At 40.6% G+C, this 72089-nt stretch overlaps 2 protein-coding genes across 2 annotated transcripts in view; one reads left to right on the top strand and one right to left on the bottom strand.

Annotated features, from left to right (window-relative positions):
• SFRP4 (secreted frizzled related protein 4) overlaps nucleotides 1-2102 on the bottom strand; it is a 9057-nt gene extending 6955 nt beyond the window's left edge. The window contains exons 1-3 of the mRNA XM_062497345.1: nucleotides 1661-2102; nucleotides 1430-1510; nucleotides 1261-1326 (exon numbers count right to left, since the gene is read on the bottom strand). Of these exons, the coding sequence (XP_062353329.1) occupies nucleotides 1261-1326; nucleotides 1430-1510; nucleotides 1661-2102 (589 nt within the window). The remainder of the gene's footprint in view (nucleotides 1-1260; nucleotides 1327-1429; nucleotides 1511-1660) is intronic.
• A 1672-nt stretch (nucleotides 2103-3774) lies between these two features.
• EPDR1 (ependymin related 1) lies at nucleotides 3775-31905 on the top strand. The gene is made up of 3 exons (XM_062497358.1): nucleotides 3775-4037; nucleotides 29455-29663; nucleotides 31715-31905. Exons 1-3 carry the CDS (start codon nucleotides 3775-3777, stop codon nucleotides 31903-31905), a joined length of 663 nt encoding a protein of 220 aa, XP_062353342.1.
• Nucleotides 31906-72089: the final 40184 nt, after the last annotated feature.

Raw genomic sequence — 72089 nt, forward strand, 5'->3', positions numbered from 1 at the left:
CTCAAAAACAAGATCTTGATTTCACAAATTCAATGGAATTGAATTTTGGACTCCAACATACAGGCTTTACTCAAAAAACACTACCACTGAAATCACTGGAATCAGAATTTACATGGCTAATACCTGTCTTTCATTTTGGAACAGTCATTTTATATCACTACTCTTTCATATGTTTCAGACAACTGTGGAAGCTCATTACTGCACCTAAACATAACTCTGTGTTGTACTGATGCAGATCAAGGAATTATATAAAAAGAGTATGTCATGTAAATGCACCAAAATGATATAATGAACAAAAAAATGAACTTCTGCCTAAGCTAGAGGTTCAGCTTGATTATTCCCACCAAACATACCAACAAAGAAGCAAATAGCTACAAAATTACTTTCATTTGATATATAATAAAAAGGAATTGAATTATAACCCTACTACAGAAGAACCGGATTAATGACTGGGAAAAAAACCTGCCATCTGAGAAAATACCCACAAAATGCAAAATGAAGCAGTAGTATATATTAAATTCATAGTTAGCAGGGGCTTTGTAATTGACCCTAGGTTTAATCTAGCATTTATCTAATCTTAATTAGAGTTCTTCCTTACTCACACCATCAGAAATCTGAGGCAGGGGGAAGCCAAGGGGGAAGAGGAGTAAATACTTAGTTTTACTGCCAATATGTTGTGCAACATATAATAAAACTATCGACCATCTCCTTGGCTGGATGGTGCAAATTGTCACTGAATTCAGTAAACCTGTGACATTCTGCAGCAGACAGAACTTTGGCTAGTAAGTAAAAGCATACATAATGTTCTAGAAACATTTTACTTTGCTGCAGCTGGTTCACATTTACAAGTTTTATTCGAGTAGCAAACTCCTGTTTATTCTACATGCCGGATGGAAACAGGAGCTGGCCAAGTCATCGCAATCACATCAGACGAGTGACCTTTGTAGCAGCAACCACTCTTTCTGCAGAACAGAAGGGTGCATGTTACTGACATTTTACTGCTTTTATCAGAAACACCATCATCTATGCAATTACTACTATTGCCAGCACATGGTGTGTGCTACAGCTGGATTTTGGAGGACAGCTAAGTATCTCCAGGCAAACACCCACTTGGACAGGCTGTGTTGGAGCAGTCTTCTGATGTCACACTTGCTGGATGGGCCTGGTGTGGGCTCAGCACCCACATAGAGCTGCCTAACTTGCAGGGACACAAGGAGGGTGTGGGACCGGCAAACTGAAGCATTTCCCCCATGCACTTACTGTAGCTGTAGTTCTTGGCCAAGTAGGTTGACAGTGTAGGCTTTATCTTTTTACACCTGCACCGTTCTTCAAAAGAAGAGAAGGGAGAAAGGTTGAGGGGTGTCAGAGGGACCCAGTCTCTGGGGAGGTGTACGTGGGGGTGGGGTCGGGGGGGTCATCCTATGCTCACCCTGGCCGCGGCTCCTGCAGTCAGGCTCCAGGGGTCTGTCTGGCACTATAAAGCCCTGTGTGAAGTCCGTCCACTTCACATCTGCAAACAGAGGTGCGTCAGAGAGTGAAACTGCCGGTAGAGGCTCCAGGACTGGAGCGTGGGGATCCCGCAGCTCCCCCGTCCCACCCTGGGGAGTCCCGCCGGGGTGGAGTCCTCCCTCCCACCTCTCGCTGCCCGCAGGGTTCTCACCCTCTGGCACGTCGGTGACAATGGCCTCTGGGGAGATGCAGACGCCGCGGTCGTAGACGGGGAGGTCGTCGCAAGCCAGGCTCTCCGGCCAGCTGTGGTTGTAGCGGCGCATGATGGGCTCGCAGCTGTCGCGGGCGCGCTGGCAGACGGAGCGGCACGGTTTGATGGGGTCGTAGAGGAACTCCAGAGTGCAGATGGGGGCGTACATGGCGCAGAGGAAGAAGGGCAAGACCTGGCTGCAGCCGGTGGCCACCAGCTCCTCGTACTGCTCGACAGCGAGGACGGCGTTTTCCTGGGTGCTGTGGTGGAGGTGATTGGGCATGCGGGTGATATTCCAGGGCATGGAGCGACACATGGGGATGCGCACTGCCTCGCACGGCGCGCCCTGCGCCCGCGGGCTCACCCGCAGCCATAGGGAAACCGCCACTAAGGCGCACAGCATCCTCCTTCTCCTCCTTGTCTGCCGCCTCACGCCGCCGCACCGCGGATCTCGGCGGCCGAAGGGCGCGGAGCGGTGCTGCCTCCCGGAGCCCTGCTGCAGTCAAAGTCGCGGGAGCCGCCACACCGACAGCCATGGACATCGCGGCACCGCATTTATACCAGTGGCATGAGTGACGTGGGGGCCGATCGCTCTCCCTTGGCAGCCCCGCTCCTCCGGGGGGTGGGAGGGTGTGCGTGTATGTGTGCGTTTTGCTGTGCAGGCACGGTGACATCACCTCCACCCCGTTTAATCCGCCGGCGACATCACTGCGTCTCTCTCGGCCGCCGCTCCAGCTCCGTTTCAGTTTTTATCTGTGTCATAAATTCCTTCAGGTGGAAGGGGGTTGAGGGGAGGGGGAAGGAAACTTAAACCGCACGGCTCTGCCGCGGGGCTCTGGGCTCCGGCGCAGGGAGAGGGAAGGCGACGGTAGGAACCGCGACTTCTTCCAGTGGGGCTGAACTTTATGGGCCGCGTTTTCTCAAAGAAGAAACTTTTTGCGGGCTTGAGCGAGCTCTGGCGGCTGTTCCCGACGCCTTCGGGGTTTGCAGAATTCCCTCCATGAGCTCGGCATGAACGGGGAAAGGCGTGAAGCGGACGGGCGGACAGACGGGCTTGCTCGACACAGGGGAAGCGGTGGCGGCCGAGCCGAGACGGTAGCGGGCGGCGGGGCCGAGACAGTGCGGGGCCGGTGTGAGGCAGCTGTGCGGGCACGTCAGCCCGCCGCCCCGCTCCCCCCCGCCTCTGCCAATCAATGCCCACCAATCGCATCTGCACACGAATGGAAGAAGGGTTTTCAGACTTTTCCCAAGCTGTTTTTTATTTTCCTTCCCTTGGTGCTCCACGGCTACGCGTCCCTGGTGGAGCGGTGTGGTGCGCCCACTCGGGGATAAAGAGCTCCCTCACAGTCATCTTGCCCCCTTGCACGTCTGGGCCCGTTCTTCACTGTGGGGAATGACACTCCCCAGTCTTTGAGGACCCGCTGAGCTAAGAAGATTAACTCAATGCCAGATTGTCCCAGTGACCTAAGAGAGTCCCAGCGTGGCTCAGGGGCACCTGCCACAGGTGTTGCCCTCTGCAGATGCAGCAGAGCTGCAGAGATGGAGCATCTGTCGGGCACGGGCCTTCCCTTCCTTTAGTGGGTGAGGAAAGCACATCCAGACCAGGCAGGAAACTTAGCTGATACACCTGAGAGAGCAGAGGGAGATGAAGGAATGCTTGGTGACACTGCCCGTGGGGAGGCCCTGAAACGGCCCCCTCGGGGGCAACATTAAAGCAGTTTGTCCCAGCAGGTCACTCCTGTTCGCGTATCCCATCCCTCCCCGAGATCACGCAGAGCGCCCAGGGCTTGGAGTTCGAGGTGCCCCTCTGGGCAGCCCTCACGGGAGCAGTGGGCACGGCCAGGGAGCCCGAGACCCTCCTGGCTGCGGGGAGGGAGACGTGGGAGGGCGAGGGTCCCCATCGCCTGTCCCCGCCGTGCTTCGTACCCCGCTAGCATCCCGGCGCTGTGGCAGCAGTCGCCGAGATCATGCGGATTTGGAGGCGGGCCGCCCCCGCCCCCCGGCACAGCCTGCCAGCCCGCCTGCGCGCCGTGTGGAGCGGCCGTGCGCCGAGGGAGCGCTGCGCGGAGGGGAGTATGGCGCGGCCGGTGGCCGAGCGGCAGCTGCTCCTGGGGCCAGGGCCACCGCTGCGGCTGCTCCTGCTGCTGGGCGTCCTCCTGCTGCGCGGTGGAGCGGCGGCGGCGGCCGAGCCGTGCCAGGCGCCGCGGCAGTGGGAAGGGCGCACTGTGTTCTACGAGCATGGCTCGGGCCGCAACACGCGGGCCTCTGTCTCCTACGACGGCCCCAACCAGCGCCTCCGCATCGTGGAGGAGAGGAAGGCGCTTTTCCCCTGCAAGAAGTAGGTGGTGGCGGGGCCGGGCCGGGCGGGGCGGGGCGGGGCGGTGAAGGTCGGCGCAGAGCCCGGAGGCGCCTCCCGGGGGGTGTGGGGTGATGTGACGCCGGGAAGGGGGGGGGGTTCTCCCTCGGGCCCCGCGTTGCCGGCGGCATCTCACCTGCGTGAGTCGGGGGAGTGCGGGGACAGCGGAGGCGAGGCACCAGCGGAGGCTTGTTGGGAGCAGCTGGCGCTAGGAAACCTTTCACTGACATGGCTTGGATCTGTCTTTCCTGTAGATATATGTGTGTATATATCCAGAGATTTAAGGTCAACAGTATCAGCTTTTTACCTTCAGAGATATTTCTCCTCCCCCAGCTCTTTGCTGTGAAAATGGAGTTGGAAGCTAATGCAGAAATGTGAAGTATAATGAGGAGGTTATACTCAAACATGTGAATAATGTTTTGAGGCAAGGGAGAAGGTTCTAGCTCAGTAATTTGCTAACAAGTTTGTGTTACAAGTTCTCTGGGCCTTGGTCCTTGCCAGTGCTTGGTCCTAAGTCAAGGTGTCAGGATGCATCCATTACCTGTGGTACAGTGTATTCATTCCTATTTCACAGCACTGCAGGATCTTTCTGTTCTTCATTTATACAGGATGTATCTGTTAAGACCATAACTAATCCCAAAAAATCCCTGTGTCATTGTGTGTTTCTTGCTTTGCTGAAAAGCAGATGTAGAAAAATACTGATTAGTCTCTTTTTTTCTTCCCCAGCCTGCTAAGCTCAGGTTGGGTGGAAGAACTGATCAGTCTAGAGAGACCTTCCTGGTGAGACATTTCTGGCTACTGAGTGTCAATCACTTTCAGACAACATGTCATGACTGCCAGTGTGGGAGTAGCCGGTCTACACATACCTTGGCCTCTCCCACCTACAAATTTTTCAAATAATAGTGTGTCCATCCTGGGGATGTGCGAGATAAGGTAATGACCAGCCTACAAATACTGTATCATCAAAAGAATTGGTCTCTCCTGTTGAAAGATCAATATTCCTTTTTGCTGTTGTCTTTTTTTTTCTGACAGTCAATTTCATACCATGGCCTGATGCAAGTTTTTTCTAGCTCCTGAGTTGCACTAGACTCATTTCTTCTAGCTTTATTTTATTTGAAAACTTTAAGATTGAGTAATTATTCTACATTTTAGACTCTGGGCCAGAGTTTGCCTTTTGCCAAGATTTTATCTTTTTACATTTTTCATAAATACCTGCTCTGGATGCAGTTTTGTCTGGGTTGGTTAGGCTAGAAAGAGGCAGAGTACAGACAGGTGTGCTTGTTATTTTTTCCTGTATTAGATTTTTGTTGTAGACAATATTTGACCTCAGTGGTCTTTAATGTTTCCAGGTCCATGTTTTTTGCTGTCCAAAATTGGCAGAAAATAATTGGAGAGGGGTTTTGTTATATGTGCAGTAGTATCTGCTCAGGGCATGGCCCAGCTTCCATTTAAGTCAACAGAAAGTCTCCCATTGTTTTCAGTATGTATTGGACTAGGTCTAGAATTGCGATCACAACTTCATTGCACTGTGGACACAGTGAGTTGTAAACTGAAGCCTTCAGAAGATAGAGGCAATGGGATTTATTCTGTCTTTTGAAAAATAACCTCTCCTCCACCCAGTTTTGAAATTTACAAGAAAGGGGTAATTATGCTGAGGCAGTGATTACAAGAAAAATAGTGCTGTTGTGGTCCCTAAGGAAATTTCAGTCTAAATTCTCACATTTTGCTCCTATCAAATGTAACTTATGTGCAGCAGTTGGGGTTGGCTAACAACCACATTTTTCTACAAAACATTTTCTGAAGCTTGAAAAGGTGGACCTTAATCAGACACAGCTTTGTTTGAGTTATTGGCTGAGGTTATTCAGGGACACAAATATATGCCTGTGTGGAAAGGCTTGGAGGCTCATAACTGCAGGAAAACATGAAACTTTTAGGTTTTATTAGGTAGATATATGTTTCAAATTTATGTGTTCTGCTCTGTGGCATTTTCAAATCTACATCAGCCTAGTAAAACACACCTACCTCAACTTCAGAAAAGTCACCCAGTTGCTGCTTTGTTAATATAACTTCTTTGCCCATCAGTTGTTTCTGTATCACCTGAGATGCAGTGACCACATTGGTAAAGACTGTTCATTCCCTGTTGTCCGGCTGCACTGTGTCACCTGCCCTCTGGCCACACACCTTGTTTGCCAGGCAACCAACAGACGCAGCCTATTAGAGAAGTCATAGCTGTGGTTTCAACCAGCTTCTTAGGTGGGTATTTCTCTAGGTTGCACAGTTGGCTCCCCCACTCTGGCTCAGAGTGTAAAATCTACAAGCAGTGATCCTAGGCTGAGATTTTTCAAGGCATACCTATACCAATTAGATTCATTTGTGGGCTTTCTTTTCACTTAGTTTACAGACCCAGCCTTTGCTACGCTCTGCTTCTTTTGTTTTCTCCAGCATGCCTTGCCCTGCTGCTTCTTTCTGCTTCAGGATCAAAGTTTTGGGGATAGGCAAGGTGGGCAGGGACAGTCATAAAGTTTTGTGCAGTGCTTAGCTGCTACTGATAGCAAAACAAAACAAACACTGAGTATATTGAGCTTTTTCTCATTTGGACTAGGTCAATGAAGGACTCAGTACCCTCGTCCGTGTCATCTATAAAAATATTGAACAGGAGTGGCCCCATCACAAATTCCTGGGGGCACCACTAGTGACTGTTCACTAGCTGGATGCAGCACCATTTACCACCACTCTCTGGGCCTGGCCATCCAGCCGGTTCTTAAGCCAGCTAAGAGTGCTCCTGTTCAAGCTGTGAGCTGCCAGTTTTTCCAGGAGTATGCTGTGGGAGGCAGTGTCAAAAGCCTTGCTGAAGTTCAAATATACAACATCCACAGCCCTTCCCACTTCCACCAGGCAGGTCACCTGGTCATAAAAGGATTGGTCAAACATGACCTACCCTTCCTAAACATATGCTGGCTGGGTCTGATACCCTGGCCATCTTGTAAATTCTGCATAATGGCACTTAGTATAAACTGTTCCATAACCTTACCTGGTACTGAGGTCAGGCTAACTGGCCTGTAATTACTAGGATCCTCCTTCCTACCCTTTTTATAAATGGGTGTCACATTGGACAGCTTCCAGTCATCTGGAACCTCACCAGTGAGCCAGGACTGTTGGTAAATGATGGAGAGTGGCTTCACAAACCCATCTGCCAGCTCCCTCATCACCTTGGGATGCATCCCATCTGGTCCCATAGATTCATGACTATCCAAGCATTTCAACAGTTCTCTGACTGCCTCCTCTTCAATAACAAGGGGATCATTCTGCTCCCTGACACTATCTGCCAGTCCAGGAGGACAGTTATCCTTAGGACAAACTTCTTCCCACTAAAAACTGAGGCAGAGAAGGCATTAAGCACCATTCCCTTCTCCTCATCCACAGTTACTAAGTTCCCTCCCTCATCCAATAGAGAACAAAGGTTGGTCTTATTCTTCCTTTTACCATTAGTATATTTGCAGAAACATTTTTTATTATCCTTTACAGAAGTCACCATTTTAAGTTCATACTGAGCTTTGGCCTCCCTATTTTTTTTCCTACATGCCCTAGCAGCCCCCTTAAATACTTCCTGAGATACCTGACCCTCCTTCCAAAGATGATACAACCTGTTTTTATTCCCAAGTTCCTCCAAAATCTCGTTGCCCATCCAGGCTAGATGTTTGCTTCAACGACTCATTTTTTGGCACACAGGGACAGCCTGCTCCTGTGCCCTCAAGACCTCTGTTTTGAAGCACATCCACCTTTCCTGAACTCATTTGTTTTTAAGGGCTGCTTCCCAAGGAACTCTTTGAATATGTCTCCTAAACAGGCCAAGGTCTGCCATCCAGAAATCCAGTGTAAAAGTCTTATTGATGTTCCTGCTGATATCACCAAATATTGAGAATTCTATAATTTCATGATCACTGTGCCCCAAGCGGCCTCCAACCACCACATCTCCCACCAGCCCATCTCTATTTACAAACAACAGATCTAACATAATCTCTCCCCTGGTGGGCTCACTCACCAGCTGTGACAAAAAGTTATATTTGACATACTCTAAAAACTTCCTAGACTGCCTTTTTTCTGCTGTATTAAGTTCTCAGAGATGTCTGGCAGGTTAAAGTCACCTACAAGAACAAGGGCTGATGATCCTGAAACATTGTCTAGCTGCTTAAAGAATAAGCTGTCCACCTTCCTAGTTGGGTGGACGATAACAGACTCCCAGTAGGATGTCATCCTTGTTAGTCTTACCCTTAATTCTTACCCATAGGCATTTGACTCTGTAGGCTAAGTATTGAGCTACCCTGAGCAACTGCAGCTTTGTTTCCCAGACTTGTTTTTGGGAGTGGTTTCTGCAGTTTAACGTTTTGGGGAATGAAAGACTGTCACGGGTAAAATTTTCAGAATTGGCCAAGTTGCCAGGAACCCAAGTCCCATTTTTTAAGATTATATAGAGTGTGCAGACTTGTGAGACCTTTAATTTGCAGTGAAACAGAAATGAATTTTCAGCAGTTTCTTTAAATGTAACCTGAGATATTGAGACCTAAGATTTTTTATAAGCTGCTGTGTATGTAACTCACTTCTGAGAACAAGAACTGAGGGAAGGTACTTAGACCTGCATTTACTTTCCTCCTATAGGTGTCAAGTTCTTCAAGTGTCTGCTGCTGCTCATGACTGTGAGTTTGGAAAGATCTCTTTGGAAAGCTGCTGTTCTGGATGCACACTGACAGTCAAATGCCAGGCAATAGCCTGAAACAAGCCTCATTTGTGCTAGTGAGAGTTGTGTGATGGGATGTGGAGTGTTGGGTGTACAAGCCTCAACCCCTGCACTTCCATCGTAGGCCTATTTACAAGTCAGTTTAATGAGTCCCTTGGTGATGCTCCCTGCCAAGGCAGCTGGTTCCTTGGAGAAGAGCACTGTACAAGGAGGAACTGTAGTCCGTGATGGCTGCATGGAGAAGCATCTCATCTCACTCCAACTGTTCATTTTGTTTGTTTCTCCCCACAGGCAGCAGCAATCATTCTCTTTTCCAAGTTACTGATCTTGTTGGAAGTCAGCCAGGCTATACAGTTCAGGAAGACATTGGAGTTAATTGCTTTTGTTGTTATAGATGGACAGGTTGGGAAGAGATTAAAACAGTGCTTGGAGGAGGCAGTTGAAATTCTTCAGCAATCAAACTGCAGCAGTAACAAACAAGTGGACTGTTAGAGGAAATTGGAAACTGTTAGCCTAGCAAAGCTTTTTCTGTCTTGTGTGCAATGCTTCCTTGAACAACAGCATCTTTGTTAGTTGTGAAAAAAACCTGGAAAGAAACACCTGAGTATGAGTAAGCATATCCATTGCTTTGAGATGGCTGTTCTGTTTAGTGTAGTGTTCTTGAAACTATTGTTTATGCTAAGTGCTCTGGAGTAATTTCATACAATACCAAAACACAGCACACATCCAAACTGAACAAAATAAACTGGCCCTTAAATTCAAAATAGCAGGATCCACAAAACCCTTTGAAGCTAGAGGAAAAAAATGTAGGTAAAGTGTCCAGTGACCCTAAATTGATAATTTGCTAGAGTGCTGATTGGTGTACGTAAAAACCACTGTCAGACGCTCGCTTGGGTCATTACTGCCACGTGAGTTACAGATACTGTGTACTGGATGTTCTTAAAAAACAGAGGCTCTCATTAAGAAGTTTAGTTTTTAAAAGACGTTAAATGGTAGTCACTAACACCATGTTGTACTTGATGTTGGATGTTGGCTTAAGCCTTTTATCCATCTTAACCCTTTAAATCTAGGGAATTTCTTTTTTCCCTTTTATCATCTCTTGTTTGTCTGTTTGAACTTTTTGAAATAATGTGTTTTTGCATTGAAACTTATGACTCATTTTGTACTGTTGGACATTATGGCAAAAACTGAAGGCAAAACCAGGACTGCACTGAAAGTATAATATGCCTATATCTCTATAACTTGGACCAATGTTTTCAAAAGATAAATCACTGTAAATTTTATTTACTTTATTTGCGTGGGGGTTTTTTTTGTTTTGTTTTAATTTGGTTTTTGTTTTGGGTTTTTTTTGGTAGAGATTTAATGTGGACATGAATAGAAAGAGATTCAGTGTTCTGTGGTCACAGACAGCTGATGATGACATTGACTGCACAGCTAAACAAACACAATGAAAGATATCTTTATATTCATGACCTTAACTTGGGCTCCATTCGGCTTGAGGCCTGACGCAATTTGAATATTACAACTGACAACATCACACCTGTTCTCACAGGACCAAAGGCCATTCATATGAAGAAGTATCTCCTCTGAAGGTTAAACCAGAATTTTCTAAAAAAAAAGTTTTCTAGATAGAGACCTGATATTTACTGCATATCAACAGGCTTGTCCATTTATGAGCTGCATGGGACAGGTTTTCAACTGGATGAGATTTTCCCAGACAAGTGAAGTCAGTGAAATGGTACCTTATTATGCCTTTTTGGTATGACACGTCATTAGTTGATTCAAAATTGAAAACTGTGGTTCAGGTATCCTTCTAATCCTCTCAATTTTGCTATAAACTAACTGGTGGTTTGCCTTGACATGGCATAATAAGTAGTGAGCTATCCAGACTTGAGGCCATCCAGCTGTGAATCTGTGTAGCTGCAGCACCAACAATCCAACTCTCGAATCTCATCTTGATCAGCCTCATCCCTGTCTTTAAATGACTTTCATTTTGGCCTTACCTGTAGATTTGCAAGGAATCACATGCTCAGAAACTAGATGAGTTCTCTTTCCTGAAGTATTCTTACCTGTTGCTCTTTTTTACTCAAAGGGGAAATTATTTACTCCTCCAGAGTGTTTTCAAGGCGTGGTATAGTGTCTGGGGAGGGGATGATGTCTGGGTAAAATAGGGCCATTTTGTGCAATATTTTTGCTCTTCTGAAATAAGGAGCATTATATCTGGCATGGTATTGCATAATGTGAAGGTACCAGTGGCCCGTGAAACTTCTCCTTACCTCTACCAAGCAGTCCTGTTTCTTTCACTTGTTTTTGTTTTCTGCCTCACTTTCATGGCCGCAAGGGAGATGTATGTATGTTGACTAGAGATCTGAGATTGCACAGAGAAATTTTGTGTTGTCCCGAGGCTCCGGAGTATGCTTCTTTGTCTGTATCATGGTCACTCTCCTATACCTGCGAGTCATGGGCCAAGGACCGGATATTCTGCCAAGAATTTGATCCCATGTGTGAAAGCATGGATGGTTCAACATGTGAGAGAGTCTTTGTTTTAAGTAGTGTATTAGTTTCCTGATCTAGTACCTCTTACACTTTAACACCCAGGAGTAAATTAGGAGTTTCCAACAGCAGCCTAAATGTCCTTGTCCAAAAGCTAATTTATAACAGGTGGGAGTTAGAAAGAAGGAATAATTTGTTTTCATGAGAACTCAAGCTTTTCTTTTTTTTTAATCTTTCATTAATAATGATTCCTTGCTAACATTTGAGAATCAGTTTAGTCATTGTTTTGAGGGTTAGGTGCAGGTGTTTGGCTTTGTGTCCCACTTGATTATTAAAAGATGCATCCCATGTATCACAAAAAGTCAAAAAGGTAAGGTAACTTCTGCAATTCTTGTTTTTGCTCTGAGAATTTAATTAACATTCCTGCAGTCAATAGGGTTGTTCCCATAATTTAGCAGTGACCATATTTATGCTTTTACAGATTTTTGTTTATGTGTTTTCATTATTTTAAAAATTTCTGTCATCAGAACTTTAATTTGGCAGGCGTTTTCTTCCTACACAGTGCTCCCGCTGTAGTTACTAGAATTTTTCAGTCTTTGGCTACTAAGAGTTCATATGTCTGGGGAGCTACTTAACTATTCATTCCATGAAAGCTTATTTTCTCCCTTTCAATCCTTGTGAAATTTAACCTTCTATTCTGGCATCATCCAGACTATGTTTTGTGGGCTAAGTTAATCCCACAGGGAACTTCAATCCAGCCTTCTGCTTTTCCCCACTGAGTATCTCCTTGTTGGTTTAATGATTGTATGAAATTTGGATCCCTCTGAGTTGCTGGGCTTTGGTACATGTGGGAGGAACAGAAGAAACTGGATGCATAGGTTGGAACTTGCCTCAGTCAATCAACCCTATGGCTGAAGGTCAGTGGTATACACTGCCATATTGAAGGAATGATTGAAAATTCATGGTAATATGTGTACAGATGCCACACTGCATATGTATATCTTATTTCTTCTGCATATGAAAGTGAGCAATCTCAGGATATTTTTAATTTCTTTCTGACAGAAATAATCTGTAAGATTCCGGCAGTGAAAATATTTAGATTATCAGCTATCGTTGAGAAATACGAAATTATGTTGATTCTGTACCTCTGGCTGCATTTTTTCTTTTTGTTTGTTTGTTTGTTTGTTTTTGTAACTAAAAAAAGAATGTGTTTCAAAGTTAATAGAAATACATGTAGGACTGCATAACTGTCTAATTCAACCCTTGTCCTCAAAGAGTGATCTAACAGCTACAGGTATAAGAGCACATAAGATTTATAGAGTTCTAAAAGAATAGTGAAAATCTCGATTGCTGCCTTCTTTTGGATATTAGAAGACTGAAACTTTCTTTTATCTACCTTAACTTTCTTTGTTCTGGCTTCTCCCTAAATTATAAACAAAAGCAATCTCTTAATTGCAGTTCAAATTATTTTTTAATATGAAGCATCTACAAAGTGGCTTATCCTTAAGTTCATTAAACTCATTTGCCCTTCTCAAATGGAAAGTGATATTGTCTACTTACTAGTTATCCTATTTCCTATATGTATTATTTTTCCTGAGGACAGTTCATAATGGAAAGTGATAATGTGATAGACAGCAAACAATGTGGAAGACCAATATTACCACATGTATTGCAACATCTCTTATTAAGGTTACTTACTTCTTTACTTAATTTAAAAAATAACATTGTAATAATACCCTGCATATTTACTTTTTTGGTCAGTTGAATAGTTCACAAGTAAATCATGCCAAAAGCAGCTTCACTGACCCTTAATGATTGACTTCTAGTGCATTAATGTGCCCTTCAGAATCTGTTCCTTTTTAGCCCTTGCCAAATATTATTTCATACTTTAGAGTGTATGTTCAAAACACACAGACAACTGCTTTAGCAGAAAAAGTTTTGTGATGTCTGTAACTAATTTTTCAGTTTGTTTGGAACAAACCATTTTCTAATGCACATTTTCTTAAGGCTTTAATGGAGTAAGATGAAAAGGTCCCCAGAAGAGTGCCACATAATTTAGTCCTTCTTATCAGCAAGATAAAGAACAAAAAACCTCTGTCTTCATTCTACTCTGTTCTTATTTGGAGCTTGGTACCAACTGCAGTAGAAAAAAAGAAAAAAAATGGTATAAGATAGCAAGGAAGATAAAATAAACCACTTTCTGACTGAAGACTTTCTGCTGGAGTTTTGGTTTCTGATGTTACCCATCTCTTACTCTTGTCAGTTCTGGTACTTTCACACTTAGCAAGCTTTAATTTGCTGTCCTGTCAGTTCCTTGTGGGAATTCACAGTTGCTACTTCATCTGAAAATCAGATGGCTCAATAAACATGAGGGCTTCTAAAAATGTGTAGTGCTTTGCCATTTATTTTTGTGAAACCCTACACAGGAAAGCAGGTGTGAGACTTGTATACCTGCAAAACAGCTGGAAATTTCTCCTTCTGTAGTCTGTCTGCATGGAAACCTACTGTTTGTATGGGTACCTGTCATTTCAGAAATTAATGTTTCTGAGGGGGAATGGCCAGATTTTCCCCAGAGTTTTCCAAGGGCAGTTTTGTGCGTGGCAGTGCTAAAGGTTTTTAAACACTCATATGGAGCCCAGAGTCCACCCAGTGAACACAATGAAGAAAAACTTCATTTTTCATTCTTTCTATATTTCCTAATACTATTTGCAACTGTGGTTTTATCATATTCAGACACTTCTCTTGCCAGGAAACTTAGGATTCTTCTGTACTTTAGGCAGTCAGCACTGGAAAGTTTACTCATGCTGTACAGTTCCGGTGTTTCTCAGAGGATGCTTATTTGTAGAACAGAATTCTGTACAGATTGAGGAATTATTACTAGAACTATTTTCCAAATTAACGTATCACTATTCAATTACATCCAGATTTGTTAACTTACATCTTCTGTACAAGAAATTAATTTATTTTTCTTATCTGGGGGAGTACCTGGGGACTTTGAGCAACACAGTCTAGTGAAAGATGTCCTTGCCCATGGCAGGGGGTTGAAACTAGGTGATCTTTAAGGTCTCCTCCAACCCAAAGCATTCTGTGATTATTTGGACACTTCCTTGTATCATTTTAAGTACCTGTGCCCAAAACCACACAGGATTTGCACAGAGGAAGGCACAAATTTGGATAAGGTGCTTGATAAAGTGTGAAGGTGATGTATTTCCTGTACTTCTTTTATCAATGAAAAAAAAAATTAGGGAGAGTAAAAGGAGACAAGGGTATGAGTAGAGACACCCTATTGCATTAAATTTATCTTGTTACTATTGAAGAGGGAAAATGTAAGAAGCCATGTAATTGCTTCAATAGAGCAGAAGATAAAAAATTGCTCATTTTTTAAACTTCATGTCTCCCTATCTCTAAACCAAATGTAAGCATGAAGACGTTGATTATCAATACATTTATGTGTATTCTTTGTTCAGTGACATACTTACATACATTTTTGTTAGTTTCACTGAGTGTGAGAGTAGGTGACTTCACAAGATACATACTTCATAGCCAGGTTATTGTAAGTTTCTAAATTCCTAATGTAAGTAATCTAGTCCTCTGAGGAAGAAAACGGTCACTAGAGATGTCCAGGGTACCCAGTCTCTCGCATAAGTTGTGCTAGCATAGTCAAGCTAAGTCAAAGTGATGTACAGTCAGATGATAGTTGAGCACTGCCTCAAAAATGTAGGTACCACAAGTGCTTATCTGGTAGACAGATACATAGTGGGTCAAGTGGGACCTTCTGTCTTGTGTTTTGGAAGTCTAACACGTCTGAAACACAATTTGGTCTTTGGATTTCCTTCCTCTGAAAGAATGCAAAAAATCAGGCTTACAAGCCTGATTCATGCCCCCAAATATGTGAATGCAGTTTCAGGCTGTAAAACTCTATAGATTATTTTTGTAGATAATTTTTGTATTTTTTAATGTCCCTTAAAATATTATAAAAACTGAGAGAACTTCTCATCATTACAATATGTGTATGATGGTTACCAGTATCTTAGTACAGTGTATGAACGGGCATCAAATATAAGGAATGAAGTCAGCTCAAATCACTAGACTAAACTGTTTGTACTGAAGTAGCACATGTAGAACTTAAATTCTGTGAGACCTGGTCATAGCAGCCTCCAGGTACAATGCCCTTGAGATATACCTGCAGGGCCGAGCACTGGGGCAAGCAGTATCAACATGAGGCTTGGTTGGTGCTGAAGGGTTTTTCCATCCTCTCTACCCCTGGTTGCTTCAGTAGCACCTCCGGCCCTCAGAAACCCCTTTCCTGTTCCGTGGATGAGTCCAACTACATGGTTAATGCAATTCAGAGTACTACAAACAATACAGCAAACCAGAAAATAAATGGATAAATGAAAATGCTCCAAAGATTTCTCATAAGCAAATTAATTTTTTGAGTTTCCATACTCTCAGAGTTGTAGGATTTTTGTCCAGTTAGCTGTAGCAGGAGACTACATAAAAAAACCTTCCCAAAGGAGAGTTTTTATGGCAAAAACAATGCCCAGAACACTGTAAGGGAGAAGAAAAAGAAATATCACAAAACATAGAATATGCAAAAGTTGGCGAAAACGTGTGGAAATATATATTTGTGTAGTTGAGATTGTATAAAATGTTATATTTGCCTTTCAACATCTCCTTAAGTTGCCCATTTGAGATAAGTTGATAGCCATTATAGGTTTTAAACTTTTTTCAGCTTATTTTTTCTTCTATATGGAACACCTGATGTAGCATCTGTAAAAATCAATGAAACTTTTCTGGCTTTGGGTCAGGTTAATGTATAATTTTGGAGAAGGGGTTATAGAGACATATTTTTCTCTAATTGCATAGCCAATGGATGGAAATTGCAAACAGCAGCAGTTAAATGAGGATTTGCTCTTATGATGTGAAAGGAACAATTGTCTCTTGACAGTTGGAAACATGAGAGAGAAAATCGATGGGCAGAAAGTGATTTCTGCTCATATGCTTCTCTAGGGAGAGAATTCAGGAGTTTATTATATTTGTCTTTGAATACACACGAAGTGTCTAGTGAAATTAGGCACATCAATTTTGAAATTACTCTTCTGACACACTGAATTCTAGAAAACACTGAATGCTGTCCCTATGAAAATTTGCCCCTTTTAAGTACCTTCATGTTGAATGCCCAAAATAGGAGGCTGTTAAAAATCACTGGTGAGTTTTGAAAATTTTGCCCATTAAGTATATAAAATAATGCAGTTAGAACAGAAAAAAAACCCTGTAATATGCAAATATGAGACTGTGTAATTTTAAAATAAAGTAATTTTCTCTTTTTAAAACAAGAGTTATGTTCATGTCTGTTATGATTATAGGAATGGTAAAGGAAAAGTCTTTCAGTGTGCACAAAAGTTCTAAATTCATATGATTAGGCAAAGCTTAAAGAAAACAATGGCTCCCTATGAGTGTATGTAGGACACTGGGCTCCATGTCAGGAAAACACCCCAAAATTAGGTAAGCATACCACTGTGCTAAAGACTTCTGTTTGTATTTGGGTCAGATGCTAAATGGTAAAGCTATTTTTGTCATGTTTTAAGCATCATGGGTAGTCTAAACACATTCAGTAGGTCTAGTGACCTTTTCTTGAGTAGTGGAAAACTTTCAGCTGTGCCAGCTGTAGTATATTTATACCAATATTATTTACACGTCTTGCCCTCTGCTGCTTGCCTCTTAGAACTGTCCTTGAATGAAAAATAAACGTGTCAGGGGTTTAATACAATTGAAATAGCTATACACATTCTTAAATATAGAAATGTGTGCCTAACCATGCTTCATTTAGCTGATTGCAGTGTCTTCAGCATCTGTTGTTTCTGTGATTGGATTAACAGATAACCTGTGAAATAATTCAATATCAAACACACTGATGTGTGCCCAATAACTTGAAGATAAAGGTTTTGAAATTAATTTTCATCTACTAATTATTTAGGTACTTTAAGCCCAGCTGATGTTAAGGACATGCCAGTTTCTTGTGTTGCATCATGGTTATTGCTTACAGAGGATTCCTACAAGTGGTAGGCATATGGTGGCTGCTGAAAGCCACTCCTCACCCCCCAAAGGTGGAAAAGTTGTTGTCATAACTAAAATCACAATAACTTAGTAGAGGACCAAAGAAAAACAGTTCTGTGAAGAGCAACTTTAACAGATAATTCAACCTTTTAATTATTCCCTGTGAATGCTGAATATGTTTAATTTGACTCCTATCTCACCAGTCCTCATTTTAGACAGTATTTGTCTTTAATTCATTCAGGCACTAAAAACAGTGTGATTCTGTAATTAGAGTTAATTGTGCAGACAAACAGAGCTGAAGGTCATCAGTGTGCAGGAGATGGCACCATCTCTCAAATTCCCATGTGAAATTGAGATGGAACCCTCTGCTGAGACTCCTCAGAGAGTGCCACTATTGTGTTTGGGAGGTCTCATGAAGTAATCTCCAAAGGTTGTTCTCTAGGAAGGTAGCAGTGTCAAGAATCCAGGTCCTGTAGTATCAGGATTTACTGATTGAGCTAGTCTGTTACAAAAGAAAGACCAGCAGCCACCAATATTCTCCAGTCGCTTAAGTGTAAGGCTGGGAAGGTCTCCCAGGTTGCCATATAACCTGTTCCTCCATCCTGGAGATGACAAGTTTTACATGGTTTGTCCCTGATTCTGATTTTCTTACCAGTTCTTGTAAAAGCTAGACTGTAAGAAGACACAGATACTTTTGGAGTATCTTCTAAGTAAGCCCTCCTTGCTTCAGGTGATGTGGAGAAAAGTTTGTATACATTTTTAGCTTTTGATACACTGACCATCTTACCATCATACCTCAGTCTTGCTGCTGTAGACTAAACATGCTAAGTTTCTTCATAGGTCCTGTTTCTGAAACATCCCACTGTTCTTGCTGTTCTCTGGACTATATCCTATCTGTTTATCTGTTCCTTCAAGTGAGGCATCTAAAACCAGGAGCAACATCAGTGTTCTGGTCTCATTAGGACTAAGCAGAGCAGAATAAATAGAATAAATAACCTCCCTAATGGACTCAGAACTGTAAATTTCCCTTTCTAAATCATTACTGTGCACTACACCACTTCTCAGTGGATATGTGTTCAAAATGGCATTTTTTACAACCATGTAGCAATTAACATCTTCCCTAATTAATTGTATGTTTTCTTTCACATAGACATTCCCTTCTTTTCCTAATTCTTCTGTTTTGTACACTTTCAGTCAGTTCCACCTGGAATTTTAACACACTGACACACTGTATTTGAATCCAGTCATTAATTTATGCACTCACCTAACAATATTTCTTTGGATTGATAGCTGCTGAAGGAAGAAGAAAAAGATCTGCACAAAGCCTTCTGGTTGAAATGTTATTTTTACATTGGAGGTGGGGAGGAAGAATAGTTCAGTGCCATGATTTCAGGTTGCATGTATTTCCAGTGAAGTGAATTTCCATCTTTCACAAAGTTTGTTTAACAATAACCTATAAGATCTTTGGATGGAGGTTGAAAAGTTGAAGAGTACTTAGCTGTCAAACTGTTGCATCTGTTTATCTGGCCTGACTTCCAAACTCCCTTGAAAACAGAGTATTTTTCTTTTTTATATTGGATAGATATCAGAAAGACCCAAGTCATCCGTCTTCAGGAAATCATTGCAGATGGAAGGTGTAAAACATTACATCTTGGGACAGCAATCTGGTACAAGGACATATCCTCACAATTTTTTCCAGGGAGTATTCCATCATGAAAGAAAAGTTTGCTCTATCAGAATAGGCACCTCCTCCTCATCTGTTCCAAAGGGCAATCTCTTCCTCAGACTGCTTCATGATTACTTTTTCTGCAGGAATGCATACTGAAAAGCAACTAACTAGCCAAGTATATGCATGACAGAATTTACAATCTTGATGAAGATCATTACAGGGCTCCTGAAATGCATGTCATCCCTGTTCATGGTATATGAAGATCCTTCTCTGATCATAAACAGAAATTAAGATGTGTAAGAAGCAGAAGTACCCAGTTCTAGTTTAAAAAAAAAAGAAAATCTTTTTATTCTTTTATTCTAAAGTATGTGTCTGGAAAAGGGAGAGTATTTCAATGCAGTTATTTGTAATTAAGAAACCTCATTCTACTATGCCTTTTGGGTGTGTAAAATAGATACTTTCATGGGGGCAGAGATAACATCCAGTTTAATATCCTGTTTCAGACCCTGGTTAAGAGAAAGGTGTGAAAATTCCAGATAAATCTGACAATTAGAATAATTAAATTATTTTTGTTGCAAATGACTTTTAGGATCATTGAGTCCAAGAGTTAAGTTAACAACAAGGGCCACCACTAAACCATGTCCCTAAGCATGACATCTTCATGTCTTTTAAATGCCTCCTGGGATCGTGACTCAACCACCCAGCTAAGTCTGTTACAATGCTTGAAGAAATTTTTCCAGATATTTAATCTAAACTCCCCTGGCACATCTGCAGGCCATTTTGTCTTATCATTTGTTCCTTGAGAGAAGAGACTGGCACCCACCTGACTACAATCTCGTTTCAGGAAGTTATAGAGAGCAACGAGGTCTCCTCTGAGCCTCCTTTTCTCCAGGCTAAACACACCCATCTCCCTTAGCCACCCCTTATCAGCCTTGTGCTCCAGACCCTTCACCAGCTCCACTTCCCTTTTCTGAACATGCTCCAGCACCTTAATCTCCTTCTTGTAGTGAGGGACCCAGAGCTGAACACTTTTTAAAATGCAGCCTCACCAGGGCTGGTTACAAGGGGGAGAATCACTGCGCTGGTCACATTTGTTGATACAAGCTAGGATGCCTTTGGACTTCTTGGCCACTTGGGCACATTCCTGGCTTATGTTCGGCTGGCTAACAACCAACAACCTCTGATCCTTTTCCACTGGGCAGCTTTCCAGTCATTCTTCCCCTGGCCTGAAATGCTCCTTACGGCTGTTGTCATCCAAGGGCAGGACCCAGTTCTTGCACTTGTTGACCTCATCCCATTAGCCTCAGCCCGTTCATCCAGCCTGTCCAGATCCCTCTGTAGAGTGATTGTACTCTGCAGCAGATCACCAACATTGCTGCCCAACTTGGTGTCATTTGCAGATTTATTAAGAGCGCACTTGATCCCGTCATCCAGCTCATGTATAAAGATACTGAACAGGACTAGCCCCAGTACTGAGCCCTTGGGAACACCACTCATGACTGCCCACCTGCTGGATTTAACTCCATTCACCACCACTCTTTGGTCCCGGCTTTTCAGACAGTGTTTAACCCAGTGAACAGTGCACCATATGAACTACAGGCAGCCATTTCCTTCAGGATAATGGTGCCAAAGACTTCACTAAAATCCAGGAATGCATCAACATCCTTTCCCTCATCTACTGAGCGGGTCACCTTGTCATGGGAGATTGGGTTGGCCAAGCAGGATCTGCCTTTCATAAACCCCTGTGGGTTAGACCCAATTGTGCACATGCTGCATAATGCTACTCAAGGTGTGATGTGCTCTGTGACCTTTCACATCACTGACATGAGACTGACTACAGGGAACTGTAGTTCCCTGTATCCTCTTCCTTGCCCTTCTTGCAGATGAACATCACATTTGCTAACTTCCAGTCAGCTGTGACCTCCTGAGTGAGCCAGAACTGCTGGGAAGTGATGGAAAGTGTCTCGGTGAGCAGTTCCGTGCACTCCCTCAATACTCTTGGGTGATCGCATCCAGCCCCATGGACTTCTGTGTGTCATGCACAAATATGACAAGTGGTGTGCCAAATGGTCACTAACCATTTCCCCTTGGATTATGGGGGCTTCATTCCACTTCCTGTCTTTGTCTTCCAGCTCAGGGTGTTTTGGTACCCAGAGATCAACTGGTCTTACCACTAAAGACTGAGGCAAAGAAGGCATTAGGTACTTTGGCCTGTTCCTTATCCTGAATAGGCCAAAATCTGCCCTCCAGAAGTCAAAGGTGTTCTGCTGACATCTCTGTCCTTACTTCTCTGGTAATTTAAAACTCTGTCATTTTGTGATCACTGTGCCCAACATGGCCTCCAGCTGTCACATCACCGAAGAGCTTGTCACTGTTCATGAACAACATGTCCAGAGGAATACCTTCCCTTAACTGGCTTCCTCACCAGCTGTGCCAGGAAGTTATCTTCCACACATTCCAGTCACCTCCTAGACTGCTTCCTCTCTGCTGTGTTATATTTCCAGCAGACGTCTGGTAAGTTGAAGTCCCCAATGAGAACAAGAGCAAGTGATTGTGAGTCTTCTCCCAGCTGCTTGTAGAATATTTCATCTGCCTCTTCATCCTGGTTGAGTGGTCTGTAACATGACATCTGCCTTGCTGGTCTTCTTACCCATGAACACTCAATCCTGTTGTCACCGTTACTAAGCTCCAGACAAACGAAACACATCCTAACATACAGGGCTACTCCACCACCTCTGCTTCCTTTCCTATATCTTATCTTCTGAGGCATTTGCAGTCATCCTTTACAACATTCTAGCTGTGCAAGACATCCTGCCAGCTTTCAAACTATATAATGCAGAATAGCTTCCAGTTTCTCCTGTTCCAGCTGCCTCTGCTGTGTGCATCCTTGTAGATGTGCTTCAGTTGCACTGTTGGTCCTGTCACCTGTTTTATGAGGGGAAAAAGTTTTATGTGACTGTTCTCAAGCAATTCTATGCTTTCTAACGTGTCTATAACCCCTGTGTCTTTGCTATTGTGTAGATCTCCATACTCTCCACTGAGAGGTCAGACCAAAGGACCTTGTAGCACACCATTCCTCAAGCACTGGTGTGCCATCCCCAGGCTTATCTCTTATCAGGCTTAGCCTGGTTTTATCTCTTTCCTATTTCAAATCTAGTTCAAAGGTCTTTGCAATCCCTGATACTCCTCAGCCTACTCGCCTGCTCCCACAGCTCTGTCACTAAGCAGAGGTGTTCCTGTACCTGGCCTCAGCTCTCTTAGGGATGCTCACTGCCACTGTCCAAGGAGGGCACACTCTGCAGGTCCACTAGAGGCTCTGTCTGGGCAGCTGCACCAGTTACAGCAGCTGCAGAGCTTAGGGAGGCTGTGCCTTTCTGCTGGGTGGATCCCATTGCTCCCTGGTGAGCCTGGCAGAGGTTCGGCACCCTTGTGCAGGAAGAGCCGCCCCCACACCCTGTTGGCCTGCCCTGGCCTCTACTGCTCCCTGTGGGCTCCATTTATACATGCTAGAGGGGCTTGGCCACCATTGCTCCTGGCACTGACCAGGTACCAGCCGTCCTGGTACCAGCTGCAGGCTCCTGGCTGGTCTCTGGAAGTAAAATTAAAAACAGGAACACAGGTATGTCTTTTATGGTTATGTTTTTTTTTCCTTGTTGAGATGCTCTCAGTCATTGTAACCATGTTTTTTTGGCTCCCTCTACATGTTAAATTTCTGTTTCCTGTTTCTTAGATCTTTGCAATCTCAAAGTGCCCTAAAATAATTGCATCCAAAGAGCGTTTCCATGTGTCAGTTTTGAGCATTGACTCTTCCAATTGAGTTGCTTACTGCCCTTCTATATATAGCACAAAGGAGGGTGAGAAATGTAATACATAAATTATAGTGCACCTCTGTCATTTTCCTCTTTATTTTATTTTTTCTAAGGTCTTTTGTATATACTGAGAGGTGAATCCTAGCCTTCCGCACTCTTTTTGGTCTCCTCTAAGCCCTGCTGAGAATTTCCAGTGACCCTTATTATTATTAATGTACTCATTGAACTGTCATTGTACTAGACTTTTTTACAAATCAGTAACAGGAAAATAATCTCTGACCTCAAGTATATTTTGATATCATGTGGTTCTGCTAGTATAGACCATATTCTCTAGGAGATTATTCCATTGATTAATTTGAAAGCATTATGGTATACTGGCCATATCTTCCTTTCCTTTAATTTTGAGCTGTGTTGTTTATTGAGGGCTCCAGTTACAAATATATTGTTACATATGGAAACACACAGATGCTCTCTATTAAGGGCAGTGCATCTTTTAGGGTCTTGCAAAACACAACTCCCTTAAACAAAATGCTTCATTGCTTTTCTGAATTTCAACTTCAATTGCAATGCATTTTTCCTCAGGGGTGTGACTTGGTGGATTATTAAGAAGTGTCAAATAGCCAAAAAGGGACATCAAGAGAAACAGGCTTCTTGCTGAAGAGCTGATTTTCCCTTAGTGTTTGCCAAAATAACTAATAGATTAGATTTATGGGAAACCAATTAAAATAATAAGAAATTAATCATTTTGAATTGAGTTTCCTTATTAAAGTCATAAAAGTATGTCATCCTTTAGCTGGTGTAGCTTTGACTTTGCAGCTTTTGATTCCTGTATTTAAGGTTTTCTTTCTATACTAACTGCATAATTAACAGGACTTACTATTGACTAATTCTCTCTGCTTCAGAAACTGGTGGTGTGGTCAAAGTTCATCATATACCTTGTTAATTGGATACCTGATACAGGCGGCCTGATCTTGAAAATTAAGAAATAAAAAGAAAGCCTTTACAATCTGTGAGTGATTTAAGTCAGACTAAAAATACTTCTTTTATACAATATCACTTTACATTTACTGTTGCATGTATTTGCACAGTCCTGTATTTGTGCAATATGCCATAGTCCTGCATCACTGCCAAACATGAGATCAAATATGGTAAATTACTGTTGTTGTTGAGGTCTGATATACCAGAAGAAAAACACAGGTCTGAAATTACCAAAAACTTCATGGGTAAGAGGAAAGGAGTTCCCAGAAATATACTAAAAAACAAATTCTTCTCCCTTTTTAAATGAGCGTGCCAGATCCTTACAAAAGCAGATGAATGTTCTTGACCTGATGAGTGTTTATTAACTGTCTGCATGTGTGCTTGGCAGCTTTGCTCCCTTGAACTATTGATCTGAGGACCAGAGAAGATGGGGTTACACTTCTAGTAAAGGTTCCCATTCTTCCAGTCCATCTTCAGTAAAACATGTGTAAAAGAGTGGTATCATTGTAGGGTATTTTATCCCACAATGATACAAGAGGATACAAGATACCACAGTAATTAAATATACGGAGGTACCTATCCATGCACATTAGAACAGAAAATTTGTTTGGGATATTTGTAGGGAAATTCCTTCTAGTAAGATGTGGGGTTAGCTTCTTTCAAAATGTTTAAAAATGTATTTTTACAAAGAGAACTGGCAAAGTATTAAGTAGTGCCACAAAGGCAGACAGATGCTTCAAGCGTTAATTTAATCACAAAAGAGAAAGTAAAGTTAGCCTGGAAATAATTTCCGTGACCTCAGTTTGAGATATTGAATAGCAAATACTGTTTCCTGCTGAGTAATACAGTATCTCTGATACAAATAATACATAAAATTTTGCTTCTGTTTTTCACTAGCTTTATGCTACTAGGTAATGTAAGTCCTGGCTAACATGAGTGAGAGTTTTAAGGTTACAATAGCTACAGCTGGGAAATCTGAATCAACAGGTTAAAGCCCTAGGTTCAAGAAACCCCAGTACACCTTTGCAGTAAAGTCTGTTTTACCATTGTTTCAGTGTTTTTTTGGGCAGGATTTGTGGTTTTGTTCTTTGTTAATACAATGTCTCACATGACTGGTTTGTGATAACAGGTTTGTGTCTCCCCAGTGCTACAACAATCAAAGGAAAATAATAAACAGCATTTTAAGGCTCTGGTTGATTGTCTAAAGCCACAGAGGAAAATTATGCAGAGCCAGATTTAGTACAAAAAGAGTTTATATTACCCAGTCTCAATTTCTCTAGCTTCTCTTTAGCAAATTACTTTGTCTGATATTTTTCAATACATCACATGAGACTTGCTATGCCACTGATAGTGCCTCTGCTCCTCTGATTCACTACAAAGGCAGTTGGACAACAAGCTGCTCCTTTTTTCTCCATTTGGCTCTCACAAGGAAGCCCTTGGAAGTGCAGAAGTAAACCTTGGGAGTCAGGCAAATGTGTTAGATGATGGGCAGGCTAGCAGGCTTTATAACTGGGAAGGACCCAGCACAGGATGTAGACTGAACACCTGAAAAGGAGCTGGTAGCATGATCTTCACATTAATGTTTTTTTTCTGACAAATGTTGAAACGGTTATGACTTATTGTTATGAGTTGTTATTAATTGCATTATTAACTTTAAAAAATTACCTATTCAGAAGACAAGTTTATTAGTTAAGGTCTTTGTGAAGGTCCAGGAGTGTCTTTATGTTATCTGGGCTATGTCCTGAGAGGGACCTCTAACTATCTCCCCAGATTCCATGAGGAATCTCAGAGGTAGGACAGTATTTGGATGCACACCCACCCCTTGCAGTATGTCCTTAACACAAGTGTTTCACCTTGTGATTGTGTAGTCATGGTATTCTGGCTTTGCATTTAGCTTGCTTGGTCTCTTATTCAGAAAAATACTTTGCTTAGCTTGGGAGGAGAAAGTACTGAACTCAGACTGTATCCCACCTATCTGACATGATTGCTTCCAGAAAATTAATGGAATTATTTGTGCAGGATATGGTCAGGAGTTAAGAAAAATTCTTTAAAGCATGGGAGCAAAAACATGTGTGACTTCATATGCTGGAATTTATCCATTTTCAGGTGCAGACAAAGGGAGTATTAAGGATCATGAGGGAGTTCCATAGTGTATAAGAGGGTGAGGCATAGGACAGGGTAGGGTGGAATAGGATAGGAGATGAAGGGAAATTATCTCAGTCAGGCAAATAGGATAATTGTCCAAACAGCTTTTTCAAATCTGTTTCAAGGTGCCTAATTGAGGCCTAGTTGGGGCACTTGGTTTTAGGTTGGCGCTTTCTTGAATTTACAGTTTGAGTAATTAAATTATTATAAAAACAATATTAGAGGTGGGCACTTGTAGGAAATATGTTACATTTTTCTGGAAAAAAAAAACCTAATTAAAAATAATTTTCTCTCCTGTTTCTTTGCCAAGACCTATTTTCAGGGCTCTGTGCTTCCCCTCAAGAATCCAATGACATTTCAGGCTCCTCAAATAGAGGCAGTATACTCAGGACTTGGCTGGTTAAAAACAAAAAGAGGGAAATCTTTCTTATTTTATTTTTTTTAAACTATCTTTTTATACTCATGCGCATTTTGCTATTAATTTTGGCTGCTAAATACTTACGTTTATAAAACAACAACCTAACCATTCCCCTTTCATATGCTTTCATAAACTCAGATCCTGTGTAATCTTAGGTTTCTGTGCTGGCTATTTCCAGGACACAGAGCAATTCTCTATGAAACTTAGATATGAGGCACATCTGAGTTGAACAAGGACAGTATAAATTTTGCCCCTGTTTACCCAGGGCTGTCATGCACAGTGAGCAGAACATTTTCTGAAGATCTCCTCTCGTGTGCCTACCACGAGGTCTAGGACTGGTGTCTCTTACACATATGTTCAGTCCACCTTTCCCAGAACCAAAAATGTCAGTGGTGGAGCCTCTTTCTCTGTAGAATGGCTGCCAGAGAGATTATTGGTGCTGAGTTTGATTTGTTTGGATTTCCCTCATTTTTATTTACTTTGGAGTTTGATAATGTCCATCTTGCAGTCCACAGGATTGTTAAAAATGTGAATAAAATTTCTGTGTGAATTAAGTTTTAAGTGAGGATTTTAACGAAAAAAGAAATGTAACATTTCAGTTTTTATTCCTAGTAGTTTGTAATGCATTTCTAATACTCTGGGGTTTTGTGTTCTTTTGCAAAATCACTGTATTATCACTCAGATGTCTCAAATATGGTGATAGATACCTTTGTAAGGTAATTCCCATCCCACTTCAATGGGAGCTGCTGGGCAGCCAGCTAAAGAGTAGTTGGGTCATTAGAATGTAATTGAAAACACATAAATAAATGTATTTTAGTGTTTTTGTATGTTCTCTGGACCAAATGTTATATAAAAGTTATGTATGCCCTTACGTGATCTCAGGTTGGGTTTATGTAAGAAAAGAGTTTAAAACAATCCTGAATAATTCAGTCACACATAATGACTGTGGAAACCTTGCTTTGACTAAGAAAATGGCAGGCAAGTTTAGGTTGGTGAAAGTCATGGCAGAAGCAGGAATATTTTAAGATAGGGGCAGGAGAATGATTTACCGTAGGGAAGGTCATATGTAGCCTTACAGTTTGTCAGCCTCTTTGCATGAGTCTTGTCAGTGTGGGGGAAGTTCCCAGTTTCCCACATGGAAAGCAGGACAACCTACCTCCCTTGTTTTGCAAGGGTGTGAGTGAGAGATAGGCCACAGTTTACATCATGTCAGTTTCCTTGTCCTATTTTATATTCTCGGTCACTGTTCAGTCTGGCTAAGGGCATTTAGCCTGACCATGTTTCCATGCATGTGGGATAAATTATGCTCTCAGGAAGTGATGGGAATGTTGCTCAGATGCTTTTAACCATGCTGAGACACTTCTTATGCAACCTTAAAATACCGCAGTGTCAGTGGAGGATGAAGTTCTTGCTGTCTGGTGCAATTGTGTAGTGCAAAAATCAAAACTGTAAATTGTTTTGGTTTCAACCCTATTTTATGAAAACTTTGCATCCTCCCCAAAAGAATGTGAGAACTGCAATGAGAAATATGCAGGAGCTGGGAAATACAGAAGGGTCTGCTATTGCTTTTGTGCATCGTCTCTTCAATTGCATTAATTATGCAATGTTTTATACTAGCTTCCCATTTTTCTGATGGCACAGGATGAATAGTGTTAGGCACTGCCCTCAGATTTGTGAAGTAGAAGATGTCTGTGTCCAAAGACACCCAAGCTTTTTATTTTTTCCAGGAAATGGAGGCAGCATAATGAATGAAGCAAGGAATTACAGATGGAAAGAGGAAGCTGTTCCCTTCCTTTTCTCTAGACTCACTGCATAACAGTAGCTTGTATCCAAATACTTGAGCTGAGATATTCAAGGGAAGCTTCTAAAAATGAATACAGAGTTTTGGAGGGTTTAGAAAGTGACCCATATAAGTCCTTTGCAAAAGATTTAGAGCATGCATGACGATGATTTGAGACGTGCTTTGAATGACTTCTCATCTGACTGGTAATGCAAAGTACCCTGGAGAAGTTTCTGCTACTTCCAATTGAGTATTCAAGATAAGATGATGCTTCTGATAATTTTGATTTTCTACTTCTCTGTGGTTTTCTGCCCAGTTTAAAGATAAGGACATACCACTTTCTTTTTGAAGGTATGGAAGCAATGTCACAGTACTGGTGGTAGACCAGACCACTGTAAACAGAAACTAGATGAAAGTGTCCGTGTAAATGTTTATAATCTCTCCTCAGAGCATGGCTTGGACACTTCATACTCATTGGAAGATTGGTTTTAAATCTTTATTAATTATCCATGCTGGTGACTTCACCTTCTAGCCTCTCAAGCTCATTGAGCTCCACACCTCTCCTTATCTCTGCCTTAATATTATGCTCTTCTCCTTTTTCTTGTCACTACTTCTTGGGTCTGGTGGCTTCCAGAGAGAAACTATGATGTATGAGGATGTCCCTCTCAGTTCCTTGGTACCATGCACTTCCCCCTTCACCACCATGTCCAACTTAAGCTCTGTGTGGTGCCATGGAGAAGCATCTGTGAGGATGGCAGATACCACATCTAACCAGTACAGAGGAAGGCTATACCACATTTATAGATAAATGATTCTGTCCAGCCTTTGCAAGCAGATTTTTTTCAAAGGCTTATAACTTAGCCAAATCTGGGCAACTTTTAATAAAAACTTTTCTCCTGCCAAAATTTTAAGTCATTTTTGCAAAACATGGAGGCACTGGAGCTTTTTAATAAAACAGCTATTTAAAATAAAACAACAACAATAAAAAATAACAACCAAAAAATCCAACCAAAACTAGGAATAATAACATGTTTTTCTCTCAGTTGTTCTCAGAAAAGTTGTTCTGTTGTTCTCAGAAAAAGCTGAACCAGTTTGGCCTGTTTTATTTATTTTGGAAAGAATCAGCTGATACAAACTTCCAGCATGGGAAATTTCTGCCCAACTGGTTAGTGTTTCTCAAAGTTTGGCAAACTTTAAATGCAAGTGGAAATGTTCTTATGCTGAGAAGTCAAAGGCAAGCTTACATATCAGCAATGCTCCTTGCTTAGGATAGAAAAAATCTATATATATTCATTGCTTTTTCTTAATGTTTCAGGTTCTTTGAGTATATATTGCTCTACAAAGATGCAGTGATGTTTCAGATTGAACAAGTTACAAAGCTTTGCTCAAAGATTGCTCTGACAGAGCCATGGGATCCATATGATATTCCTGCCAATTCAACTTATGAAGATCAGTACTACATTGGGGGACCTGGAGATGAAGTTATGGTACAGGAATGGTCTGACAGGAAACCAGCCAGGAAATGTACGTGCATGCTTTTGTTTAATTTTAATAATAATCAATGTCTCTGCTGCACAGGGAAAAATAAAATTATTCATGTTTCACACCGGCTTTCCATATTTCTATTAAGTTCTCTGTAAGAAGTAGTGAAAATGTCCTGTGGACAGAATATAATTTTAATAAGAATGCATTTTTTAGGAAAATGTAATGTTTCAGCAGTATTAAATATGTTCAGGGCACTTGATTGTGTTGTATTTGGTATCATACGGAGTTTGGCGTGGAACAGCATCATTTCATGTCTGAATCTGGCAGCCTGTATCCCAAATTTTTCTAGAGAAGAATTGGTACTATTTTTAGGGGCACACTCAAACTAGAGTCTGTGTAACAGAAACAAAGCAGGTTTTTTATCAGTGTTTGTCTAGTCATGGTTTTGCAGCCACTGAAATCCTTAATACGTGCCTAAATTTTGTGTCCTCTATACTGGTAAGAAATACCTGCTCGCAAGGCTTAGTTCTGCACTTGGCAGCTGAACACTTGCATCGCAAAAGAAGGGAGGCTGAATTTTCCAAGTTATAGTATGTTTGATTTTAAATGCATAGAAATTTATTAGCACTTTGGCTTCAGTTTCATCTATGGTTTATTGATGACCCAGACAACTATAAAAATAATCATAAAAGCTCTGCGAAATTGATGAGTCTGTTCAGCTAATGCAGCTCTTATGGTTATGGTCATCTAATACATAGGCTGGTTACGAGCTTGAGCATTTAACTAGAGGAAGATATTTCTTTCTTGAGTAAAAGTAGAACAAATGAAGTAGAGAATGAGGGATAAGATCATTAGACCTCTGTAACTAGGTTGATAATATCCTCTGGTATTCTGCCAAAGGCAAATTAACACTCACTCCAATAATAACTTTTTTTCAGATCTGATATTTTTGGAATTTTTTTTGAACTTTATATCCAGATGCATTCAACCAATGATGTGTGATTTTTATCCTGTATTATTTTGTGTCTCCGGTGCATTTCTGTATGATCATTCATAAACATAATGTCTGAAAGTTACTGTCTGCCTATATACTTTTCAGCTAGAATTGGTTTGGGTTGTAAAATTATATTTCTTTTACAATTACAAAAGTTTTAGGGGAGATACAGGCTACTTCAGTAGCATCATAATTAACCATTATTTTTATTTTAAATTCTGAGAGAGTACTTCTTCAGGAAAATGTTACCTCCATTTCTCTGTACTCAAAACCGTATTAATTGAGGTCAGAATGTTTTTTTAATATTAGCATGATCAAAAGAGGTATATTCGAATATTTCTTAGCTTCCCACCCTTTCTTTGGATACAGTATATGTGTTTCATGTCACCATTTATTTATTTATTTATTTATTTATTTATTTATGGTAGTGTGATTGTGGTACAGCCTATGACACAAAACTGAAAGTACTGAGAATAAGTCTGTGTGATTGCTGCTGGGTGGGAGAAAATAAGTGTCCTCAGGACTAGAAAAATTTGTTACAGGCATTCCTCAGGGGAACTGATTTATGATCACAGTAGGTAATTTTAACATGAGTTTCTGCTACCAAGAGATCTGAAATGCGTAACAGTGAGTATGATTGAATGGGTAAAGAATGATCACTGAAGGTGTCTGTGAGGTCAGCAAAAGAGAGATAAAAGCAAAGGGTATACAAAGGAAACCATTTCAATGGTATTACTGCCACTGCCTAAATAGCATAGTGGAGAAGGTAGAGGTGATGACAGAGAACACGGGGGAAAGATAATGAGGGAACAACTCTGAGGTTAGCACGCTGTGGAATTAAACTGGAGTTAAAAAAGGGACAGACTTGCTACATCACATCCTGGAATAGATCAGCATTGAGTGTTTTCTTGAGATAATGAACCGCTAGAAGTGCTTGAAAAGAGTAGTTATTAAAATATATATATATATATATATATATATAATGAGAATCTCAACAATGTTAAAGAGAAGCAAAGAGTTAAAAGCAACTGACATCATCATGACACATTCATCTTGTCTTGTCACCTAAAGCTGTCACAGTTCTGTTTGGTTGCAGTGGAATCCTGGGTTGGCGTTTACACTGTCCAAGACTGTTACCCTGTACAGGAAACCTACACCAAGAACTACAGTGTGACAACTTCCACTCGCTTCTTTGACATCCATCTGGGCATTGCAGACCCCTCCATCTTCACTCCACCCAGCACCTGCCAGACAGCCCAGCTGACGAGGATGAAAGATGAATGCTGATTATGGACACTGGCTGCCCTGTGCAAACACATATTATCCAAGAGGATGATTATAAGGAGTCAGCTGTTGACATCTAAGCTGATTTTTCAAGCTAATTGTTGCTCTTCTTGGAATTTGTAAGTTTTGAGAGCAAATTTGAGAGAGAACATAAGCATATAACTGAGTAAAATACGTAAAATGAGATATCTTTCAATCACATTAACCTGCTTAGTGATACACTTGCAGTATTATATAGTTACCAATAAGATAATATTTCTAGGTACTCTTTTTAAGGTTGAATTTTTCCTTTTGCAAAGATTGCATTTATTTTTTCAAGAAGACAAAGCGTAAGCAGACAGCAGCAATGGTACTGTCCAGAAAAAAAAAATGTTGTAATTTTTGTTGTTACTTCTGGGATTTCTTTTGGATTTATTTTGCTTTGTGTTCTGTTTTGGTTGTATTTTGGTGGTGGGGTTTTTTTGTGTTTATTTGGGGGGGTTGTTTGTTTGTTTTTGTTGGTTTTGGGGTTTTTTTGTTTGGTTTGGTTTTTTTTTTTTTCTTTCTGCTCTTCAGGAAGCTGGTAGTCAGTTTTTGAGCTGAGTTTTGTTCTTTCTGAAAAGAAACTGGTGTAGTTTCTTTTCATGTAATGCTTGCTGACATGCAAAAAATACTTTGCTGTTTCTTGGGAGAATGGTGTGAAAGGAAGGGAAGGAGGGAGAGGTACACCTTCAAAAAGAAATAAGCCGAAGTTTTTATGCATCTCCCTTTTGGAGAAGGCTTCCAGTAGGGTGTGATGAGACAATTTTCAGTCACATTTTACTTCAGTGCTCACTTTTCAAGGCAATACTAGTTTTAACCTATGCAAAGGGATTAAACAATACTGCACTCTAAACTGCTTTAATGTTTTGTAACTACTTTCAACAGTCTTTAGTCAGGGTGTGGAAACACCTTTATAATTCCAGGGAGGTTTGAAAAAAGAAAAGCTGTTCTTCATGCATAGTTAGTAAAGGCTGAATCAGCATTCATGCAGTGCCTGGTGGTTGGGATGGAGAAAAAGACAGAGCCTATGACCTGTGTAGAGAGGTGGGAGAGAGGAATGGGGGAGACAGGTTTTAGATGTTCTCTGTGCAGTGTGGCAGCAAGGCACTGCAATCTAAGCAGACAAGACAATCTTGCTTGCTTTTGCATCCACTCCATTGATGCCCGTTTTATTTGCTGTTTCATCAGCATCTCAATCTTACTATCTTCACATAACCAAAAAAGTGCAGGGAGTGCACATATTTTGCATTAGAAAATTCAAACCAAACCTTCATGCACCTTTGAGACTCTCAGAAGTGTGATGAGTTTTGCACTTTTACCAAATGAGACTAACTGGCTTATTTTGTGAGGTATGTACTTTATTTATTACTTGAAAATAAATTTAAAGACAGATTCTTGTCCTATTACACATGTTGAGTAGTTGTTTGTTCCAGAAGTCATCTGGCTGTAAACTGATGTAACCATTGGAAAGTTTGGTGTCTCCAGAGGAGAGATGTTGGGAAGGCTTTTAGTGCTTTATATACTCATAGCTTTTTGTATGTAAGCAAGTGGGACAGTGGTTGTTTTTCGTTCACAATCGTGGTCAGAATGGCATTTTACCTTGCCCCATGCCTAATGGAAACATATATACATACTGGTTAAAATTTATCTAGTTCATTAAAAATTTCTCTCAGAGAGGGCCATTTCACTAAAACACGCTAATGGGAAAGAAGGATTGGGTTTCCTTGAATTTAGAGTGCACTTATTCTGTACTTGCCTTCTGTATCTTTTGTGTGACACTCTAAATGCTAACTACATATTGTTCTCATTAGGACAATGATTAACATGTATTTCTTAATATGTGTCTTCTTAGAATCTGGAAAACATAATCTGGCTAAACAGGCATGAAGCTGTGGTACTGAATTGTTTAAGATGGCTTTGTTGCGGTCAAGCAAATACCTAGGTAATCAGGGTGTCTGTATTATGTTTTGCTGACAGTGATATAGTTTCTAGCAATAGCATTAAATGTTCCTTTAAATATGAATTTGAAAATTTGCAAAAGTCTGGTACACAAGAGTGCTTTAAAAATTTTGCTGTGACTTGCAGGGCAATTTTATATGGCTAAATATGTTCTTCTAAAACAATGCTGTTTTCTTCATATTTGTGCTCTACTAATACAATGCAGAGAGTTGTCAAAGAGATACCAAGCAGCAAAATCTAGCAGTACGTATTTTGAATTAGCCACAAACCAAATATGAAGCACAACATGTATATGCCTGGTTTGTTATCTTTGGTTATGATGTGTTTTGGTATGTTGTCGTGTACCACAAGAGACATTATGTCTTTGGGCAACTTAACCAGTGACTCAATGAGAAGGAGCATAAAAGGAATATAAGGTAGCTATATAGTATGCTGCCATAGTTGAATAAAAATGGGGTGTTCATATGTCTGATAGTCTTGGAACTTGTTTATCCCAGTTGTTTGGTGAAAAGTTGATAATAAATTGGTATGTACATGTGTTATATTGTATTCTATGAGGTTACAGCAACAGAACCTGATAGCTGAATAGTCTGTGAGGCAAAGCTGATTTTGTGAGATTTCCAGTGTTTCCTGGATTCAGCTGGGTCATAAATAGTGTAAATATAGATGTGTTTGCCATATTTTTGTGTTTCTGCTTGGAGTCTTCATTGAAAGCAGGATGTATAGAAACACAACATTGTTTAATTTAAAGTTAACCAAACATACCTGAATCTCAGGAAGTTTTCGTTTGAGTTTGGGGAGGAGATCTAGGCATTCGGTTCAGTTTCTGTTTTAATAGTTGGCTTAATTCTAGTATTAGGGACAGATTTTCCTGCTTTGAGCCATGCATGCACACTGTGAAAGTGCTGCCATTTACCAAGGAATGCCAACCATCATGAAGAACATAGGAAGAAACACAATAACCCATTGTCAAAATCAATTTTAGTCAAATATTTATAAACAGTACGATACTCTTTATTTTGGGACATTAACAAAATCAGCTTATTTCTCACCTTGAAGTTAATTTCATTTTAGTGCTTACACTTAATCCTTGCAAACTTGTGTCTCTTTTCGCACCACCCTTCTTAATGTCAGTGAAGTCCACTCCCAGACAGTGTTTGCAACCCTCACTTGCATTTATTTCAGAAGGAGTTGAGCATCTAAATACCTGATAGGTATGAGTTAGACTTGACCTATTTATTTTGCCAACAGTTCTATGTCAAAGGCACAGGCAGTGCCAGCCATATGTGAGCAACATACACTGAACTACATGTGGGCATCCAGCAGAGAGACAAGAGTTGGCTCATGTGCAATTGCTGATTGCCCAAAATACCAGTCCCAAAATACCAGTTGATGAGAGGTCTTGTCATGTCTGTTGTATCACATTCTGCATCTTTTGCATCCTTGACCACAAATTGATGCTGGAGGCAAACTGCAGGATGTTCCCACATGACAGAAAGGCACATCACGAGATCATCAGTGGCTTACTCCCTAACTGTAAGAAAGAAAGATTTCAAAAGGGTACCCATGCAAATAGACAGATGTCCCTGGCTGTAAAGATCTGGAGTTCACAGTCTTTCCAGGAGGCTGCATGTATGGCATAGACTCAGACACTTAAAAGATTTATTCTTCACATCTGCACTTCGGCATAAGAACAAATGGAGCAAGCTTGGAAAACTTTTTAAGCAATCCTGTGCGCTTACTGCTTTGTAAAGGGAGATGAAAAAAACTTAATGGTCCAGTCAGTAGTCCCAGGAAACTTAGAAATGTAGGACAAGGTGCTGCTCTGAAGATGTTAGCATAAATTTCCAACTACTACTTTGCATGCCTACTGATTCAACACAATCCAGGGTAAAGGTCCGTGTGATTTGGTATGGCTGTTTCAGCATAGAGCCTGAAACTACATCCTGAATGAAGTGATGCACATAGCTGCAGTATGATACTTTGTTTGAAACAAAGACAAATCCCCCAGCACTGTGCATTTTTCAGGCATGAGTGTGTGACTGATGACCTGCATGTTTATTTACAAGAATGTGTATGCCTTTTAGAGTGGTGCCTTTGAAGACTGCAATCTTCTCACCACTGCATCAGTAGGAATCTATTTCAGACTCCTTTCTTTCTCACCCTGCGAGGCAGGAACAATAATTCTGCTTTCTGCTTGCTCTTGCCTTCGTGCATGTGCTAATGCTGGGCCAACATCATTGCCTCCACCAGTGGGGCCCTCAAAGGCCTGTAGGCCTTGGGGCAAATGGCACCAAGATCATGAAGGGTTCCCAGCTCCTGCCTTAAAAGATGGGGCTTACTCTTCATGCCCCTGTGCACCCACCTCTGTGCATGGGGGTGTTGTTCATGCCCTCACACCTGGCCATCACCGTTAATTGTGCTCAGCTCAGGCTTCCATGACGCCAGACAAAGGAGCCTGTGAGCAAAAGGGAAGGAGAGGAAATGAAAGGAAAACCTGCTCCCTGCCAGGGGCTCACTGTTGCTTCCCACTAAGGTTTTTCCCACACTTGCTCAGGGTTCATAAACAGCTTTGACATTCCTGAAACAGCAGCAGCTGAGTTGCCAGCTCAACATCACAACCCATGTCACACTGAAAGAGAGGGTTGGGTTTCACACCCTGCACTAAAATTATCCTTCAGGCAAGGCCAGTGACTCAGTTTTTTTTTCCATGGAGAATGCATGCTGACTGTCATCACATCTGCCACTACCATTCCAGCCTGTCTGGCAGGGGTTTGTGCTCATGCCTCCTGCTCCAGTCCAGCAGTCTGTGACAGCCCCCTGTGTGACCAAACAGTGCCCTTCAGCCTGTCCTCACTGTCCCATCTTCATTCTTCAGGTCTGTCAGGGACCTTGCTGTACCCACACACAGGGCAGGCAGGTCTTCTCTACTTTCCTATAGGGCTTTAAAAGTTGTGGGAAAAACCTTTCCTGTCTTTCCATTGCTGTGCCATTTTGAAATTAATTTTTATTGTGGTTTCTTCACCTGTTTCCATTTTTTTTGGTTTTTTTTGGTATGAGAGCTGCTTCTGTTAATTTGATGGGGCAATTTTTCATATGGATGTTGAGTTTGGGGTTTTTTTACCACAGATTTGGTGCCATGTAGCAACCCTTGTTTATTGCTGCAATACCCCATAATAAATTACTTGTATAAAGAAGGACATTTTTGATGCTGGCAGTTTGTATTGGCAAGAGCACAGGAGGTGCAAATACTGAAAGTAATGGCGAGTGATAGTGGAGATAGTGGCCCAAGTGACTACCAGCTATGATGACAGTGTAAAACTCTGGGTTCTACACAGTCTGTAGACACTTAACCCCATGAAATACACATTTCTCCAAAGGAGATGGGGAACTATGCTGGGCAGCATTGCTTTTGCTTTATTAAAGTAAGATCATGTATTAAATCCTTTATGCATGACCGTAATTCATTCTTGAGCAGTTGCTTCATAGAGAGACAGAAAGCAAGATGTTTTCTCCCATCATTCTTCTACAGAAATGATGTAAAAATTATTTTCAGACTTTGAATTAAAGAAATAGTATGTAGAAAGCTCTAAAGATTTGTCACAGAACACACACTGTATTTATAAAGCAATATGTAGCTTTTTTAAGTTTTTCAGACTTAGAACTTCTACTTTAAAGTAAATAAATAACACAGCTTGTTAGAAGGACTAAATTCTAAATAATCCTTCTCAGCTGACATTCAACTTTGAAAAAAGCTGCTTCTGTTGTAGACTTGAAGAGGAGCTCTTGCCTAAAGCTGGCTACTTTTGCAAGCATACCAATTTAGCTAATTTAAGACATTGCCTCTTCCTGCAGACACAGTCCTGTCAAAGGAATCAGGTTTCTTTACTTGTGTGTTGGCTCAGTACTCTGCAGACTTCCAAAGAAATGTGATGTTTTATGCTGACATGGGATCTGTTCTGAATCTTTTGTTTTGTCAAATGTGCTTGCTTGAACACAGAGGAGGCTATGAGCAGCTGGCAGAGTCCCTTACCATGGGAGAAAGCTAACCCAAAATTAAGATATTTTTCCCTATTTCTAGCCTGCTGGGACATACTATATTGGAAATCTCATTCAGAAATCTGTAAAGTTCATATTTCATGCCAGTGAGAAGGGGAGAAAGACAGCAGTAATAGAGTAAGGTGAAAAAATAAATGAGATAAGGCAGAATTAAAGTATGCCAACAGAGTGGTAGCCAAAAAAACCAATCAACCACAACCCAAAGAAAAAAGTGGGGGCGACAGAGGAAGAAAGGAAGAATATGAAGAACCATATTTACCTGCCCCTTCTCAGCCTGTTACATGAATTTATAGAAAGGACATTAATTATGAGGACCCAAAACCAAATTCAAACATTCCTAAACATCAACATTTCTTTTTGGGCAATACAAATCCCTCATAGACCTGACCAGTCTGACAGAGCACTCATGGGGCTTTACTCACACAGGCGCTGTTCACTTAGTGCCTGATAGCCCTGCAGGGATCAGTGCTTGGCTTTTGAGTATCCTGCAGAAGGAAGGAGGCCTTGGATGGGTTTGACCTTTCGCACTTGCTTCAGGGAAGTACCAAACATCTGTACTTCCCACTGAAGTGAATAGATTTAAGTATGAAATAATCTCTAGCCAGTGGAAATAAACAGCTGGCACTGTTCTTTCAATTCCAAGAAAAGTTTTCTTAACAGAGCTGCTGAATTTGGACATTGAAAGTGCTCAACTCCCATTTAATTTCCACCTTGAGCTAGCTCACACTGCCAAAATGATATTGCCCTTAGGATTATTTGTTCCAACAGTCTCACTCTTACAGATGTGGATGAAAAAGACTGATGGTCCGCACGGGAAACATCAGGAGTAATAATCAAAGTCCAGAATGAAGCAAGGCAGGACAAGTTCCCATACACCTGCTGCCTCTCCCATCACTGAGCCACCCGAGCTGGAGTCATGAAACAGGCAATCACAAAAGTTAAGCTGCAGGAAGCAAAGCATTATTGTGCTTCAAAGACTGGGGCTCAGTGTTGCCTGTATTAGAACAGCTCTAGCATGATATCAGATGTGTTGCTCACTAAAGAAATCTCTTCCTTCAGAGGAAATTAAACGTAGAAGGAAGTGTTGGATATTGCCTTGATGGTGAAACATGTCCCTGCCAACCAAAAGCACCAGGCAAAGGAGAGCAAGTACAATACTTTATTAAAACTTCCTCCTTTATTTCTACACCAGCTTCCTGAAACATGGCTGGCAAAGGGCTGTAGAGAAGGGAGATATACGTGGTGTTTATTTGGTCAGGTGTCTTGAGCACTACAGTGAACTTTGGGCCACCTGAACCTGCTGGTGTGAGCAGAATCGCTGTACTCCAGTGCTGAAAACATCACTAGCTTTGTACTGAAAATGCTCACATTAAAGTTCCCTGCTGTGTAACAGCAGCACATAGGAAAATGTTTGGGATGAGACATAAACCTCCAATCAGGCCATCAGTGGCCAAAGTTAAAAACTAAAGTAAAAGAAAAAAGCCAAGTCTCACTTGCTCTTCCAAAAAAAATTCAACCTATGGTGGCCAAAAGATGTGACTATTATTTTTTATTTTGATAAATTGACAGAGCCAGTTATATAGGAAGTTGTTACTTCTAGTCTGGATTATTGCAAGATATAGCACAGTATGGGAAAGCAATAGTACAGCCAGAGCTAATTGGTTCAGGATGTGTTAGTTTACCATCCATTTGAGGGTGGCCAATTTCACAAGGCCATGAGATAGCTCCAGGCTGAGGGATAATAGGGTTTAGACATCTGGGAGGTGTTGACCAGCCTGTGAGACAACAAAACAGGTCTAAGACACATGCCTAGAGAATAGCCTGTACAGGTGCTGAGATCAGGAAGGAATTTTCCTGTGGGGCAGATTGGCACAGTGTTCCGTGGCTTTTTGGCTTTCTTCTGCTGCATAAAGCGTGACCAGTGCTTCTAGGGTCCCTTTTGGCCAGGTTGCTGCGTGCTGCTCATGCCCCACAAGGGTAACCCTCATGTCCCACATCTGGGGAAAAGCATCTTCTAGGCTCCTAGGGTGGCCCCCAGGCCTTGTTTCTTGTTCTGTGCATCGAATAAAGCCCTTTGCTGGGGCTTCTCTGGGCTTTTCCCAGAAGCTGCCTGCTGCACTTGTGTTTCCAAGACACCACACATGCCCTGGCTCTCTCTGGCCCATTTTAAACCTGGAGTGAGAGTGAGCTCTGCTCTTCCCTTGGCTCCATTTCTCCAGGGGTTCTTGCTTGTGCAAAACAGCCTGTGCTTGGTAGGGCTCCAGGCTTGCAGCCCCATGAGGAGCGGCCACTTCTCAGCACTCCATGTAGGCAATACAAGCATCAGACAGGCACAGGGGTGGTTTTCATGCATCACTACTCAAGAACCACAGCAGAAAAAGGTTTGGAAGGCAAAAAATGTAGTTCATATGTGTGTTATAAAGGTGTGTCATAAGTTGTAAAATACCAAGCATTGCTCCTTTTCTGTGTGTCTGTAACCAATCCTTATTCTTGCTTTTCAGGAAACAGGGACTGCTCGGCTTGTATTCATAAACTCAAATTGTTTCAACTTTTACATCCAAAATAATACATGACTTTGGTTATTGTTCTTCCTCCTCAAAGGTTAAAAATAAAAATAATTTTAAAAGAGAAAAATATATAAATAAAGTAGGAATGTTTGGAGGCTATATTTTTTGAAAGCCAAAATACAAATTCTTACATAAAAAATGCATTACCAAACACAGAAAATCGCATTGTTAAAACTTTTGAGGTTTTTTTTTTTCCTAGAAAGAGCCTTCTTTGTGCATCATTCAGTTATCAACTTTCCTGTTTCTGGTAAAGGTTAATATTTTAATTTTAATTAATTTTTAGATAATTTCAGGGGTTTTTACAATATCAGTTACATATTTTCAAGACTGTTGTATTATCTGTGGTTTTACCAATATCTGCCTCTGATTTGAATGAGACTGGGTTCTACTGGCATGACTTCTTTTGACTCCAGGCAGTTCCATTTTTTGGGTTATTCTCTACAGCAGGATTCAGGAAGAATGTGTAGTCAAAACAAACACATCCTATGAAGATGTAATGTTTAGAGACCAGCATGTTCATTTTCTGCAGTCTGGGTGCAGGACACTCATTGGGAGTGTCAGTCCATAATTCAGAATATTCCAAGAAACTCTGTGGGCAAATTTGCCTGGAGAGGTGGAGTTCATAGCAACTGTGTTGGATACAAACTATGCTATTAACTTCTTGCAATAAGAGACATGTGAGTGAGACAATCTGTTTTCCCCACACAGTCCCACCAGCAAATGGCTCTCCACAAGATGTGGGGGATTTACAAAATTCTGGCTCTGACTTTGCCAGAGTTCAAGTGATGGTTTTTCAAGCTAAACTGCAGATGGCATTAACCTGCTCCTGGCTACACCTGTACATGGTGATAATGCTTGTGAACATCTGCCCTGAAAGAGAGTCAGAAACATAAATTTAAATCCTGTTTCCAGTTATGTCCTTTTCTGTTGCAAGCAGCTTTTTAACCATTCCCAAGCATGCTGGTACTGGGTACCCTCTTCACTTCCCCTTCTCAGGAAGCTGCAGAGAGCCTCAGCCTCCTTCTCTCCAAACTTCTCTCCCTGTTGTCAGATGCTACTCAGAGGACATGGCTTCCAGCTCTTTCACAATTTTGTTGTCCTTCTCTGGACATATTCAAGGACCTTCACATCCTTGTTAAATTTTGGGACACACAGTACTTAAGATGACCCTGCAGCAGTGCTGAATACAGCAGGACAATCATCCCTTTTGACCAGCTGGTTGTGGTGTATTTGATGCATCCTGAGATGGGTTTGACACTGCCTACTTGTATTGAACCTGCTGTCAGCCTGCAGCCCCAGACCCCTTCCTGTGGGGCTGCTCTCCAGCTATGCCACTCCCAATTCATACTTATGGAAAATATTTCTCCATCCCAGTGTTTGTTCTTGTTCAGTTTCATGCCCCTGATGATTGCTCAGTGCTCCAATCTATCCAGATCACTCTGCAAGGCCTCTTGTCCCTTGAGAGAGTCAACAGCACATTCCAGTTTAGCATCATCAGCAACCTTGCAACTCCTCCAGATCATTGATAAATATATTGAACAGAACTGTCCCTAGAACTGGGTCCTGAGAAACAATGTTGGTGACTGGCCTCCGGCCAGATTACCTACAACTTTTTGAGCCCAGCTCTTCTCTCTGTTCTTCACCCACTGAACCATGTTCATTTCTCAGTTGGATGGCTTGTCTAGAAGAATGTTGTGAGGGACAGAATCAAAAGCCTTAATAAAATGAAATTAAAAAAATCTTCCTCCACTGCCTTCCCTTCATCCAATAGGTGGGTGACCTTATGCTAGAAGAATATTAAATAAGTTATACAGGACTTCCCCTATGCATGTTATCTGTGTCTGATGATTGCCTTGTCCTCTAATGGCCTATCAGTAACACCCAGTATTATGTTCTCTGTAATTTTCCCAGGCACTGAGGCTGGGCTAACAGGTCTGTAGTTTCCCAAGGTTTCCCTCATGCCCTGTAAACTGGAATAACATTGTCTTCCTTCCAGTCAGCAGGAACTGCTGCTGAATAAAACCACCAGGTTCCATCACCATACTTGCTGAAGTAGCATAATTGTCCAACAGCACTACAAAAAGTGTGCTTGAGAATGCTGGCAAATTCTTATTCATTGGTTGTAATGGCACTGTCCTTGTAATATAAACCTTCTGTGAAGAACATCTGCAAAACTGCATCATTTAATCTTTTAGAAAGCTGAAAGCCTAAACTTTCTGTGAGTTTATGCAAGTATGGAGTCAAGCACAGAGGGAGATCTACTTAGAGAATCCATATTTTTATATTACTGACAGACAATGAAAGATTAGTCTCACCCTTTGCCCAACATCAGATAACAGAAATAATGTATTGTGGTTCAGATCAGACTTTCAGCCACACTTTTCTGGCAGGTATGACAGGAAAGCAGACATCCCAATAAACAATTCATGACTGATATTGCAATGCTCAGTAGCAGGGGCATCAATATCTCTCTAATCTGCAGCCAGAAGAAGAAGGAGCATCATGACAGAACCTATAAAATATCTTTGGTTTCAGGTTCAGTATGACAATGATCTGGGCTCCTTATTTGTTCATTGTTCATTGCATTTTTAAAAACCTCTTGTGAAATTTCTTAATGGAAGACTGGAAAAACCTAAGAAGGAAAATTAGTGTCTGTAATTTATACAGTTCTTTGAAGAGCACAGGCCAGTTCACTCAATAACTCCTAGTATTTTATTTCAAGTGGTCTGCAGTAGCTGCAGGGTTCAGCTGCCACTCATTTAACTTATGCTTTGAGTTTAAACTTATACTTTTCTGTCAAAAGTCTTTCCTCCTCTTTCTGCCCTATGGCTGACCTCCAAGCTCTCTCACATCACTTTGTTTTTCCAGTTATTCCATCCTGATGCTTCCATTTTTGGAACTTCCTGATATATTAGAAATATTTCCTCTTTGGTACTAAAATGCTTGATCTCTTTTCAGATGGAAATTGAGAACACCTCACCCTTCACTCTTAATGGCATATTATATTCCCTTGTATGTCATGCATATATGCACAGTAGGATAACACATAAAATCACTGGTTACTATTGCTGTGGTTATTTACTCTTCATTTTACATGCAATGGTTATAACACCATGTTTGGAAGTTTTCATCACTTCTATAATCATTGTATTAAGCTTTTTCAGCCTGATTCATCTTCTCCTGTTCCTATACTTGAAACTCTTTGTTTCAGTGTAACATTAAAAAGGGTTGATGTCTGCTCATGAAACTAATTTCTATTTTGATGTTCCTTTGTGGCAAATCCTGACAAGATTATCAGAGAGTGTAATGCTCTGTACCACTGTAAAGGCCCTTAAAATACATGTATTACAAAAAGTTTTTCATTTGAACTCCTGCTACCCTGGTAGGGGTCTTCCCAAGTTAAACATAGCCTCTCCAAGAGAGAAGTTTTTCCAGATGGTGTGAGCTAATTTTTGTTCTGCATTTAGATTTAGTGTTGTTTCCACAGAATCTAAAGATGGACTAAGTTAAAAAGCAAGTGGAAGGCTAAATCGCCAGGGAAATGAAAAAGAGCGTTTTCATGAGATCTATAAAACTTCTTGATATATTCTAAAATTGCAGATAGCTGCCTTGGCCAGATTTGAGGCTAGCAGTCAAGAAACTAAGCACTAATTTTACAATTTTTAACTGTCTTAAAATAGGGTTACATTTCAGTTGGAATCTGGATGACTCATAGCAATCAGGAAGCACAAAAGACTTTGCACCAGATCTTTGTGTGGTGCAAAACAGTGTCAGTCCACAGCATCCAGTGGAGTTACTCTGGCCGGCATGGAGCAAGTTGCTGACTTTTGCATACTACTTTCTGTCTATGAAATGTAGGAAAGCAAACCTTCTGGAGCTGGGTAACTTCAAGGGCCATATCAGAGAGCTCCATGGCTCGACCTGGCTCAGACTTGTCTCCATTTCCACTGACCTCAGTAGCAGAATGATGGTCAACAGCCTTTGAAACAAAATGTGAATCCTGTCAACATTGCTGGTCTGTCCATTCAGATACCCCAGGAAATGTGACATACTGGGGGGAGGAGTGACATCACATTTCTGAGCATTCTCTCCAGCATGATGAAGGCAGCATATTTTCACATAAGCGATGAATGAGCATGTTCTTGAATTCACTGTCATTTACTTGTCACCCTGCAAGGCGCAGCAGACGCCAGCACTTTCTGTAGTTGCATAAACACACACCGTCAAGGACCTGGAAGCCACATGCTGGCACAGCACACAGGCCGCACTCCTGTCCTTGTAATTAATGAACTCCTGGCAGAAGGCTGCTGGGATCTCAGCAGCCCCCAAAGAGCACATGCCAGACTGCTCAGGAGTGGCACTCACTGAGATTAAAGACTTGGCTCCTCTGAAAAAGAAAGCGGAAGCAACCAGCAGCCTTCTACCAGTAAGCGCATTTCATAAAGCCAAGGCTCAGTGTTGGTGCTCAGCACAAATTGGATTTTCTTCCCTCATGTTCAGCTCGGTGCTTGTCAGCATCACTCACAGGCTCTGTGATGTTGCCTGGATGTCCTGTTCAGTGCACAGAGCCCATGGGTCAAACCTCAGTACACTTGGAACACCACAAAAAGTCATCCTGACATGATGAAAAGGTTTGGCCTCCCAAGCTGTAATTCATGTACAGGCACGTGTGCAATTCCAAGAGGTCCCTGTTGCTTGAGGTTTCCATACACTGTAGATTGTGGCATCCTCTGCTAATAATCTGGATAGCCAGTTCCACTTGGATGAAATTCCTTGAGAGGACTCAAATTCAGGCCACACAAGAGTTTTGCAAGGATTTCAAGAGAAGATGTGAACACAACTGGACAAAACTGAGATAATCTATGCGAAAATCCGCAGTGTAATGCTGTGCTAACTCCAGGACATTATGACACCAAGTTCCTCATCTATCCTAGGTAAATGAACTCAAAACAAGACTCAAACCTTCACTGGAGGACTGTAAATAGGCATTTTCAAAATCAAGCTCAAAGGTTAATCCAAGACCATCAAGGTAACTCCTTATCAGGCTTTACCTTCCCAGGCAACGACTGTCCATTTTTTCACCATTGTGGCACCCAACATCCAACATCTCAGTCTGAACTGGAGGTCTGAAATGCTCAGCACCAGACTGCATGGGGTGAGCAGGAAAATGTCTCACTGTGATGTCTTGCCTTTGTGAAACCTGCTGGAACACAGACAAGGTACAGTGGATTTTGTGAAGTGTTTTGTTCAAATGAGAATTTCTCTGGCATAAACTCTGTGAGTCTTGCTCCTAACCCTTACTTCTTCAGAGCCAGCTCTGCTTTGGTCTGCTTTATGCCCCAATTTATAACATCTAAGTTCTGGTTCATACTCATTACCCTTAATAATCTTCAATTTTCCAGCACTGAAAATTCCTTGCTACTCATTTTAAAATCACGGTAAACATTAAGAAACCAAATCACCTTTCTATTTATGACCTCAATGGATTTATAGTGTTAGAAGTTATGGTTAATCTTCTATTTTCTGACCTTTTCTTAGATTTTGAATTTAGGAAGAAACTTTGGACAGGACTGAATCCTATTTGGATGCGAGAAGTGTATGTATGAAAGAGGGCAAAGCAGCCCTAGGTGATGAACATATATAACCAAGTAGAAATGTTTTCTTATTTAATTTTGAAAATAACCCACACATTGAAAAATAACTGTAGCCAAATATCTCATGTCTTTTGGTGATAACATATGCAAGCAAACAGAGATTTAGGTTGAAGATTTAGTGTCCCATTTCATATTTCTCTAATGAAAATAAACAAAATATTTCATTTTATCAGGAATTTTTAATCTCAGTATCTGTAAAAGAAAAAAAAAATCCAAAGTCATAGATTCAGGTTTCTAAATTTTTGTTGTTGTTTCAAGTATTATTGCCTTATACTGCAAATTTTAACAAAAGTTGCTATGAATTTTCCTTTAGATAGAAATATAATGAAGAGATTAATTTCCTAGATTTTAAAATTCTCTTTTATCACATAAATGATTTCTTGGGGTATTATTATTGTTATCAACCTATCTGAAATTCAGACCTGTAAGTCTGTAGTCATGCTTTTCATTTACTTAAATATGGATTGAATACTCCTACAGCTGATGATAAAATGGGACTTCTATTACTTTGATGAGAAAACAAGTGTTTTCTACCAAAATCTGAAGAAGCAAATAACATTAATTTGCTAATCTCTGCAATGTATTGTCTCTAAGTGAGAGGGGAAAAATACATCTGTTTGTTCAAACCACTTTATGAAATTAAACCTTGTCAATGTACAGGTATGGATCTTAATTTACAGGAAACAATATTTTTAAAAAATTGTTAAATGAAACCAACTCAACTTTCACAATTCAGTTTCTTAAATTCACATTCAAGTACTTTAAGGAAACTATCAAATAAATTTTATTTATTAAATACTCAATCCCTGAAAAAAAACCAAACAAAAAATATTTCAATTGCCAGTAAATCCCCTTGAAACATAACTTCTGAAATTCACTTTCAAAAATTAGAGTCAAGACTTTGATAGCATTAATCAATGGAAAAATAGTACTTTCTACAGACAATCCAAGAAGATCCAGCTTCAATGCTGTAATAGTATGTATGTTGAAAGTACTTTAGAGTATGCTTTAGACCCTTTAAACTTTTTTTTTTTAATTCTTCAGAAATGTATACAGATAATACTGAGAAAAAAAAAATCTGGAAGTTCTAATTGCAGATATAAACAATTACAAAATTATATTAAATTATATACTTACTAAACTTACTCATAGACTCAGAGAATTGTTTAGGCTGGAAAAAACCTTCAGGTTATTGAATCCAGCCATTAGCATACCACTGTCAGTGGTTCTGTCTCCTATAATATACATTGAAAATGAAATTTTCAATTTTTCTTGTGTCTTCCAATCTTTTATTTCACACTAAAATACCATATATTTTAACTTACAAGATGCTGAAAAGAGCTGCAAAGCTAAAAAGATGGAGAAGGTTTATATCTCCTTGAAGTGTTCAGTTCCAAAAACTCGTATCTCCCAGTGTTGTTAGAGTTAACAAACAATGTATTGACTCCCAAATATGACATGTCTCTGTCACACTGAAACTTAATGATAGATAATGGTAATGGAAGTTTTATCTGCCTCAATAACGACCCACATGTTTTCTACTGCAGCTAGGGTATGTGCTGAAACCTAATAAAAGCATTGGAAAGGTGCCCATTGGTTTTAAAGAGATTTGGATCCGGTCCTGAAGTGCTAAAGAGAAAAAAAGCTATTCCTCCTCTCTTTTCCCAGTTCTAAAATAAATTGTGAATGTGATTGTATGGTCATGCTAAAACACAGATATTGCGGTAACAGAGTAACATATAACAGGCACCTTTATGCCTCAGTGCTTTTAATGTGTCCATCATACCCTAACAAACACAGGCACAGAGCACAGTTCTTGTTCGCTTAAATGATTTAATTATTCCTGTGTTGCTCATAGCTGACTCATGCTCGTCCTGCATTAGGATAAGGGTAGATTTAGATCAGATATTAGGAAGAATTTCTTTGCTGTGAGAGTGGTGGGACACTGGAACATGTTGCCAGAGAACCTGTGGACACTATCACTGGAAGTGTTCACTGCCAGGTTGAATGGGACTTTGAGCAAACTGGTCTAATGGAAGGTGGCCCTGCCCAAGGTAGGGGGGTTGGAATGAAATGATCTTTAATAATCCTCCAACCTAAAACCATTCTATGATTCTGTGATTGCTTGGCATCAGCATTCTACTGCATTTCCTCATTACAGTTCGAACTCTGGAGGGTGGCTTGTGAGGTGAAGAGAGTCTGTGGTGGGCAGCCCTGTTTAGCAACATCCTACTGACAACATGGCAGAAATAGTCTTTACCACAGATGTATCTGTGTTGCTGTTTGCAATTTTTCTGAAACATATGACTTCATAGAGGTAAAACTCTGGAACCTCTTTTCCATCCCCTGGTCAGTGCAGGTCACAGACTGGGTTACACTCACACTGCACAGAGACAAAGGAAAATTTTGTCTGGGTGCTCAGAATCTTTTTTAATCTCACCCACACTGTAATAACTTGTCCCTGTGCAACAGGAGTGCAGGGGCTGGACAGGCTTCCTGCATTGTGCTCCCAATGTCTCCTGGCTCAGGAAGTGACAACATGTTGAACTAATTTTTCTAAATGGGGGTCGATTTTAAGCAACATATTTTCCGAACTGTTTTTTTAAGTGTAAGTCTAATAATTTTTTTCTTCTTTATTTCCCTTTTTTTAACCACTTGGCAGAGGAAGGAATTCCATGCAGAACCTTGAATGAGGGACACTCAGGGCAGCCAAAGACATCAGCAACTTCTGCCAGCCACATCTGGAAGGCAGGATCATCAGTAAAGGCTGGATTTAGTCTCCTCCATCAGCGAGCCCTCAGCCGCAGCCTCAATCAGTAACCACAACCCAATTAGCTGCTCTTTCTGTAGCAGACAGTTGTCCTTTTCCACATGGCCAGGTACAACACTTCTGGGACAAATTTGAGGGTATTCATCACCAGTGGTGAGGGTGTGAAAGACCAGTTGCATCCAAATAAAGGACCACCACATGTTGGGGCTTCAGTAGAAAGGTCTCATGTTTAACATCCTGCACATGCAGGGAGAGATTTTCCCTGAGATTTTCTCCTCCTGGATGTTGAGTCATTTGAAATTATGTGAAATTGGCAGCGAAAGTTTCATCTCCCCCCACTACTTTCTCACCTTTGAGCCTTCACTTGTGGAGCTTCCTTGGCACATCATGAGTCTGTGCAACAAGGAAGAGGACTTAGACAGCCCCAGCTGCTTCAGGCTTGTTGGCTTACCTTGTATGGAAAATCCAGGAAACACCAAATATCATCCATGGAGGCTGTTTCGCCAGCCCCAAACATCTACATGTCAAGAAAAATGCTCCCAGATATAATAAAAGTGGGTTAAAGCCCCTAAAATTACAGTGTGTTACATTATCAGTGGATGGGCAATAGTTTCTTTGCAACTCATAGTCAGAGTTGCATGTCAAAAAAGGACAAATTTTCCAAAGGGATTTTCCTTCAGCTTTCCTAAGGAGATGGAGTGGTGAAGATGCTGCAAGATACCCCATGGTCCAAACCAGTGTGAGAAGACAAGGTCCCGTGCCGTGTGCAGTTCTTTAGAGAGCAAACCCAGATTCTTCACAAAGGTTCAAGTTTTTCTCACTTTGTGAAATTTTCCACCTCCTCCACAGACAGGGTTCTCTGGCTTTAGGCTGGTTTCCATGAGGCGGGATGGGAAAGCTTTTCACAGCAACAGGACGTTTTATTGCTACCTTTTGTATTTTGCCCAAACAGCATTCCTCTGACCATGTGCCCAGTGTCAGTGAGCATAGATTTTTTCTTTGGTGCTTTTGGGTGCTTTTCTCTTCCTGAAAAGACAGCTCCAAAGAACATGACTGGCCAGTAGCTAATATTTAAGCTAATATTTAGGCCAGGACTCACTGCCAAGGACCAATATCTACCCAGAGGGGTCTGCATCTTACCCAGCAACAGAAGAGCGTTTGCCACATGGCTTCCTCAAGTGACCTCAAGAAGGTGCTGACATCCAGCCTAATCCCTCTGGCTGTGTTCCTGAAGCAAGGAAGATCTTTTAATCTAGATTTGATGTTTTATCCAAGGACAGAAAACTCATAAAAAGTATTAACCCAGAGATAATCTTGATTATGCCCAGCTTTTTAGTTCTAGCAAAGTTACAGCCCCACTTTTCCACATTAGTCTTGTGTCTGTCTCATGTCTTAACCTCTTATAATGGGCAAAACTAGGATGTAATTAGATTTAGCACCTCAGCCTCTCCAACAGCTAAGCTAGAAAATACTTGTTTTAAGCAACATAAATTTAGTTTCAGGCTGTAAATTATGTAGTTTTCATTGTATAAGTTGCTTTACACTGACAGTTTTTTTCCAGGTCTGTACAAAAGCATTAGTTGTAAAGGTCTGGGTGTTTTAAGAGTGGGCAGATTAGGAAACTGGGAAAGGGAAGTTTGCCATAAGCTTCCTTTCACCACAGCTGAGGTACCAAGCTCAGGTTTCCTACAGTAAAATGTTAACTATGATAACAATAAACCTTAGATTGAGCTAAGAATTGTATTTAATATTTCAATATCATGCATAGTAGTCAAATGGTACTATACCAAAATTTTGCTCTGAGGTACTCTTGTGCCTTTGCACTCCAAGCCTTGGTTTAAACTTCAGAACAAAACAGGCAAAAGGAACCAAACAAACAATTTTGTATTAAGAAAGAGAGGAGAAGTTTTTCACAGGGACCAGGTAGCAGCTAGTTCAGCAGCAGGTGGCAGGGAAGGCTCAGGCTTTGCTGTACAAGTGTTTGCTTATTAAAGAAACAGGATCAGGAGTGTATTTCAGTGCCTTAGCTAGTCATTTCACAGCAGAGGTTTTCAAAAATTATTGAACTACATTTGTTGGGGGTTGGTTCTCTCCCTTTTCCCTCTGTGGAATTTTCCCCATTGTCATGCTAAGATACCTGTTGACTGGACCCTGGTGACAAGAGGGAGGAGAGAGGGAAGAGGGAAACCCCACGAGATTGAAACATCCAGAAGAGGAAGTGGAAGAATGGGCCTCAGCCCATTTCCCCCCGCAGAGTTCAGAGAAGGACGATCGCTGCCTCAGCCCCATCCCTGCCATCCCAGCGTCGGGAGCCATCCTCACTGCTGTTGGACCTGCACTGCTGCCTTCTCGCTTTAACCTGCCACCATCCAGCACTCTGCTGAGCATTAGGGCCGACACCATGACTGGAGGGCTCTCTCCATCTCTCCCTCCTGGGAAAGCGCTGCCATCACCCCCAGCCCTCCTGCAGCTCTGCAGGACCTGCCCGCCCCCAGCACCAGGAACTGCAGCTCAGGGAAAAGGTGCCTGCAGCCAGAAAGGACTGGGACTGAGTTACTGTTCTGTTTGTGGCTAATTTCATAGCTGTTGTTGTTCTTGTTTGTCTTGTTAGATATACTAGTAAAGAACTGTTATTCCTATCCCCATATCTTTGCCTGAGAGCTCCCTTAATTTCAAAATCATAATAATCTGTAGGAAGGAAGGATCACATTTTTCAGTTCAAAGGGTGGCTTCTGCTTTCCTCAGCAAACATCTGTCTTTCAAACTAGGACACCTGGAAATAACAGCACCAGCTGCATTTTTAGAAACACTGGTAAAACATCAGGTCTTCTGAATTCAAATTATGTTTTCAAAATATCACAAAACACAAAATGCAGTCATCAGAGTTGATCACCTTCAGAAGGCAGAGGAAAATAATTTCAATTTACTTGATGTGTTTTCACTGCCATTTAGACTAAGCAACATCCCCTAGAACTGAAATTTCAACTTTCTGGAGAAAATACTCCAATTTTGGATGAAATGAGGCAGAAAAGTTTATGGTTCAGACTGGGGAAAGCTTTTCACCCCTATAGTGGCAGACACAGATGCATAACACCAAGGTTGTTATACAGACATGAACTGCTCCACTTCTCAGTGTCTCTACAGGTTTTCCTCAATCACCTGAGAGCACTAGCTAGATCAAAGCTGTAAAAGCTGCAATAAGTTTTTTATTAAAATATTCAAAATTGATGGATAATTTTAAGAAGAAGGAAAATATCTCGTATAAATCCTGGGAGTATAGATAGCATAGATTTGGAAAAGTCAGGCAAATTTTAGTTTTAAACCTAAATGGCTTCTCCAAACAGTGACCTCAGTGGCTGATGTAAATTCACATTCTGAGCTCATAACCAGTAATTTAATATGGAAATATTTTGCTCTACGTCAAGTAAAGCATTCACCCACCTCTGAACTAAGTAAAGCATCTGGGTATATAATCAGGAAAATAAAGAATTCTCTTCAAATTTAAATTTTTCTTCCTCCAACAACCTAAGAAGTTTCCATATGTAAGTTTCCATACTGTACAATACAAGGCAATAAATTCTAGCCCTAACTTTGATGACCAGGGTAGATCAGTCATCGCCAGGCAGGCAAGAAACCAAGAGCACCTTTAGCCTCATGTCTGTGAACTTTTGTCCCTGTGTACAAAACAGACATATTTCCTAACTCATATTTCTGACTTTTTGTTTTTAAACTCTTCAATGCAGCAACAATATTTGTGCAGCTTTGTGCTCTGGTTGCAGATAGCAATAAAAGAATTGCAATGCAACCTTTGCCTATTTATCATCCCAGATTCAGAAAGCATGTATCAAATGGGAAGAATGATACAGGTCCTTGCAGGAAATGTCGCCAGTGTCAGCACAACCACAAATACACCTTTTTAAAATAAAAGGGAAGTACTGAGCATCCCTGACAACGTGCACTTTCCAGTGACCCTGTGAAGGGTTGCTTTTTCCTCTCCTTTGCTGGTCTGTAACATGGCCACAAAGGGTTGGCAATGATATGCATATCCCTAGGCCACTGGGGATGCCTTCAAGGACTGCACCTGTCAACAGGATTATAAGGAGATTTATGGACTGATAAAATACTGAATTAGAAGTCCTTTTAATGGCTGACTTGGATGGAAAAGTAGTTGCAGGTCAGCTGACAGCAAAGGTTATGTGTAGCTGAATGCAATTTCCTAAAATCCATTTCCTTCTGCACTGAAGACAGAGCACTTACTGCAATATTATTGCTGCCCCCGAAGGAACCCTAGATTCGACTGCATTTGAAGGAATAATTGGACAAGAACTAAAAAAACTTATTTACCAAAAGGCTTCTAACCCAAACCACAACAAAGCCACTACATTTCACAAGATCAGTCTGAAAGGAAATTCTTGTGTGTCATTTATAAGGCCATTTATTTTTAAAATATAGGATCCTCTAATAGAATAAGTCTTTCACCTCCATCATTCTTGTATAATTTTTTGCATATTAAAATACTACCATACTTCATGAAGACTTCAGACCATTCTTCAGAATTATGAGAGGATAGTCCGAGGGGATGGGTAATTATAGGATATCTTTGTACTGAAAAGAGTCTGCTAAGAATGTTAAAGAATAAGAACTTTAAATATTGAACTTGCCATCAGCTTCTAAAGGTGTTTTTTTTTTTCAGGAGTATTTTTAAATTCCTCTCAAATGACCTTTTGATAATATTTAAACTTTATTTTTACGTACTCTTTGAAAACAAACCAGTTTGTTCATTCTTTTTGTTCTGCAAATTTAGGAATCATATGAGTTCTTCTGTTTTAACAAAACCAATATTTTAACACTGAGACATCCAAAACTTTCTGCAAACTAATTACCACATAGTACAACCTCAGACAACAAAAATTACAACACTGGCAAAGTTACCTTAAAGATTAAAAGAACTTTTCCCAAGGTGCTAGCTTGGTGTGCTCCAATCTTTTTCTCTCAGAGCTCTAGAAGAGTAGAAACGTGAGAGGCTGGGATTCTTCAGAAGTACAAGAATCCCAGACTTCAGTATAGGATTTTTTTTTTTTTATTTGACCTCAATTTTTCTTGTAAGACCATGTTTTGGTAAAGATTTAACCTTTTACATTTAGAATTCTGGGAGATTTTAAAGAGAATTTAAGTTAAGATTGTTAAATCTACAAGCAGTGAGCAGACAAAATGGAATTAATTCCTATACCTATTTTTTAAATAACAATGCATTTATCATTTTTAGAAAAAAAATGTGTTTGAGTTGTTGAATGAAAGAGAGCATGACTGTAGGAACTGATATACTTTTCCCTCATTTTTTAAGACATGATGGAAGTTCAAGAGTAGTGTAAACTCAGGCTGTGCTCAATTTCGATACTGTAAATTTTGAAGTCAATTAAAAGCAAAAAAGAAAAAATCCTTTACAAAAGCATTTAAAAAATATGGGGGTTTTGTGCTGATTTTTTAAAAATAAATAATCTGTTCTAGAGACACTGTTTTTGTTCAGTCAATAATAAGTCAAAGAAACAGCAGCTAAAGCATTTCTGTATAGCCTGATGTCAGATGCAACACTTACTCCGTACCTTCGGGAAAGCCAGAACGCCAAATGCCAGTGGATTTTTTCTGTCTCCACAAAAACAACCCAAAAAAACAAACAAACAAACAAACAAACAAACAAAAAAAAAAGCAAAAACAAACAAACAAACCCGTGTATCCTTTATCTGCGAACAGGAATGCAATTCTAACCATGACTGTAAAACAAATGCCACAGGAAGGACCAGAGTCCAAGATTAATAATTGCAACCCTGTTACAGGCTTTACAAACAAAACCCAGTATTACAAAACTCTACAGAACTTTCAGCAGATGAGTTTTTTGGTTCCCAGCAGATGTGTGTGATGTAGCATGGAAAGATGTTGCCTTCTGCACCCAGCTGTGATCTGAATCCTGTACTGTCTTCCACTTCAGGAAAAGCATCATGTGTAGATTAAGTGCATCACAGTAAATCAGTCCAAAGATAACGGCTGAGAAACAAAACCGTTCCTCTGCCCTAGAAACTTGTGATCACCAACACAAATTATTTCATATAATTGACATGGGTGTTAACTAACCCCTTAATCATTGCTTTTCCAGGTGATATTGCTGCCAGACATTGCTTACTCAGACTTACTGGCATGGAAAACTACTCACAAGATTTTGCAAAATGAAATTTTAGCAGATAATCTTTGCTGTGAAGACCTTTGCTGAGTTCTTTAGGCATCTGCCAAATGTCTCATAGATGCCTTTTCTGTACTTCAAAGCTGGTCTTACTTTAAGTGCCAACTTCTTACAATCAATACCTACAGAGCAAGCACGACAGACATGAGGATTTATTTGAAAACTTTCTTATCTGGACTATCTGTCAATTCACATTAAAATGAGTACCTTGAAGTGAAATCTGGAAGATGAATCCATGCTTGCTTTTAAATAAAAACTATGCCCTCTGTTCCAGACCTGTTGTTGACTTGCTGTGTCTCTTGGTAAATCTTGTTTCTACAAATACTGAATTATTTGGTAATATTATTCTCTAGCATACCTCTTACAAAAAGATGACCATGTGCCATATATATAAAATAATTTTTGATTGTTGGTGGCTGATACTTAAATCTGGAGAAAAATGGCTCTCATAAATGATTTTGATTATTTTGTTTTGCAGGGCAGCCAGCAGTACATTCTCTGCAGTATAGATAAAACTGTTAGTAAGAAGTTCATTAACAGCTTTGTCTCATCCCCCAAAAAACCCCAAATCAACAAGGTGTAGGTATACAACTGAAAGAAATAATGAGAAGTACTGTAAAATGTTCAAATTCTGCATGAATGTAGCCAGCACAACAATCAAATGTCCTTCCAAATATTCCCATCACCAATTGCTCATGACTTTCTTTGGAAAATGGCTCCAGAAGATAGATGCCTGTCCATTAGCCAAAAATTTAAATGTGGTAACAGTTGTCTAAGGAGTTGTTGGCCAAGTCCAGATAGAAAGCTGAAGCAGCTCAGAGATTGAGCAATCTTGGAACCAAACAAGACAAAGAAATATTAGATATGATTGCAACATGACATCATACATGGAAGAACTCCCTTAGTTTCTACTTTGTCAAATGACCAAATTACATAATATCATTTTAGAAGGAGAACTGTTTTTTAAATTTAAGCACAGAGCACATGAATATTCAAGGAGAATAAAGGAACCTCCAAGTATGACACACAAAACCTTCCCATGGCATGACTGCTGGTTATGACTGCTGTCTCTTTTTAGGCTATGTTGACTACTTCAAATGTTCATCTTCAACATTGTGCCCCAAAGTCTCTATGGGAACATCTGTTATCTTGTCTACAGAGAGGTGATAAAGGGTATTGGGATCCTGGACAGAGGCAGTAAAGTGTATACTAGTACAGCTGTAGTGCAGAGGTCATGGAATGTAGTAATAGATCCCTTCTTTTGGTGAAGCTGGTTGTATTTGATAGTGGGTAGGAAAAACTGACACAGACAATGCTGGAAGCCAGTTTCCAGCCTTGGGTAGAGATACTACTGCAGCAGTCTCAAAACAGGGCAGGCAAAGCACATCTTAAAGAGCTTCTGCTGACTCATAGGTGTTAGTGGTGTCAAACTTAACTGGGATCAAGGAACAGTTGCAGACGTGCAGTGAATCATTCTTCCAGTTTTATTCTAGGCAAGAGCTCCCCACTCCCCCAGCCATTTTATTAAAGCATAAAATGTTTTCAAAAACTGCTTCAAACCAACTTTAAGGCAACAAAACATTTCCTCCCTGCACCCTATGCTTCCCAGTGACTTAGAGAAGCTTGTCTCTTTCCATCATTCTGTTTGTTGTGTCTCTATTTGTTTTCCATTTGTTACAGGGAAGGGCTTCACGTTCAGGTTCCTATTGAGAAATGTGGCATATCCTAGCAAGGCATTGAAGCTCTCCCTTGGAGGTCTAAATTTATTTATTTTTAAATTTTCATTTGTATTAATTAGGAGAAGGGGATTATTTTACCTGAAATTGCGACAAAGGATTTATTGTCTGATAGTGTTACCGCTATCCAGATAACTACTGTTATATTATCTGCAGATGGCTTTATGTGCTAATATAAAAAGATGGGTTTGTTCTTCCATTATCTAGAACACAATTTTTAAAAAGTCTGGAGATTTTACTGACAGCTAAATTCCTTTTGAGCTCAGCATGACTTTAGGAAAATAAATGCAATTTGGGACCTCAGAGTCCTGGCTGACTCAGACTCTTTTTTGACTACCACTACAGTGGCAGATTACATGAATGATTGCTGGTTTAGCTCCCCATTTGTAAAACAGACAATACCCTTTTCAAATAGTTTTTTATTATTATTCCAAAATAAAAGAAAAGAAAGGGGAAATAAGCCTTTCATACATAAGGAGCTCCCCAGAGGAACCACATTGCAGCAATGAAATACAAGTGTGTGATGTGCCTGGAAGACTATGCACTTCTAATCATCACGTCTCCCATTTTTGTTGGTCTGACACTCAGACTACTGACTGTCAAATTTCAAGCTAATGAAACAATTTTCATCACACCTTGATGTTTGGAGAGAAAGTCAACAGAAATTGTCATGTAATACGTGAAAATGTTGTCAAGTTCCAAGCATTGAGTGAGAGCAGTTATTGGATTATTACTGTTAGCAGCAATGTAAACTAGCTTAAATGCAGAAGCAAAATTATTCACATCACCTCAAACTTCTTACAGAACACTGTGATATAAGGTTTCTTGCCGTTAGCAGTTTTAAATACACCAGTTTAAATACACAGTTTTAAACTCGGTGCTGACACTACAGTGAACCTAATTTTCTGTTTCACTGTTCTGAATGAATTGTTCACAGGTTTCACTGTTCTGAATGAATTGAGGGAAAAAGAGTCTACCACATTAAGGTCTAGGAGTGCATTATGGAGCTGAAAGACAGACTTATCAACCTCATTCTGTTAATCATCAAAGAGATGAAAAATTTCAACACTCGAATGTAGAAGGTGCTATTCATTAAAATGTTGTTTTGACAGCAAAAAACTTACTTGATCTTGCTACTGCAAGAAGTGAATGTTTTTTTTTTTCCCACCATCTATAAACTTTAAACTGAAAATTAAATACTGCCCCAAACAGAGTCCTGAATTTCTTTCCACACAGGCTTACTAAACATCCAGATGTTACCACCTCAATGGCTGGTATTTGACCTTCTTCTCTTAATGGTTTCACACTTGATATTTCCCATCTTGTGTACCATCTGGTTCCAATGAAAGCATTCCAAGGATTTGCACATCTCCTCAGTCCAGAAATTTGATGTAAAAACCTGCTTATGCAGCTCTGTAAATCTGTTAGCTCTTTAGTATCTTGACCACTTCAGCAATACCTTCCCCTGCAGGATCCAATGTGCTGATTTTGCTGACACTGAAGCTAATACCACTCAGGAAATCTATTTCATCTCTGTTGTAGCAGCCTGCTCTGGTATAATGGATGAGGAAGACCATGAGGCAATATAATTCTGTGATTAAGCTCAATCTTTCCATGTTATTGTATCTCTGTGCAACCTTTGATAACACTCAGATTGGATTCTGTCTTTTCAGTACTTTTTATAGTCATTATGGAGGTGAAACTTCTAAGATACTCCTTGTAAAACCTTGATGAGTAAATAGTCATAATAAATTTTCAACAAAGACACAATTCCAGTCCTCAGAAAAAACATCTTGTGTAAAACCATCAAAATAGAATAAAAGAATAGTGGGTATATTTAGCATCAGAATATTTTGAACTAAAAGTTATTGATGTGTTATTTTTTACATCAATTCCCCAAAGTTTTTTGATACTTTTTTTTTGTCCCAAGTCATTATCAAAAGCTGTTTGATAGAAAGAACTTGCACTGTTATATCATTGTGCACATTTGCTCTTTTGGGACACTTTCACTATATGTTACATACTATTTTTCACATAAATGTGGCCCAAAAGATGTGTTTCTGGGGCTAATGAAAATGCCCCCCCTCTTAGTCTTTCACAATATGAGAGAGCCGTGTCCAACAAACCCTTTGGGAACCATAGCTCACAAAGAGTTGCTGTGAGCAGTTCTAGCTTTGATTACCTGGGTCAGTGGACCACAGGATCTTGATCCTGAACCCGTATTCAGTGTAACCCCCAAATTCTGAAATTTTAATGAAAAACCTGAATGGTACCTGAAAAGATCTCAAGCATATTGAACATACCCAAAGTGCTGGTAATGCTTGATAGCAGCCCCTGGAGTTATTTAAGAAGCATACTTCTGTGCAGTTCAGTGCCCTTTTTTGTATATGTACCTTAATTTGCATGTACTCTGCAATGTAAACCAGTGCAAACTAAACTCATATCTCTTTTTCATTGTTTATCTTAAGGTGAAATACTGCAAGCTAAGACTTGTGAGATTAATGCTGTCCTGGTGATGCTGCAATGGTGAGAAGAGAGTGATTAAACCAGATCATAAAACTTTTTATTGCCAAGAATTAAACAATGCTTTCTGTCAATTGCTCTCAAATGGAATCATACAGCCCCATCTCCCCAGAGTATAACTGCCCAGAATTTCCAGGCAGCCATGAAAAAAGAGCTGTGAAGCTGTAATTTCTTTGAAGTGTCATGAGCTCATTTTTAAAATAGCTTTGAGCTGTCACCCTTATTTCCCACTGTTGTTTTACCAGCTCAGTGATTTCCACCTCAGCATGCTATCCAACTCACCTCTGCTGTCCCATGACTGGGTCAGCTCTGGCTGCATCATTCCTGGTCAGCATTTAACCAGACTGCTCCTAGCAGTCTCCAAAATATTTTCCTTTGGTCATTTACCTCATTCTTTATTTCCCATGCTAGTGTCCTAGCTGATGTTCTGATTGTTCTCTTCACCTTATCAGCGTTTTTCTTGGTTTGGAAAGCTGTGATGTCCCTGATTCATCCTTCCTTCTTCCTTCTTCAGGAAAAACACAAATAAATCCAATCTTTCTTCCAAGACTGTATTTTCCAGGCTCATGCTCTTTTGTCATTACTCTTTTCTGTACTCTTTCCAAGTAGTTATGTCCTTCTTGATTTGCAAGCCCCCTGGCTACACACAGTTTCAGCTGTGCTTGAGCTGTTGCACAATATTTGGGCTTTTCCATCCATGTGTCTTATTTGCCTTCCTCTATGGAGGCCAGTTTTTGCTTTTCTTGTAGCTCTGCAATTCTGTTGACTCATGTTCAGCTTGTAGGCCTTTTCCTACTGGTGTGCTATCTGGTTTCCACTCAGTGTCTGTACACCCCATGCTTGTCCCCATTGAAAAATTATTTGTTTAATTTTGTTTCCATTATGTGTTCCCAATATGGCAAAATTTCTTTGACGTCTAACCTTGCTTTTCTCCCCAGCTTGGTTTAATTTGCACATTTAGTACAATACCTTATTCTGTCTTTGCATCAGACCTGGAAGTACTGCATTGATCACACTTAGATTAAATCCCTGTGAAACTCTGCTCACTGAATCTGTTTGATTCCACAGATTATGTGGTTTTCTAGAAGTTTGCTCTGCCTCAGAATCTTCCGTTTGTCTTGACCATGCTTCTCTAGCTTATTAATGAGTGTTACATTTAAAATGTCTGACACCTACTGCTTTTGCTTTGCCCACAAAATCTATGACTATGGGAAATTAAATTGGCTTGACATATAACTAAGAGCAGAGAAAGGTAAATTAATAGCTGCAGTGAACAGCAATCAGTTAGACCTTCTGTAGAAGGACCATCTTGACTAGTATTTCATATTGGAAATAAATTGAATTTCCAAAAATGCACCCTGACAATAAGTAGCATATCACCAATTTTCAGCCCAGCAGCTGCAGACCACCCTCAGGAGAAGGACTACCAGACAGGAAACAGGTTTGGTTGAACACTCACACAGAAATACGGGGAGGTTGTTGTTACCCTTCTTAAATTGGGCCAGGGCTGGCAGTATGACAGACAAGGGTAAGTGCTCTGGCAGTCACATTTTTAACATTTGTGGATTTTATATGTGTGTATGAGCCAAACTGAAACCTCATGACATCTTAGACATTGGTTGCTGTTGTGGCACAAGCAGGTCACGAAATCCCAAACCCCAAAATCCAAGACTTCTTTACCCAATTGTACATAAGTGTAACACATCCCCTTTTGATTTGTTGCTAGAATTATTTGTAAAAAACAAAGAGCCCAGAAACATGACACTTCTCATTAAACATTTGGTTATAAATGATGCTTAATTAGGCAAAGAAAATATTCCCAGGGCTTCACTAACCACAAGTCAAATTAAATACATGGAGTAGCTGCATTGCTTGTTTTGGGGGAGTACTCCACATTTGAAGCTATAAGTGTTTCTTCACTCACTCACATTGCAAGAATCCATTATAATCATCTACAAAATAAAGGGAAATTAATTCGTTTTTCTCTGTATAAATAAGCAGCTTTCTTCAATTCACCTTTTCTACCAAATAAGAGAGTACTAGGATTTCTTGGACCACAGAGATCAGGTCTTACCACACTTGCCATTCACAAGTACAGGGTTACTCCATCTTAAAAATAATCATATTGTTTTGCCTCCCACTGCTCCTATGAATAGGGCGTTACAAGATCCCCTTACTCTAACAGTAAGTAACTCTAAGTTAGATAGCTCCTACTTTCCAGTTTGAATTGATTCATGCCTAGTTTATAATCTTCTGTTGTACTTTATCAAGGAACACAAGTTCAATTGTGGGGGTCCATATTACTTGTATCTGATGGTGCATGTCCCTCTTCCCCTGTTTCCACTTCAGCCCTAACAGGAATGGATTTTCAGTGAAGGGTTGTGCTGGAATCTTGCAAGTACTTAATGTAACATTCAGTACTGCAGCAATGTCTGAGTCAGTTAAGCAAAGAATTCACCCTAACATTGATTATCTTTCCCATCCCTGTCAGCCACTTCAGCTCTCTCACAGAAATTTATTCAGCTCGGTTAAAATTTCTGGGAAAGGAAGGGAAGGTTTCCTCTGTTGCCTGTCCAAGTCCACAGCTCTTAGAGTGGAAAACAAGGACAAGTCACTTTTAGCAAATGGCTAATGGAACTTGTCTTTATTTCTGACTACTTGAAATATTTTCTTCTCACACACAAGATTCACACGTTATGCCATCGTCATGATTGTGGTGTGTTAGCACTCCCCAGAGACATTCCAATCTTAAATGTAATTCTTCAGGTCAACAGGGAGACTCTATATGTCTCTGCTAGCCCACCTTGAGTTGCCCTTCCCCAGGACATCGAGCAGTAACAATGATATAAGACATGGGGTAGGCATGACCCGGAAGTAGAGGGAGTCTGTGAATATTTGTGTTCTAAAGCTGCCTGAGCATTCAGCTGTACAGCACTACTCAGCCAGATTCGTCAGGCCAAAATAACCTGGCAGGGTGATCTGTGGTGGGATCTCAGTGTAGCCTCTTGGGGTGCAGGAGGAGGGTACCAAGAAGAGGGCATTGCCCTGGAGGCTTTCAGGGCCCAAACGAACACAGGCTTGTGCCAATGTGGTCTGAAATCAGCTCTCACCCTTCTTTGAGCAGAGACCTCCTGAGATCCCTCCCTGCCTGGGGGACTCTGGGAGTCTGCACACACTGAAGACACAGATGGGTAATCTAATCCATGACCAGCTCATGGCTAATATCCTTCATACATATAAATTCCCAAGTGTCAGCCACTAACAAGCTCTGCAGTTGAGAGCTGGAAATGAAGAAAGGTAAATAAATGAGGAAAGGACCAGGGAGATCCTTCTTTCCCCTGTACTTGGCACTGGTGAGGCTGCACCTTGAGTGCTGTGTCCATTTCTGGGCCCCTCAGTTTAGGAAGGATGTTGAGACACTTGAGCATGTTCAGAGAAGGGCAAAAAGGCTGGTGAGGGGCTTGGAACACAAGCCCTATGAGGAACAACTGAGGGAGCTGGGGTTGTTTAGCCTGGGGAAAAGGAGACTCAGGAGTGACCTTATCACTCTCTACAGCTTCCTGAAAAGTGATTGTAGTCAGGTGGGAATTGGTCTTGTTCACTAGGCAACAACAGGCAGAACCAGAGGACACAGTTTCAAGCTGTGCCAAGGGAAATACAGGTTGGATTTTCGGAAGAAGTTTTCCACTGAAAGAATAAAGTATTGGAATGCTTTGCCTGGGGAGGTGGTGGAGTCACCATCCCTGGATGTATTTAAAAAAAGACTGGATATGGCACTTACTGCCATGGTCTAGTTGAGGTGTTAGGACATGGGTTGGACTTGATGATCTTGGAGGTCTCTTCCAACCTAGTTATTCTATGATTCTGTGATTCTGTAATATTCCAACGCTACGAATATAGAAAATAAGATGAAGCAATCTTGATTACTTCAAAGTAGATACTGGGTATAGGAAAACTGAATCATGCTGAAGAGCTGTGTAAAATAAGTTGGCCTCTGCTTTCAGTAACAGATACTTCATTGCCTCACACTGAGATTCTAAAAAGCATATTTCCTGAATCTCATCTATTGGAAAGTGTTTGATTCTTCTTTGACTCAGCATCAGATTATCTTTGAATTTAGGTTTCCTTATGTTTGGCAAGCAATTTGAATTATTAAGAAATGGAAACATCAGAATACAGGTGTTGAGTAATAAATTCTATAACTACCTTGTCCAAGTGACAGACCTATGCAGTATCACCTGTTTAATGCTGGCTATTTTTAAGCCTAGAAAAACATTTTGATTTTGTGCAATACTATTCTTTTCTGTCAAATTGCCCAACAGAATGTTTCTAGATTCCACAGCTTCTCCAGAAAATTCTTTGCACTCATAATGTTGCAGTCAGGAGAACTACTAAAACCAGTTTTGCCATTGCTGACCCTATGGTAATCAATGTGGCTAAGATGGACTGGGATTTAACCCATATTCCCTATGCAGAGGTCATAAATTTAAAACTCTGGAAAGCAGTCTGTTAAAAAGCAAGGCCTTAGACATTAAGTCTGGCTACTGCCCTGCAGATGCAGAGGCTGTAACCTAAAACCATGGGACTAAGGACATCTACAATCATGCCCAGACTTGTCCCTAGTTCTTGCTTCTGACTGGATCCCTTGTCCTAAGGTACCTCTATCTATTGTTAACCCAACACCTCCCCTTAGTCTTTGAATGCTGCCTCTTGGACCATGTGGTTATGGATGGATTAAAAGGATATCTCAGGCACACCATTGTAACTGTCCTCCCATTTATTATTATAATAGCCACGCTGTAACCTGGTTAAGCTGGTGAGGTTGAAAGGAAACCCCCCCTGCAACTATGCCATGATCCCACCTGTTACATGGTCACTTCAGAAGCTGACAAATTCTTTAACCATTTTGACATGATGGCATTTAAAATAAATCTATCCAGAATTATTCTTTCATTGTATTGAGTCTTGCAGTCAGAAAGCAAAACCTAAGAGTGCATGTAAATCTGCCCTTGCTTAAATACACAGCATGCCAGTAAAAAGACAAAACATGTTGCTGCAGCACAGTACATTTGCCACACTCTTTCAGTGTGTTCCAGGACTCTTATGTTAATGACTTTTCCAAGCACTATGGGTGATCCCCTGTTCTGTATTGGTTTCATACAATTCACTTGAGTAAATTCACAGGGCATAAATGTTTAATATGACTAGACTATTTGTCCCAAACAAAACGAAAGTTAAAAAGTGCAAAAGAACCAGAAAATGTTCTCCCTTCCCAAATTAATCATCATACTATTGCATGTCTTGGCTGTCTCCAATAAAGGTCATAAACTATAATATTATAGCACTTTTAAGCCTTTCACATTCCTGTGAATGCATAAAGATTGCATATCCATTTCTGTCTGCAATGGTATCTCAATTTATTGCATAGGCTTTATTGAAATATTCAGTAAAAAATTCATGTTTCGAGGTAAATTTTCTTTATATTTCAATTGTCTTTCTGTTTTCATTTGACAGGTCTCAGTTCCTGCTCTTCCACTTTCAAATGTCATTTTCATCCCTCTATTCTAGCTCAGAAAACAGCTGGTTTCTGCTCAGTTGCTCCAAGTTGCCATGTTAGAGCATCATGCATCACACAAGGGAGGGAGAGTCTATTGTATGTGGGATCTGGGATCATATAGTTTCAGACATGGAACAGTATTTTTGGGGTTGAGTTATTGGCCAAGAAGACCCAATATTGGCAGCCCTTTCCTGGGTAGCCAGTCTATGCATCATTCCCTAAACACCTCAAGACTAACTAGCTCAGACTTGTGGGAAATAGAATCCCCGACTACAGGTCCTTGGTTGAAATTGTTGAAGGTTTACTTGTTAAATGTTGAAGTTCTAAGGTTGTAAAGGTTGAGGTTCAATTGTTAAATGTTCTGAAACAAATTGTCAGTTGAAGCCTGTACCCCTTTTACCACCTACCTTGTAACTGTATCCCCTTCTGTAACTGTATCCCCTTCTGTCAAGTATCACCCCTGCTGCTCACAAGAAGCTGTGCACCCAAGGCTACATGCAAATTAGAGATCCAGCATCATTTTGGAAAAAAAGGCCCCTTAGAACAATGAGCCAATGTAAAATTAAAGACTGAAAATAACACTACCAGGCCAGCGGAAAGTGAGGGACATCAGATTACCAACCAGAATAGCCTTTGATTTGTCACCATGACCTCAATAGTACCTGATCACAATGACACCTCCAGACCAGGTACATAAATTGTTTTTTTTAGGGATTCTTGTGAGGATGGCCCCCCCAGCTCTGCTGACAGCAAAGCTGAGGTAACCTCTTTGTTTATGTCATCCGGTGGGAGCAGTGGTGGTGTGTGCAACTCCTTGGGCCCCCACCTATAGCTGTCCTTAATAAAGGCCTTTGGAAGGGAGCTGGTCTCTGGGCCCATTCATAACAAGACTCAATCTTCACATGATTGTTGTGCTGGTGGAAAAAGGACAGAGCATGAAAACAGAAGGTGGGGTACAACTGGTGGCACTGTGGGTGTTTTGCAAGCTTTGCTGAAGCTTTTTGAATATTCGATCTGGGAAAAGATCACTAAAAAAGGTGTTGTCCTGTGAAAAGCTATGTTTCCTTCACCAACCCTTAGTCCTTAAACTCACTTTATTGCTGTTCTATTGAAAATCAGACTTGTTCAACCATTACTCCATCAAAAACTTGCCTGAAGCATCCCTATTCCTCTTACTGAGGCCAAACACTTTATTTCCTCAGTCTCAATTTAATCAGCCACTGCTGAACTTTACCCCAGGCCTTTTCAAGGGTAAGTCCCAAGCCCCACTCCTGGGCCAGCACTTGGAGACCTCTCAAAATGTCTGAAGTGTTTCCTACAAGCAACATGCTGGCTTCATTGGATGCTGGAATGGACACCTTCGTCTCACAGCAAGCTTCTGGAGCCTCAGCCTCACAGGGCCACCATTGCAGAGAGAGTATGGAGCTACTCAAGCATGAAGGGTAAGTCTCCTGGAACAATTTGGTTCTGCCACAGCTGTGTGTTCAGCTCAGTCAACTTCTCTCTGATGTATACTTTCCACAGTGGCTGAGCAAACTTCCTGTGCCAATAGCAACATACCTTTCTTAATTTAGCTTAATTTAGGAAGGCACCTATTGACACTGGCTGTGTCTTCTTTGGATGCTCTGGTCAGTTCTGATCTCTTGCAAGCCAAGGGTAATGAGCTCTTTGCCCTTTTGCACTTGCCATGTGGACATTGCCATCACATTCTGTCTTTCCACTACAGCTGGGTTCATATTTTGAAAACTCTGCTATTCATTCTTTCCAGAATTTTTACAATATCAAATTAATCTCTGGTACTTCTTCTTTCTCTACAAAAGTCGTGTCTGTGAATTTTAGAAGTGTAATTGGAAATTAAGTTCATTTTCCCAATGGGGAAATTCCTACTAGGGTTTGCTTATATACCCAAAGTATCTTCAGAGATTTTTAGAGAACTTTACTTTTAAGGTAGAAAACTCATCTGAAACTGTGGGGATTGCAAGTGCAGAGAGCTCTCAGGGCCTTGTGCATGCAGGCTCAGAGATAGAGATGGATACAGTGTTTGACGTAAGACCTTGGGGAAGGCTTGGAGAATTAGGACAGTGAAGTGAAACAGACATAAAACAAGAATACAAGTTTGTAGTTTAAGTAGACATATGTTTTAAGAAAACAGAAATATGTGTTATGTAAAGCAAAGCAATATATTAAGATAGTAAAAGATTTCAAAGTTTAGCAAAAAATCCTGTTACAAAGTTAGTTAGAAACCTAAGATGTATCAATGTAGGTTTGTAAAGAGTCATATGATTGATGAAAAAATGATGAATTATGGCAAAGCCACAAAAAGCAAAGCAATTAATGATTGGTGTAAAAAGATGCTAACAAGTTTTGTATAAGGATGTGATTGGCTAAAAAAACTAACATAAGGCATTGCAACTAAGAATTGGTTGGCTTCTGATATTATGGCATTGAATGTAACACCATAGGTCTCACCCTTCTATGAAACTGATGCCATGAGGCAGAAAAACATCTTTTAAAAAGTCTCTCAGTTGCCCTGTCTCTTACGATTTTGATCTCCCAACACAAAACTTGGCAGGACATATATCTAAATTAAATGTTTCAAGAGGGATGACAGTGTTGCTGTGTATTTGTTGTTTTCACCTGCAGAATGAAGAAAGGTTCAGACATAAATATCTTCTAGACTACATGTTCTAGTAGAAATATCACAATTTTTTTCAAGTAAAACCAGATTCAGTGTAAAAGGAATACCTTATCTATTCAGACAATCTGATTTATAGGCACTGCTGTGTTTGCTGCTAGTCATTCTGATTGCACCCTTGTACTTCTCGGTGTCTTCCTAACACTATCTCACTTTGTGGCAAAAAAATCTTGTGTGCAGCACTTTTATTGAGCTTCCCATAATTTTTGGATAGAAGTTAATTATAGCTAATCACTCAAAGCCACATCCTCTTTTTAATAAAAATTTGTTTAAATAAATTAGCCATTAATTTTGAAAGTACAGCCCATTACCTTTCCCTTTTCTGTATCCACATATCTGTTAGAAGAGAAATATGTGAAATAGAAACAGAATTGTTACCATTTTGTCATCATCTTATCATGCTGGGTAAAAACTTTCATGGATGATACAGTGTCTTGAAAGATTTAAATGGATTGATCCTGTCTCAGGATGAGATTTTATGTACAGTACTTCTGGCCATATAATATAATCATAAATGTATATGTGTATGTATATATATATATATATATATATATATATAAAGGGAGAGAGAGAGTGTGTAGAGTAATATACAGAATACCAGACTGTAATCAATTTATGGAAATATAAGAAGGTACAGTACCCCTCTGTACACAACAAGAATTTTCAATGAGCTGTATTCCCAGTAGTATGGAACTCATTCTTGTCATGTGCTGCTGAAGAAGAAATGATCATGTATTTAGTTTGTCTGGGAAGGCAGAGGCTGCTAAGCACAGGGCCTGGAAGAGATGGGATGTTTTGGAATTTCTAGAAAAGGACAGTGGTTTGATTTGCATAGTTTTGCTGCTGACTTGTGGCACGAAAATCAGACAGCATCTGTTTTATTGCATCACCATTACTGGACATCACGTGAATGATAAGATTGACCCACCCTGGAATGACTAATCGAGTGGGATGCTTTAAAACGTTTTTGTTTTTGTTTGTTTTTTTTTTCTTTTTTACAACCCTCAATTACAGAAACCACATTTTCCAGGGTAAAAAACAGCAACTTTTAAGTGTGTGTGAATGTGTATGTGCATTGTGCTTTTTGCCTTTTGGATTTTTTTTTTTTGTTTCTAACAAAAAAGGCTCTCCTGCCCACTAAAGAATTTGGTCAGAGAGACTTTTTGTTTTTAAACCTGTAGTTAATCAATATGAATCATCTAATTTTAGCCATATTCTTTATCATTTGAAGCAGAAAGTAAGACTTACTCCCTAGGCAAGGCAAAAATGTATTTCCTGGCTCATGCAGCTTGTTGCCCCATTTGTTTGAAATACACAGCCACATTACTTTTCCAGATTTCTGCTATGCCTCTTGGAACTGCAGCTAGACCATTTCCCAAGAATATGCTTGGTGCGTCAGCTAACCTTTAAATATTAAAAATGGAGAGTGGCTTTAAAAACTTATGCCAAAATGGAAAGGTGTAAGGAAACCGCAGGCTGGAATGAGAGAACTTGATGTTCCTAGTGCTGAGGCCTCTCTGCATCTTTCTGCACTGAGGCCATGGGTGGTTTCTAGAAATAATACTGTGTTTGTAGCTGTGCACTGCTAGGAAATGGTCTTCAGATGTACCTGTTTATAACAAAGCCCCAAGCAATAAGCAACCATATTTTTTCCCTTTTCCTGCTGAAATCGGCATGCCTAGCTCACATCCCTGCAGGATGCATGTTCTACTGACTTTGGTAGGGTTTAACTTTAGCATGCAGAATCAGACTGAACGTGGGACAGCCACAATTTATTTAAGATAATCAGGTCAGTTTAGATCTCTTCAGTAGTTTTGTAAGAGTTTGAGAGTAAAAGTTGATGTTCATCCAAGCTGAGGGTCCTCTATGTAAAGTCATCATGGGGCAGATTGAAAAGACATCCTACTAGACACTATAGGGAAAAAATAACTATCCTTCCAGCCAACACATTCCAATTTCCAGGTTGTTTAGGCTAAGTAGAGCAGGCAAACAATTGCTGAGCCAGGCTTTGAACTGCTGAATTTGGAGATTACTGTCTAACAGGCAGCCTATGGAAAGCCCCCAGTCTTCACAGAGATTGAGAGGTCAGACATTAGATGTGGCAGGATCCATGATGCCTGACCATATCCATAAATAAGTTTGGGGCTTTACAGACCGTCTTTATATGTGACACATAGGGTTTGGGTTTTTGGTTATTGTTTGTCTTCAATAAGGTTTGAATCTACTCGAAACTGGGGAATGGGAAGAGGAATTTCTTTGCTTGCAGCATCTATCCAAGAACATATCTCCACAATAGTTATCTGCCTTTTCTTGGAACTTCAAGAATTTTCCTGCATATTTTGGCAAAATAAGATTTTGGCACTAGTCGGGTGATGAACTCTGTCTTAGCAACTTGATCAGTCTTTTTCTTCCTGAAGATACTGGGATGACAGAATGGACCATTTGGGTCTAATATTTTACATAGAAAAATATGAAGAAATGTCCTTCTTGCATCTCAATTTTATCGAAAAGACCTTCTAGCCATACCTGTTGAGAAATGCTCTTGAACATGAAAGCAGCACCCTCATAGACAGCTTTAGGGATGAAACATTCTTACTGTGATTTCCTAACCTGGTTTATGCACACTTTCCTGACAGCTGTAGAGAGAGACAACACATTTTCTGAAGACCTTTTATGCTACCCAAGTTATTTAAACAATTACAAAAGACATCCCACTCCTCTGAAAACCTCACCCTTTCAGTATCCCCAGAAGGGAAGTCTGCAGCTAGAGCTCTAGGAATGCTAAAACACAAGCAAACTCTTTCAGGCAAATTCTGGGTAAATAAAAAGCCAGTGAAATGCTAGAGAACAGTTGCAAAAGCACAGTTAGGCCCTCCAGGGCTCATCTTCCTGTCAGGTATATGCTCTAAAACAGTAGAGAGGGGTTGTGGTTTGTAGCTTGTAGTCATCTGATGGATTTGAGCTGCCTTCAGGGCCTCCACAGGCTGTCAAAAGAAAAAAATGGTTGCTGCTGTGGCTGCAGCCCAGGGAATCCCTTGGGCCATTGGTCACAGTCTTCACACCCCAAGCTTCAAACTCACAGTAACAAAACAAATTCCAGCCCAGAAAGCTGAAGGGAGGCAGGCCCTATAAAAGCATCCTAATATGTTATGGAAAAGATCCCATCCTGCTGTAAAGATAACAGTCTGTCCACAAAAAAAACCACTGGTTTTAGGGAGTTTTCCTGCTCACTACAACAACTGCTTGGGATCCTTAAAGACAGAGCAAATGCAGGACAACCTTCATCACCTGCCACTCTGGCTGCATCATTTTCCCAAGGGACACCTGAAACAACAGAGTTCACATCAATTTGGGGATCTCTAGAAAGGTTATAAATATGTCCCAAGCCTTGCCTGATTTATTGAAAGGACTGAGCTCTAGGCAAATGGCCATAGACTACCCCTAAAATAACTGCAGACAAAGCCCAGGATGTGTAGCAAACACCATACACTCTCTTCTTCTGTTTCTTCCCTAGAAATCGTTATGTAACTGAGAGTATAGCTGGAAAGTTATAAAGAATTCAAGAAGCGACATGTAGCCCTTCTTCTTGCTGCCTAATCCTGCAAGATGGTCTGCCTTCAGAAACTTTGGAGGATTAGTCAAGGTTTCAGGATGGCACAAAATAGTGTGCCATTCCTTAACACTCTGCCTTGGTGGGTTGAGCAGGCAAGGTCCTGCTTCCAGGGCTGCCTCCAGGATATGCATCTGCTACCCTCTCCTTCTGCTCCTGCTAAGTATCCTGGGATGTTGATGCTTTTCAGGTCTCAGCAGGGCTTGAAGAAGGTACCCCAGGCTGCGCTTTCAGTGACCATTTGGTCCCTATTTGAAGCTTTGACAGCAGTTCCTCATCTTCTCTTAGGGCAGAAATTGCATGTTAAGTACTGCCCACAGACTTATCAGCCACAACTTTTGGGCTTCCTATTCTTTAGGACAGCAAAGTGAATTTAAAAAATAAAAAAGGATTTTGAAAAATGATTTATTTATGTTTTTGTAAAAATCTGACACACATTTGGAGACACTGATGTATGATGGATTTTGTGCTGGCTTTTCAGTTTGTGCTTTACCACAAATTTCCTATGGCTGTAAAAGCAAATGCAAACATGTAATCAGTATGGTTTTCATCAGCCAGTGGCATTAACTGGCTGACTATGGTGGCTTTTGTACTCCAGTTCCTAGCCACATTCTAACATTCACTCATAAGTTTGGTCCCTGAGTCAGATCCATAGTTCATGTCTTATTGTGATAATGCTTCCTTTTCATTTAGCTCTTTTGTACCTTGCCAACCCTATGTCTGTTTGCAGTTACTGTATACATACTCAAAAATGCCCCTAAAGCAAAACATAGGGTAAGCACAGAGAAAATTCAGCTTGGA

Source organism: Cinclus cinclus, chromosome 1 (assembly GCF_963662255.1).
Source record: "Cinclus cinclus chromosome 1, bCinCin1.1, whole genome shotgun sequence".
Taxonomy (NCBI): Eukaryota; Metazoa; Chordata; class Aves; order Passeriformes; family Cinclidae; genus Cinclus; species Cinclus cinclus.

Bases quoted from the DNA above. Each gene is read 5' to 3' on its own strand.
- EPDR1 (XM_062497358.1), top strand. From the start codon at position 3,775: ATGGCGCGGCCGGTGGCCGAGCGGCAGCTGCTCCTGGGGCCAGGGCCA. The intron at 4,038-29,454 runs GTAGGTGGTGGC...TTAATGTTTCAG, and splicing joins GCGCTTTTCCCCTGCAAGAA to GTTCTTTGAGTATATATTGC. The intron at 29,664-31,714 runs GTACGTGCATGC...GTTTGGTTGCAG, and splicing joins CAGGAAACCAGCCAGGAAAT to TGGAATCCTGGGTTGGCGTT.